This window comes from Anser cygnoides, chromosome W (assembly GCF_040182565.1).
Source record: "Anser cygnoides isolate HZ-2024a breed goose chromosome W, Taihu_goose_T2T_genome, whole genome shotgun sequence".
NCBI classification, from domain to species: Eukaryota; Metazoa; Chordata; class Aves; order Anseriformes; family Anatidae; genus Anser; species Anser cygnoides.
The window spans coordinates 7,332,202-7,393,149 of record NC_089911.1 but is presented as its reverse complement, the minus strand read 5'-3'; the positions used below and the strand labels follow the sequence as shown (position 1 = coordinate 7,393,149).

At 46.1% G+C, this 60,948-nt stretch overlaps 1 protein-coding gene across 1 annotated transcript; it reads right to left on the bottom strand.

Moving 5' to 3' along the window:
* Positions 1-886: 886 nt before the first annotated feature.
* Positions 887-48,517, bottom strand: LOC136788574 (centrosome-associated protein CEP250-like). The gene is made up of 29 exons (XM_066987135.1): positions 48,348-48,517; positions 46,859-47,200; positions 45,603-45,866; positions 45,074-45,334; positions 42,574-42,633; positions 41,283-41,336; positions 40,399-40,443; positions 39,909-39,947; positions 36,952-37,290; positions 33,889-34,227; positions 31,755-31,799; positions 31,555-31,575; positions 30,329-30,355; positions 29,024-29,582; positions 21,741-21,799; positions 21,298-21,354; positions 20,204-20,266; positions 19,027-19,350; positions 17,153-17,491; positions 15,279-15,617; positions 13,405-13,743; positions 11,531-11,869; positions 9,657-9,995; positions 7,783-8,121; positions 5,907-6,245; positions 3,884-3,928; positions 3,686-3,706; positions 2,331-2,357; positions 887-1,563 (listed from the first exon to the last, which is right to left on the bottom strand). The coding sequence occupies exons 1-29, from the start codon at positions 48,412-48,414 to the stop codon at positions 1,001-1,003; spliced, it is 5,994 nt and encodes a 1,997-aa protein (XP_066843236.1). The 5' UTR covers positions 48,415-48,517; the 3' UTR covers positions 887-1,000.
* Positions 48,518-60,948: the final 12,431 nt, after the last annotated feature.

Here is a 60,948-nt window from a genome sequence, read left to right as displayed (position 1 = left end):
TGTGCTATGATCAGAGCTGTCTGGCACTCCTGTGATATCCTTCCTGTGTGTCTTCAGTACCTCCCGTGGGACGCAGCAGGCTGGGAAGGGTAGGAGACTGCTTCACAGTGCCTTTCCTGTCAGCATTTGCACTTGGGTCTGCATTGAGCTCGTCAGGGCTGGGAGTCAAGGCTCATGATCTGGGGGTGTGCACTTGCTGCAGACAGTAAGAAATTATCTTTTGTGCTGAACATAAGCAGGCACCTCAAAGGAAGAACAGCTGCCCTCAGGGGAAGAACCTCTAGACAAAAAGGAAGCACCACATTTATTGAGGTCTGGGATCTGTAGTAAGAGTGCTTCCCACATCAAAAAGCATCAGCTAAATAGTTGTGAGGGATTTCCAGAAGATTGTTGCTATATGGGAACCTAACAATCTGGGCAGGATGGCTTTGGATCCCCCTTGATCAGCAGATTATCAGTAAGAAGAAGAAAGACAGAACAACATCAGAGCACTCAGCATCCCAGGAAAAATCATTCTTTCTTACTTAATTTCATATTTTTTTCCCAGCACAGTACTACATCCCCAAACCAGGAAGGTAGGACTGTGTTTCACACAGCTTCTCAAGAAACACTGGTAACAAGTCATGCAAGAGGCCTTCAGGAAGCAAGGCATACTTGCAAATGACATAGAAGGATCTGCCATGACAGGTGACCATCTAGAAACAGAATTCAGAAGTATTTTTAGGAAGGTTTGGTTCAGTTCAGCAGAATGCTCTCCCACTCTAGAAAAGTAGACCACTTTTGCACAAAGATATCACAAGTATTTCAGTGGGCTGAAATCCAGGTCTTCCTACAGAAATGGATCAGAGAAGGCTTAGCAAACAGTGGTGAAACCATCTTTTATGAGTTAGCTTTTAGGTTTTTATTTGGTGGCACAAAGCATGGGGTTAAATACAGCGTAGTCAGACTCAAGGATCTGGATTTCAGCCATGCATTAGCTGTGCATTCTCAATTCATCCCTTCACTTATCATCATCATCAAATCCCTGTGCTATTTGTAGAGGCTCAGTGTCAGCCTTTGTTGCAGTGGGACCTGTCGAGAAGAAAGGAAAGATCTTCATTTCCTGGCTGTGGCTACTAATAAAGGAAAAAGTGTACAAAGCATTTTTCTGGTGAACATTGTAAAATGACAGCTTCTTGGCTAAAATATCCAAGAAGATCCCAATCTTTCGTGGTCTACCAGTCACAGTCAAATGGGTCCAAGGATCCGTGTAAGCCCAATAGTCTCGCCCATCTGCCAGCCCTATGACCCAGAAGCCATTCTGAGGAGACAGAACCACTGTCCCTTTGCGTTTCACAGTCTCCTGGGCAACACCCAAGATCCAGTTTCTCCTCTTTCCAACATCCACTTCCCAGTAGAGTCTCCCAGATGCATAAGCTTCTTTTGCCAACACAAAAGTGTGGGAATCAAATCTCTCGTTCTTGCTGGGCACCCTTCTGATTTCACCAGTATCAGTCACACTCTTCCCATCTTCTGACACTCGCAGCCTCGGATGAGCCGTGTCAGCATCAAGGGTGACATCAACTGCAATAAGCAAGTCATTTGTTAAGTAGTAAAGGGCAACAAGGTTACTGCTTTGAAACTTTCTAATTGTTGATCTTTTGCATTTATTATTTCCCTTCCGTGCCTTGATCTCCACTCTGATGGGCCTTAGGAAGTTCTTTGACCAGGCTCCCTCCAGCTTCTGCCATCCCAGATCTCCTATCTCCCTCTATGTCCCATCTATGGCACACTGAGAGAGAGGTTAATATTCAGCAAATTTAACACTCATAGAAACACTTCCCTGAAAATGGCCTGTAGCTTCAAAGAGGAATGTAAGGAGATGATAAGCCTTTGCCTTAATCACGGAAACTGTATAAAGGTGACGAGAGGATATGAGGCATGTTTATGCACAGAACTTGTCTTTGAGTAAAACTAGGATCACAAAATCCTCTTGTATGAGAATGGGGAGAAATTCCATTGGTCAAGACTGGCACATACACTATGTTAGTACACACTTGGCAGTAGAAAAGCTTGAGCTAAACACCCTGAAATGAGCTTCTCCTTCTTTCAAAGTTCAACCCAGTTTCTTCCAGAGAAGAAATAATGTTGTCTTACATTCCAAAAGCAGTAAACAAAGGCCTTGCAGAGATTCCAGGACAGCAAATGAAAAACAGAGATTCAGAAACAAATTTTGCTGATTTTTTTTTCTGTTAGTTTCAGAAATGTTACCTGAGAATGGCAAAAAAATTAAAGAACTGCATCAAAGATCCAAATAGTGGAATTCAACAGGTTTTGTTTTCTTTTCTTACCTTTGTACCGTTGTGCATGCAGCAATTCTGTGGAAAACAAGAAAAGAATGCAAAGGGTGTCTTTCAGGAGACCAAGTGTCCAATGACCTAAATAACAGCCTATGCTGTTGGTAGAAGAACATGTTCTTCTACAGTAGTGTCTTTTCTACAGGTCAGAAAGATAATCAGAATGCCATATAACTTTCCATGGTAAAGAAAAAAAATCAAGCGAGGAAACAACAACTGTTTACGTATAAGTCAGCCATAGATAATCAGGAAGTCCACAGTTTCTGTATAGTGGAGTCCTGCAGCACCAAAAAAAAAAGGTGAAAGACAGTCTACAAGTGGCTAAGGGGCACTTTGGCAAAGCTGAAGCTAAAGAACACCAGCTGGAACAGAGAGACCGGGGTACTGGCAGGCACCTGGAATAGCCCTCCTCATGATCTCCAAAGACTGTATCACCACACAGAAAGCTTGTGGAGAAGCTGAAAGACACTTCTTATTCCTTGGGCTCTGGGCAGTACAACATCAAGAGCCAACATTGGAAGAAACCCACTATCCTCCAGGCTGCTCACCATATCTCAGGGCAATGGCCCTGACTGGCACACACGGCCTGCAACATTGCTGCCTCTAAGACTATGACAGCCACATGCCTCTGCTAGCAGTTGAGATGCTGAAGGACACAGCAGCTCTCCTTGGCCAAACTGTTGCACATCAGAAGCTGCAGTAGCCCTAACACAGCACCACTAGACCTTCTTGCTGCCTCCCACTGGCAATTCAACCTGGCAGTTCCCTACAGCCCACAGTTTGGCATTCACTTTCCTTGGTGCTACTTCCTCTCCTGAGGTGCTGCTTTAAGCCTTGACTCAGCATCAAGATCATCGAGCTTTCACAAGGGAGCCCACTAAGCAACAGGGTCCCAAATGGTATAAGACCATCACAGCATCTGCTCTGATTGCATGCTGGGACAAAAAAGAGACCAGGAGTGCCCCGTCCCTGATACATTCCTCCCTCCACTTTAGTGACAGTTTTAATCTTTCCAAACACATGCAGTCAGGGTCAATGAAAAATAAAAAGAAAAGAAAAAAAACTAAGGATTCAAAAATTAAACATTAAGATTATGGGAGCAAAGAGCTTTCTCCAAGCGAGTATCTCCAGTTTCTGCCAGGAATTGCACTCCACCCAAAGGAAACGGGGCTGCTTGGTGGGCCAGGCTCTCTACCTCCAGATAACACTTCTCAGACTTCCCTCCACATTCCTTTCCCTCACTCTTGCTCTTCCATCAAAGACTCCTCCACACAGGATCACTATACCGTGACCCAAAAACCTCCACATCAGCTGGCATGCTCGGCCTCCAGGCAGATGGCCACACTCACCATTCTCCTTCTTCAGGGACTCTGCAAAAAGAGAGTGGGAAGGGAAGACACATTGCTTAGTATCCCGTCCCACAGAAGGACTGGTGGGCGAGCATGGGAAGCCTTCAGCAAGCCACACTCGTCCTCCACCAGCAACTGCACCCAGCCATGGCTTCCCCATGCACAGAGGCATGGGGGCAGTGCTCTGCACACACTCACCCTTCTCAGCATCCCCCTGTGCTCTGCCTTGCGCCTGCAGCTCCTCTGCAAAAGACAGGTGGGGAGAAGGAAGAGACATGAGGTCTGTGCCAGGCAGGAGCTGCTGCCAGCAGGGGGAACAAGGGCTCCCTGCGCTCTGGGCAGTATAGCATCCGACCCTAATATTGGGAGAGCCCCAACCCACTCTCCTCTCTGCTGCTTCCCATACTCACCCTCTACCAGTCCCTGTACAGAGGCGGGACTACCCTGGGCACTGAGGCATGGGACCGGTATCCCCACTAAAACCTCTCTACACTTTCTTTATGTCTCACACCTGGAGTGCATCCTGGCTGCTCCCTTCTTCCCAGGGGACAGTGATCCCCTTCCCAGGTTTTGCTTTCCCTCACAGTCCCATGATTATAGCCTTGTCTCAGCTGCAATGCCATTGAGCTTTCACAAGGGAACCCACTCTGAATCAGTATCCCTGATGTTACAAGAACATCCCACCAGCCATGCCAAATGCACACTGGGGCACAGGAGATCCCAGGTGCCCAGGAGAGTCCCAGCCCTAGCACAGTCCTCATTCCACTATGGAGCTTGCTCCATGGGCATCCATGGACATTACACCCTGAACACACACACTTACCAATGTTCCTCTGAGTGTTCACTGAAATGAAAAAACAAACAAACAAAAAAGTACCTCCAAGCTCCCTACTTCCCAGGGAATGCTGTTCTCTTCCCTTGAGGTTCTTTTTTCACCAGTTGACCTGCTTCACCAGTTATTTAGGCAATAATTACAATCTATATTCTGAAGTCAACCCCTCTCTGATCTGCTATCTCCTGTCAGAAATTCCTACCATCCTTGCTGAATTCATGCTGTAGCAGGAGAACAGCCTTGCCTTGTAGGTGAGGACAACCCTTCTGTAGTCACCTCTCCCAGTCAGAGCGCTCTCTTTGGTCCATCAATTATGCACATGTCCTATATACTCAGACTTATCAATCCACTTGTTCTATTCCATTCTCCCTGCTTTGGTCTATGGTGTCACACCCATCAGGACCATTTTTAACAAAGGACTAGATATTTTGTTGAAGGGAAGAAGGTCTGTGGGCAACTGTAAACTTGTCTTGCTTATAGTACCACCCCTGTTACACTGCCGTTGCCTCCTCTGAGGAACAGACTTGACTTTTACCTCTTAGAAAGGACCAGGAAGAGACAGGAGACAGTTCTTATTTCAATGCCAAAGCGACGCAGCCTTACAGCATATTGTAGCATAAAACATGCAGATCGTGACCTTTCCCCCCGCTCCTCCCCCAGAAAAGGACACTTTGTTGGGTGCGATGGTGCAGGGAGGACAGGGACCACAAATCCACACAAGGACTGATGGGTCACTCCTTATCCAATGGAAAAGAAGCAGAGCTGAGCCCAGGCTCTCTCACTTCGGCTCTTTCTCTGAGGCTTTCAGCCTCCTGTGGTAATTCCCTCTGTGAATTGTCCACCTTCCCATGGTCCAAGAGGACAGAAGTCAGAACAACATTAAACTTCCCTTGCATTGGCTTGAATGAATTGCACGCCAATGGAATGCAGAAAACACAGACACTATGATCCTGCCTGATGGGTCTTTTAGTTAAAATGGAGAGTAGGAGTTGCCCTACTCCATATCTCCAGGCAGGTTTTATGGGCTGCAGGAGAGAAGACCCTGTGTTGATGAGGAAGATGAGTAAGTGAAAGGGAGAAACAGTAGTGGGATGTTAAGGTCAATGTTCCTAGAGCCCCAGCAATGACATGGATCACTGAGAGCTCATCAAACACACTGCCTTCAAAGAAGAGGGAGAGAAGAAGGACCTTTACAACCTGCAGACACCACATCGGCATTGGAACTGTCTCAATGGCGAGGGTACTTGGGAACACTCTCTCCCAAAAAAGGACTGTATTTCTCTAGCACATTCTGAGAGACCCTAAGGGCATGCTTAATGGATGTTGTCTCTAAAGCATAATGTTGGCTTTTAGGGAGACAAAGGCCAGCTGGAAAATTACTATACTCACCTTGTTTTTTGTTGATCTCCATCTGGTTTTCCTTGGACCAGGACCTCTTTGCTGCCTCCAAATATTTGCTTATTCCGCTCTGCATCTCTGCTCTGAGGATCTCAAGGTCTTGCTTTCTAGATGCCTCAGTGTTCTGCAAAGATGTCATCAGAGATTGCATTTTTTCAGAGATTGCCTGGAGGGAAGTCTGGGTGTTGGCCTGTTCCTCCGGAGGTGGGGCTGCATGCTGTGAGGCTTCCAGTTGGCTCTGCAACTCAGCCAGCTTCTCACTCAGAATCCTCTCCACCTCCTCCCGCATGGAATCGAGCGCCCTCATGGTGTTCCTGTCCACGGTCCTTCCTGCAAAGGAAGAGAGGAGCCAGTGGGAAACTGATGCTGCTTCCTGGGAAGTGCGTCCTTATCTTTCTAAAAGGGGAGAGCACTTCCTCTTAGAAAAGTCAGAGAAAATGCGCTTCTGAATTCAGTGCCCAGGTGCACTTCTCAGTGTAGCACGAAAGGTTCCATTGCTGAGATGTTTTTTTCCAGGCAAGGGATACTGATTGTGTTGGGAGGAGGGAATCCACACAAGGTCTGAGAGGGCACTACTTAGCCACTGTAAGAGAAGTGGGGCTTACCAAAGGACTGAACACTAGTTCCCTCCCCTACCATCTCTTTCTAGGCCTTTCAGACCCTCACAGCAATTCCCCCCCCATAAGTGACGCCTTCCCCATAGTCCATGGGAAGTGGGCTCTGGATGGAGGAGGACAGACTGGAGAAGATCCTTCCACCTTCCAAGCCCTGGTTTGCATAGTTTGGATTCCAGAGGGATGGACAAGGAGGAGAGGCTCCGTGATCCTGCCTGAAGGCTTGTCAAAGTGCTGCTGCGTGGGATGGAGGGTAGGAATTGCTCCACTGCATCTCTCCAGGCAGGATTTGTGGTGCGTGGGAGAGATGACTCTTTGTTGATGAGCAATGGGAGCGAGAAAGAGAGGGACGGTATCGGAGCCTGGAGGTGGATGTTCCTAGAGGCCCATCTGGAATCCTGACCACTTGCATGCATCATAGATAGACTGTCAAGCCAAATCCCTTTAAAGGGGAGGGAGAGGAGGAACACCCTTACCACCAGCAGGCACTACCCTGTCATGGGGCTGTGTCAGTGGAGTGGGACACAAAACCTCTCCCTAAGAAAGGGCTGTCCTTCTCACTACCATGGAGGAAACTCCAGAGACTAGCTCGTACAATGGTGTCACTGAAAGACACTATTAGCCTTCAGGAGGCCATCGTGCTTTTGTCTGGGATAGGTTAACTGTCTTCATTGGAGCTGGTACGATGCTGTGTTTTGGATTTGTGATGAAAGTAATGTTGATAACGGGCGGATGTTTTAGTTGTTCTGGGCAGTGCTTCCACGCAGTGAAGAGCGTCTCTGCCTGTCATCATGCTCTGCCCGGAAGGGTGCTGGCAGTGCCCAAGATGCCAGGAAAGAACACAGCCAGGACAGCAGACCCCAGCTGCCCAAAGGGATCCCATACGACACCGTGTTCAGCAATAAAAGCAGGGGTGAAGAAGGAGGAAGGGGAGACATTCATAGTTCTGGCACTGGTCTTCCCAGAAAATGCTACCTCTGATGGAGCCCTGCTTTCCTTGTGATGTCTAACTATCTGCCCACCAATCAGAAGCAGTGAATGACTTCTGTATTTTGCTTTGCTTGTGCTTGCAGAATGTCTTGGCTTGCCTGTTAAACTGTCTATATCTCAACCCATGTGCTTTCTCACTCTCACCTTTCCACTTCTCTCCCCCATCCTCTTAGAGGAACATGAGGGAGCAGCCATGTAGTGTTTCACTGCCCACCAGGATAAAACCACAGGTCAAAGGCTTGTTTGGGGATTGCTCTGCTCACCTAGTTTATTGTCGATCTCCAGCAGGTTCTCCTCAGACCAGGACTTTTTTGCTGCCTCCAAATCGTTGCTTATTCTGCCCTGTATCTCTGCCCTGAGGATCTCAAGGTCTTGCTTTCTAGATGCCTCTGCGTTCTGCAAAGATGTCATCAGAGAGTGCATTTTTTCAGAGATTGCCTGGAGGGAAGTCTGGGTGTTGGCCTGTTCCTCCGGAGGTGGGGCTGCATGCTGTGAGGCTTCCAGTTGGCTCTGCAACTCAGCCAGCTTCTCACTCAGAATCCTCTCCACCTCCTCCCGCATGGAATCGAGCGCCCTCATGGTGTTTCTGTCCACGGTCCTTCCTGCAAAGGAAGAGAGGAGCCAGTGGGAAACTGATGCTGCTTCCTGGGAAGTGCGTCCTTATCTTTCTAATGGGGGAGAGCACTTCCTCTTAGAAAAGTCAGAGAAAATGCACTTCTCATTTCAGTGCAAAGGTGGATTTCTCAGTGTAGCACGAAAGGTTCCATTGCTGAGATGTTTTTTCCAGGCAAGGGATACTGATTGTGTTGGGAGGAGGGAATCCACACAAGGTCTGAGAGGGCACTACTTAGCCACTGCAAATGACGTAGGGCTTACCAAAGGACTGAACACTAGTTCCCTCCCCTACAATCGCTTTCTAGGCCTTTCAGACCCTCACAGCAATTACCCCCTGTCAGTGACTCCTTCTTCATAGTCCATGGGAAGTGGGCTCTGGATGGAGGAGGACAGAATGGAGAAGATCCTTCCACCTTCCAAGCCTTGGTTTGCACAGATTGAGTTCCAGAGGGATGGACAAGGAGGAGAGGCTCCGTGATCCTGCCTGAAGGCTTGTCAAAGTGCTGCTGGGTGGATTGCAGGGTAAGAATTTCTCTACTGCATCTCTCCAGGCAGGATTTGTGGTGCGTGGGAGAGATGACTCTTTGTTGATGAGCAATATGAGTGACAAAGAGAGAGATGGTATTTGAACCTGAAGGTGGTTTTTCCTAGAGCCCCACCTGGAACTTTCACCACTTGCAAGCATCATAGATAGACTGTCAAGCCAAATCCCTTTAAAGGGGAGGGAGAGGAGGAACGCCCTTACCACCAGCAGGCACTACCCTGTCACGGGGCTGTGTCAGTGGAGTGGGACACAAAACCTCTCCCTAAGAAAGGGCTGTCCTTCTCACTACCATGGAGGAAACTCCGGAGACTAGCTCGTACAATGGAGTCACTGAATGACACCATTTGCCTTCAGGAGGCCAGCCTGCTTTTGTCTGGGATAGGTTAATTGTCTTCATTGGAGCTGGTATGCTGCTGTGTTTTGGATTTGTGATGAAAGTAATGTTGATAACCGGTGGAGGTTTTAGTTGTTCTGGGCAGTACTTCCACACAGTCAAGAGCGTCTCTGCTTTTCATCATGCTCTGCCAGGGAGGGTGCTGGCGGTGCCCAAGATGCCAGAAAAGAACACAGCCAGGACAGCAGACACCAGCTGCCCAAAGGGATCCCATACGACACCGTGTTCAGCAATAAAAGCAGGGGTAAAGAAGGAGGAAGGGGAGACATTCATAGTTCTGGCACTGGTCTTCCCAGAAAATGCTACCTCTGATGGAGCCCTGCTTTCCTTGTGATGTCTAACTATCTGCCCACCAATCAGAAGCAGTGAATGACTTCTGTATTTTGCTTTGCTTGTGCTTGCAGAATGTCTTGGCTTGCCTGTTAAACTGTCTATATCTCAACCCATGTGCTTTCTCACTCTCACCTTTCCACTTCTCTCCCCCATGCTCTTGGAGCAACATGAGGGAGCAGCCATGTAGTGTTTCACTGCCCACCAGGGTTAAACCACAGGTCAAAGGCTTGTTTGGGGATTGCTCTGCTCACCTAGTTTATTGTCGATCTCCAGCAGGTTCTCCTCAGACCAGGACTTTTTTGCTGCCTCCAAATCGTTGCTTATTCTGCCCTGTATCTCTGCCCTGAGGATCTCAAGGTCTTGCTTTCTAGATGCCTCTGCGTTCTGCAAAGATGTCATCAGAGAGTGCATTTTTTCAGAGATTGCCTGGAGGGAAGTCTGGGTGTTGGCCTGTTCCTCCGGAGGTGGGGCTGCATGCTGTGAGGCTTCCAGTTGGCTCTGCAACTCAGCCAGCTTCTCACTCAGAATCCTCTCCACCTCCTCCCGCATGGATTCGAGCGCCCTCGCGGTGTTTCTGTCCACGGTCCTTCCTGCAAAGGAAGAGAGGAGCCAGTGGGAAACTGATGCTGCTTCCTGGGAAGTGCGTCCTTATCTTTCTAAAAGGGGAGAGCACTTCCTCTTAGAAAAGTCAGAGAAAATGCGCTTCTCATTTCAGTGCAAAGGTGGATTTCTCAGTGTAGCACGAAAGGTTCCATTGCTGAGATGTTTTTTCCAGGCAAGGGATACTGATTGTGTTGGGAGGAGGGAATCCACACAAGGTCTGAGAGGGCACTACTTAGCCACTGCAAATGACGTAGGGCTTACCAAAGGACTGAACACTAGTTCCCTCCCCTACAATCGCTTTCTAGGCCTTTCAGACCCTCACAGCAATTACCCCCTGTCAGTGACTCCTTCCCCATAGTCCATGGGAAGTGGGCTCTGGATGGAGGAGGACAGACTGGAGAAGATCCTTCCACCTTCCAAGCCCTGGTTTGCATAGTTTGGATTCCAGAGGGATGGACAAGGAGGAGAGGCTCCGTGATCCTGCCTGAAGGCTTGTCAAAGTGCTGCTGCGTGGGATGGAGGGTAGGAATTGCTCCACTGCATCTCTCCAGGCAGGATTTGTGGTGCGTGGGAGAGATGACTCTTTGTTGATGAGCAATGGGAGCGAGAAAGAGAGGGACGGTATCGGAGCCTGGAGGTGGATGTTCCTAGAGGCCCATCTGGAATCCTGACCACTTGCAAGCATCATAGATAGACTGTCAAGCCAAATCCCTTTAAAGGGGAGGGAGAGGAGGAACACCCTTACCACCAGCAGGCACTACCCTGTCATGGGGCTGTGTCAGTGGAGTGGGACACAAAACCTCTCCCTAAGAAAGGGCTGTCCTTCTCACTACCATGGAGGAAACTCCAGAGACTAGCTCGTACAATGGTGTCACTGAAAGACACTATTAGCCTTCAGGAGGCCATCGTGCTTTTGTCTGGGATAGGTTAACTGTCTTCATTGGAGCTGGTACGATGCTGTGTTTTGGATTTGTGATGAAAGTAATGTTGATAACGGGCGGATGTTTTAGTTGTTCTGGGCAGTGCTTCCACGCAGTGAAGAGCGTCTCTGCCTGTCATCATGCTCTGCCAGGAAGGGTGCTGGCGGTGCCCAAGATGCCGGGAAAGAACACAGCCAGGACAGCAGACCCCAGCTGCCCAAAGGGATCCCATACGACACCGTGTTCAGCAATAAAAGCAGGGGTGAAGAAGGAGGAAGGGGAGACATTCATAGTTCTGGCACTGGTCTTCCCAGAAAATGCTACCTCTGATGGAGCCCTGCTTTCCTTGTGATGTCTAACTATCTGCCCACCAATCAGAAGCAGTGAATGACTTCTGTATTTTGCTTTGCTTGTGCTTGCAGAATGTCTTGGCTTGCCTGTTAAACTGTCTATATCTCAACCCATGTGCTTTCTCACTCTCACCTTTCCACTTCTCTCCCCCATGCTCTTGGAGCAACATGAGGGAGCAGCCATGTAGTGTTTCACTGCCCACCAGGGTTAAACCACAGGTCAAAGGCTTGTTTGGGGATTGCTCTGCTCACCTAGTTTATTGTCGATCTCCAGCAGGTTCTCCTCAGACCAGGACTTTTTTGCTGCCTCCAAATCGTTGCTTATTCTGCCCTGTATCTCTGCCCTGAGGATCTCAAGGTCTTGCTTTCTAGATGCCTCTGCGTTCTGCAAAGATGTCATCAGAGAGTGCATTTTTTCAGAGATTGCCTGGAGGGAAGTCTGGGTGTTGGCCTGTTCCTCCGGAGGTGGGGCTGCATGCTGTGAGGCTTCCAGTTGGCTCTGCAACTCAGCCAGCTTCTCACTCAGAATCCTCTCCACCTCCTCCCGCATGGATTCGAGCGCCCTCGCGGTGTTTCTGTCCACGGTCCTTCCTGCAAAGGAAGAGAGGAGCCAGTGGGAAACTGATGCTGCTTCCTGGGAAGTGCGTCCTTATCTTTCTAAAAGGGGAGAGCACTTCCTCTTAGAAAAGTCAGAGAAAATGCGCTTCTCATTTCAGTGCAAAGGTGGATTTCTCAGTGTAGCACGAAAGGTTCCATTGCTGAGATGTTTTTTCCAGGCAAGGGATACTGATTGTGTTGGGAGGAGGGAATCCACACAAGGTCTGAGAGGGCACTACTTAGCCACTGCAAATGACGTAGGGCTTACCAAAGGACTGAACACTAGTTCCCTCCCCTACAATCGCTTTCTAGGCCTTTCAGACCCTCACAGCAATTACCCCCTGTCAGTGACTCCTTCCCCATAGTCCATGGGAAGTGGGCTCTGGATGGAGGAGGACAGACTGGAGAAGATCCTTCCACCTTCCAAGCCCTGGTTTGCATAGTTTGGATTCCAGAGGGATGGACAAGGAGGAGAGGCTCCGTGATCCTGCCTGAAGGCTTGTCAAAGTGCTGCTGCGTGGGATGGAGGGTAGGAATTGCTCCACTGCATCTCTCCAGGCAGGATTTGTGGTGCGTGGGAGAGATGACTCTTTGTTGATGAGCAATGGGAGCGAGAAAGAGAGGGACGGTATCGGAGCCTGGAGGTGGATGTTCCTAGAGGCCCATCTGGAATCCTGACCACTTGCAAGCATCATAGATAGACTGTCAAGCCAAATCCCTTTAAAGGGGAGGGAGAGGAGGAACACCCTTACCACCAGCAGGCACTACCCTGTCATGGGGCTGTGTCAGTGGAGTGGGACACAAAACCTCTCCCTAAGAAAGGGCTGTCCTTCTCACTACCATGGAGGAAACTCCAGAGACTAGCTCGTACAATGGTGTCACTGAAAGACACTATTAGCCTTCAGGAGGCCATCGTGCTTTTGTCTGGGATAGGTTAACTGTCTTCATTGGAGCTGGTACGATGCTGTGTTTTGGATTTGTGATGAAAGTAATGTTGATAACGGGCGGATGTTTTAGTTGTTCTGGGCAGTGCTTCCACGCAGTGAAGAGCGTCTCTGCCTGTCATCATGCTCTGCCAGGAAGGGTGCTGGCGGTGCCCAAGATGCCGGGAAAGAACACAGCCAGGACAGCAGACCCCAGCTGCCCAAAGGGATCCCATACGACACCGTGTTCAGCAATAAAAGCAGGGGTGAAGAAGGAGGAAGGGGAGACATTCATAGTTCTGGCACTGGTCTTCCCAGAAAATGCTACCTCTGATGGAGCCCTGCTTTCCTTGTGATGTCTAACTATCTGCCCACCAATCAGAAGCAGTGAATGACTTCTGTATTTTGCTTTGCTTGTGCTTGCAGAATGTCTTGGCTTGCCTGTTAAACTGTCTATATCTCAACCCATGTGCTTTCTCACTCTCACCTTTCCACTTCTCTCCCCCATGCTCTTGGAGCAACATGAGGGAGCAGCCATGTAGTGTTTCACTGCCCACCAGGGTTAAACCACAGGTCAAAGGCTTGTTTGGGGATTGCTCTGCTCACCTAGTTTATTGTCGATCTCCAGCAGGTTCTCCTCAGACCAGGACTTTTTTGCTGCCTCCAAATCGTTGCTTATTCTGCCCTGTATCTCTGCCCTGAGGATCTCAAGGTCTTGCTTTCTAGATGCCTCTGCGTTCTGCAAAGATGTCATCAGAGAGTGCATTTTTTCAGAGATTGCCTGGAGGGAAGTCTGGGTGTTGGCCTGTTCCTCCGGAGGTGGGGCTGCATGCTGTGAGGCTTCCAGTTGGCTCTGCAACTCAGCCAGCTTCTCACTCAGAATCCTCTCCACCTCCTCCCGCATGGATTCGAGCGCCCTCGCGGTGTTTCTGTCCACGGTCCTTCCTGCAAAGGAAGAGAGGAGCCAGTGGGAAACTGATGCTGCTTCCTGGGAAGTGCGTCCTTATCTTTCTAAAAGGGGAGAGCACTTCCTCTTAGAAAAGTCAGAGAAAATGCGCTTCTCATTTCAGTGCAAAGGTGGATTTCTCAGTGTAGCACGAAAGGTTCCATTGCTGAGATGTTTTTTCCAGGCAAGGGATACTGATTGTGTTGGGAGGAGGGAATCCACACAAGGTCTGAGAGGGCACTACTTAGCCACTGCAAATGACGTAGGGCTTACCAAAGGACTGAACACTAGTTCCCTCCCCTACAATCGCTTTCTAGGCCTTTCAGACCCTCACAGCAATTACCCCCTGTCAGTGACTCCTTCCCCATAGTCCATGGGAAGTGGGCTCTGGATGGAGGAGGACAGACTGGAGAAGATCCTTCCACCTTCCAAGCCCTGGTTTGCATAGTTTGGATTCCAGAGGGATGGACAAGGAGGAGAGGCTCCGTGATCCTGCCTGAAGGCTTGTCAAAGTGCTGCTGCGTGGGATGGAGGGTAGGAATTGCTCCACTGCATCTCTCCAGGCAGGATTTGTGGTGCGTGGGAGAGATGACTCTTTGTTGATGAGCAATGGGAGCGAGAAAGAGAGGGACGGTATCGGAGCCTGGAGGTGGATGTTCCTAGAGGCCCATCTGGAATCCTGACCACTTGCAAGCATCATAGATAGACTGTCAAGCCAAATCCCTTTAAAGGGGAGGGAGAGGAGGAACACCCTTACCACCAGCAGGCACTACCCTGTCATGGGGCTGTGTCAGTGGAGTGGGACACAAAACCTCTCCCTAAGAAAGGGCTGTCCTTCTCACTACCATGGAGGAAACTCCAGAGACTAGCTCGTACAATGGTGTCACTGAAAGACACTATTAGCCTTCAGGAGGCCATCGTGCTTTTGTCTGGGATAGGTTAACTGTCTTCATTGGAGCTGGTACGATGCTGTGTTTTGGATTTGTGATGAAAGTAATGTTGATAACGGGCGGATGTTTTAGTTGTTCTGGGCAGTGCTTCCACGCAGTGAAGAGCGTCTCTGCCTGTCATCATGCTCTGCCAGGAAGGGTGCTGGCGGTGCCCAAGATGCCGGGAAAGAACACAGCCAGGACAGCAGACCCCAGCTGCCCAAAGGGATCCCATACGACACCGTGTTCAGCAATAAAAGCAGGGGTGAAGAAGGAGGAAGGGGAGACATTCATAGTTCTGGCACTGGTCTTCCCAGAAAATGCTACCTCTGATGGAGCCCTGCTTTCCTTGTGATGTCTAACTATCTGCCCACCAATCAGAAGCAGTGAATGACTTCTGTATTTTGCTTTGCTTGTGCTTGCAGAATGTCTTGGCTTGCCTGTTAAACTGTCTATATCTCAACCCATGTGCTTTCTCACTCTCACCTTTCCACTTCTCTCCCCCATGCTCTTGGAGCAACATGAGGGAGCAGCCATGTAGTGTTTCACTGCCCACCAGGGTTAAACCACAGGTCAAAGGCTTGTTTGGGGATTGCTCTGCTCACCTAGTTTATTGTCGATCTCCAGCAGGTTCTCCTCAGACCAGGACTTTTTTGCTGCCTCCAAATCGTTGCTTATTCTGCCCTGTATCTCTGCCCTGAGGATCTCAAGGTCTTGCTTTCTAGATGCCTCTGCGTTCTGCAAAGATGTCATCAGAGAGTGCATTTTTTCAGAGATTGCCTGGAGGGAAGTCTGGGTGTTGGCCTGTTCCTCCGGAGGTGGGGCTGCATGCTGTGAGGCTTCCAGTTGGCTCTGCAACTCAGCCAGCTTCTCACTCAGAATCCTCTCCACCTCCTCCCGCATGGATTCGAGCGCCCTCGCGGTGTTTCTGTCCACGGTCCTTCCTGCAAAGGAAGAGAGGAGCCAGTGGGAAACTGATGCTGCTTCCTGGGAAGTGCGTCCTTATCTTTCTAAAAGGGGAGAGCACTTCCTCTTAGAAAAGTCAGAGAAAATGCGCTTCTCATTTCAGTGCAAAGGTGGATTTCTCAGTGTAGCACGAAAGGTTCCATTGCTGAGATGTTTTTTCCAGGCAAGGGATACTGATTGTGTTGGGAGGAGGGAATCCACACAAGGTCTGAGAGGGCACTACTTAGCCACTGCAAATGACGTAGGGCTTACCAAAGGACTGAACACTAGTTCCCTCCCCTACAATCGCTTTCTAGGCCTTTCAGACCCTCACAGCAATTACCCCCTGTCAGTGACTCCTTCCCCATAGTCCATGGGAAGTGGGCTCTGGATGGAGGAGGACAGACTGGAGAAGATCCTTCCACCTTCCAAGCCCTGGTTTGCATAGTTTGGATTCCAGAGGGATGGACAAGGAGGAGAGGCTCCGTGATCCTGCCTGAAGGCTTGTCAAAGTGCTGCTGCGTGGGATGGAGGGTAGGAATTGCTCCACTGCATCTCTCCAGGCAGGATTTGTGGTGCGTGGGAGAGATGACTCTTTGTTGATGAGCAATGGGAGCGAGAAAGAGAGGGACGGTATCGGAGCCTGGAGGTGGATGTTCCTAGAGGCCCATCTGGAATCCTGACCACTTGCAAGCATCATAGATAGACTGTCAAGCCAAATCCCTTTAAAGGGGAGGGAGAGGAGGAACACCCTTACCACCAGCAGGCACTACCCTGTCATGGGGCTGTGTCAGTGGAGTGGGACACAAAACCTCTCCCTAAGAAAGGGCTGTCCTTCTCACTACCATGGAGGAAACTCCAGAGACTAGCTCGTACAATGGTGTCACTGAAAGACACTATTAGCCTTCAGGAGGCCATCGTGCTTTTGTCTGGGATAGGTTAACTGTCTTCATTGGAGCTGGTACGATGCTGTGTTTTGGATTTGTGATGAAAGTAATGTTGATAACGGGCGGATGTTTTAGTTGTTCTGGGCAGTGCTTCCACGCAGTGAAGAGCGTCTCTGCCTGTCATCATGCTCTGCCAGGAAGGGTGCTGGCGGTGCCCAAGATGCCGGGAAAGAACACAGCCAGGACAGCAGACCCCAGCTGCCCAAAGGGATCCCATACGACACCGTGTTCAGCAATAAAAGCAGGGGTGAAGAAGGAGGAAGGGGAGACATTCATAGTTCTGGCACTGGTCTTCCCAGAAAATGCTACCTCTGATGGAGCCCTGCTTTCCTTGTGATGTCTAACTATCTGCCCACCAATCAGAAGCAGTGAATGACTTCTGTATTTTGCTTTGCTTGTGCTTGCAGAATGTCTTGGCTTGCCTGTTAAACTGTCTATATCTCAACCCATGTGCTTTCTCACTCTCACCTTTCCACTTCTCTCCCCCATGCTCTTGGAGCAACATGAGGGAGCAGCCATGTAGTGTTTCACTGCCCACCAGGGTTAAACCACAGGTCAAAGGCTTGTTTGGGGATTGCTCTGCTCACCTAGTTTATTGTCGATCTCCAGCAGGTTCTCCTCAGACCAGGACTTTTTTGCTGCCTCCAAATCGTTGCTTATTCTGCCCTGTATCTCTGCCCTGAGGATCTCAAGGTCTTGCTTTCTAGATGCCTCTGCGTTCTGCAAAGATGTCATCAGAGAGTGCATTTTTTTAGAGATTGCCTGGAGGGAAGTCTGGGTGTTGGCCTGTTCCTCCGGAGGTGGGGCTGCATGCTGTGAGGCTTCCAGTTGGCTCTGCAACTCAGCCAGCTTCTCACTCAGAATCCTCTCCACCTCCTCCCGCATGGATTCGAGCGCCCTCGCGGTGTTTCTGTCCACGGTCCTTCCTGCAAAGGAAGAGAGGAGCCAGTGGGAAACTGATGCTGCTTCCTGGGAAGTGCGTCCTTATCTTTCTAAAAGGGGAGAGCACTTCCTCTTAGAAAAGTCAGAGAAAATGCGCTTCTCATTTCAGTGCAAAGGTGGATTTCTCAGTGTAGCACGAAAGGTTCCATTGCTGAGATGTTTTTTCCAGGCAAGGGATACTGATTGTGTTGGGAGGAGGGAATCCACACAAGGTCTGAGAGGGCACTACTTAGCCACTGCAAATGACGTAGGGCTTACCAAAGGACTGAACACTAGTTCCCTCCCCTACAATCGCTTTCTAGGCCTTTCAGACCCTCACAGCAATTACCCCCTGTCAGTGACTCCTTCCCCATAGTCCATGGGAAGTGGGCTCTGGATGGAGGAGGACAGACTGGAGAAGATCCTTCCACCTTCCAAGCCCTGGTTTGCATAGTTTGGATTCCAGAGGGATGGACAAGGAGGAGAGGCTCCGTGATCCTGCCTGAAGGCTTGTCAAAGTGCTGCTGCGTGGGATGGAGGGTAGGAATTGCTCCACTGCATCTCTCCAGGCAGGATTTGTGGTGCGTGGGAGAGATGACTCTTTGTTGATGAGCAATGGGAGCGAGAAAGAGAGGGACGGTATCGGAGCCTGGAGGTGGATGTTCCTAGAGGCCCATCTGGAATCCTGACCACTTGCAAGCATCATAGATAGACTGTCAAGCCAAATCCCTTTAAAGGGGAGGGAGAGGAGGAACGCCTTTACCACCAGCAGGCACTACCCTATCATGGGGCTGTGTCAGTGGAGTGGGACACAAAACCTCTCCCTAAGAAAGGGCTGTCCTTCTCACTACCATGGAGGAAACTCCAGAGACTAGCTCGTACAATGGAGTCACTGAAAGACACTATTAGCCTTCAGGAGGCCATCGTGCTTTTGTCTGGGATAGGTTAACTGTCTTCATTGGAGCTGGTACGATGCTGTGTTTTGGATTTGTGATGAAAGTAATGTTGATAACGGGCGGATGTTTTAGTTGTTCTGGGCAGTGCTTCCACGCAGTGAAGAGCGTCTCTGCCTGTCATCATGCTATGCCAGGAAGGGTGCTGGCGGTGCCCAAGATGCCAGAAAAGAACACAGCCAGGACAGCAGACCCCAGCTGCCCAAAGGGATCCCATACGACACCGTGTTCAGCAATAAAAGCAGGGGTGAAGAAGGAGGAAGGGGAGACATTCATAGTTATGGCACTGGTCTTCCCAGAAAATACTACCTCTGATGGAGCCCTGCTTTCCTTGTGATGTCTAACTATCTGCCCACCAATCAGAAGCAGTGAATGACTTCTGTATTTTGCTTTGCTTGTGCTTGCAGAATGTCTTGGCTTGCCTGTTAAACTGTCTATATCTCAACCCATGTGCTTTCTCACTCTCACCTTTCCACATCTCTTCCCCATCCTCTTAGAGGAACATGAGGGAGCAGCCATGTAGTGTTTCACTGCCCACCAGGGTTAAACCACAGGTCAAAGGCTTGTTTGGGGATTGCTCTGCTCACCTAGTTTATTGTCGATCTCCAGCATGCTCTCCTCAGACCAGGACCTTTTTGCTGCCTCCAAATATTTGTTTATTCCACTCTGCATCTCTGCTCTGAGGATCTCAAGGTCTTGCTTTCTAGATGCCTCAGTGTTCTGCAAAAATGTCATCAGAGATTGCATTTTTTCAGAGATTGCCTGGAGGGAAGTCTGGATGTTGGCCAGTTCCTCTGGAGGTGGGGCTGCATGCTGTGAGGCTTCCAGTTTGTTCTGCAACACATCTGGCTTCTCATTCATATTTCTCTTCCACTCTGCCTGTGCCCTCGTGTTTCTGTCCACGGTTCTTCCTGCAAAGGAAGAGAAGAGCCACTGGTAAATTGAGATTGCTTCCTGTGAAGTGGGTCATTGTCTTTATAAAGGGGGAGAGCACGTCGTCTTAGAAAATCAGAGAAATATCGAGAGATGTTTTTTTTCAGGCAAGGGATACTGATTGTGTTGGGAGGAGGGAATCCACACAAGGTCTGAGAGGGCACTACTTAGCCACTGCGCACCAATTAGAAGCAGTGAATAACTTCTGTATTTTGCTTTGCTTGTTCTTGTAGCATAGGTTTGCTTATTAAACTGTTTTTGTCTCAAGTTATGTACTTTCTCACTATTACCTTTCCAGTTTTCTCCCCCATCCTTTTAAAGGAACATGTTTAGTTCCTCTACAGTCTATCATATGTGTAGTGTTTAGCTGCGCACCAGGTTTAAACCACAGTATGAAGGCTAGATATTATATCTTAAACGTCCACACATTCCTCCTCTCTGACAATGCCTCACACCAGCTGCTAGCCCAGAAGGAGCAGCAAGTGCACAAAGAGAGCCGGGAGGGGGCTGAGGATGCTCGAGCCCTGTGTGCCCACTGAGCTAGAGCTGTCTGCATTGGACAGGGGAGACGTAACCTCTCCCAAAGTGTGGCCAGAGAGGTGGAAATGTCTGGAGAAGCCCTTATGAAGATGCCACTTCATAGAAAGCTGCCCTTGCTGGAGACCATCCCAGCCCTGAAGTAGAATCGGTGGAGCAGCACTGGGGGCTCTGAGGTAGGATGGGACCCCAGGAGACAGAGGAAGGGACCCAGCAGTGCCCTTCTAATTCATCCCAAGACAAGTGCACTGCTCCCAGCCTCTCTGCCTCCAGGCAGCATAACCAGGCACTCACCTGCATGGGGAGTCATGTTCTTTCCACCAGGGACTTTAAGATGAGGAGCTGCAGAGTCAGCAACTGCAAGAGAGTATAGGGTGAAAATGTTCACTGCTTCCCTGGGCAGAGGAAGACCCAGCCTTGTCTCATGCCCTACTCATCACAGGGAAGTCTCACAAAATAATGAGACACTCATCTTTACCGTACAGCAATGGAATGAAATCCATTGGAGTGAAATGGAGGGGGCTGAGGATACCCGAGCCCTCTGTGCTCAAAGAGCTAGAACAATTTAGATTGAACATGGCAGACTTCACCTGCACCAAAGCATGGCCAGAGAGTTTAAAATCTCTGGAGAAGCCCTTATGAGGATGCCATTTCTGAGAGAGCTGCCCTTGTTCGACACCTTCCTGGCTCTGTAGTACAAACTTTGAGAAACAGTGGAGGCTCCAAAGGAGGATGGGACCACAGAATGCAGAGAAAGAGACCCAGCAGTGCCCTTCTAATTCATCCCAAGACAAGTGCACTGCTCCCAGTCTCTTTGCCTCCATTTGCCTCCAGACAGCATGCATGAAGCCAGGCTCTCACCTGCATGGGGTGTCATCATATTTCCACCTGTCACTGCCAGCTGAGGAGTTGCAGAGATGGTAAATGCAAGGGAGTATAGGGTGAAGAATGTTCATTGCTTCACTGGGCAGAGGAAGACCTGGCCCGGTGTCTTGCCATACCTGTCACAGGGAAGTCTCACAAAGGGGTGAGACGCTCCTCTTTACCATACAACAATGAGGGAATTCTCACAATGACCTGTTACCCCTCCCGGCATCCTCCTCTGAGCCCATTCTTTGAAAGCTTTCCACTCCCCACCACAGCAATACACTCTGCTGGAGTAGGACGTGCCTGACATCAATGAGGTGTGCCCTAAGGATAAAACCCATCCCTTCCCAAAGTCTCAGTGGACTCAGTCTCAGTCTGCTGCGGACTGGAAGGGCTTCTGTGGGGAGCTAACTCAGAGGAGTAGACTCAGAGGAGCTCACTTCTCTCCACAGTGATACATCCCACCTGAGATATTCCCAAAGATGACTGCAGTCAAGAGGAGTGGGATCCTGCATACTTACTGAAATGATGATGAATCTCTATTAGCTCTTGGACACTGCGGATCTCGGTCCCAAGTTCTTAGCATAATGTTCAAATGAAAAGAGATAAAAGAGGCAATTTAGCAAAGACCTTTCCCAAAGGAAGAACAAGAAATGATTAGCACAGCTTTTGGGGAAGAACATATGGCGTTGGCAGGAAACGGGGGCCTGATAGCAATGCCATGGGTTTGGACCAATGTTTCCTACCGTGGAGACCCACTCATGCTCTCAAGGCCATGAGGCTCTCTCAGCTGCCCCAAAGACCAAGTGCAGCATCCCATGGTCTTTGCTGGGAAGGTTTCAGAGGGCTCATGCTGCTCCTTTGTTTGAGGACACGCTTACGAGAAGTTCACAGGATGGTTTCCCTGTGGACCAGCTTTTGCTTTCAGGGAGTTGAAGGCCTGCTTGGGGATTCCTCTGCTTACCTAGTTCCTTCTCCATCTTTTTCACTGTCTTCACAGAAAAGGGTCTCTCTACACAACCTCTTACATCGATTCAAGTGTGCTCCTATTGTTTGCCGTCACTTTCGTTTTCTGTGAAGAAACAACAATAACCTGTGCTCAAAGATATGTCATTTTTGTTCTGATGGAAGCTGATTTCTGCTGATTTTATAATTAGCTGATTATAAAATAAGCTCTTCTCCCAGAACTGCTCATCATGTTTCCCCTCCATGGCCTTCAGTTTCCATCACCTGTAGCTGGCTGGAACAGGCTCTGTCAGAGAAAAGGCCGACACTGGTCTCATCCCTCGGAGGCCACCCCTGCATTCCCTGCAGGGGTGGAATTCCTAACAATGAATCAAACTCCAAGGATGTGTTTGTGAAATTGAATGTATGTGTCTGTATGTAGGCAACTGGTATGGAGCCATCTCAGAAGAACCTTCTCTGTGTCATGTCTGAACTCTGATTCCCTGATATGTGCTTTGTGCAACCTGCAGTGGAGGCAGGAACTCTGGCTTCCGTGTGATATTTCCTAAAATACACCACTTACATGTCATAACATCAACTTTCCAGACAGAAAAGGCAGCACAGAATCCAACCTAGTTACGGCATGAGATGGGAAGGCAAATTTGAAAGAAAGCCAGTCCCAGAGGACAGCACAGTCCCAGAGGATGCTATTTCAGAAACTTCCTCGATCTGAAGAAAAAGTGATGAAAGTGTACAATGTATGCATATGAGCAAACACAGAAGAAACAGGGCTGCAGCTCACAAGTGTAATTTTATTGAAGGGAGGAAGAGGAACCCTGAAGAGGAGCCTCCAGAGTCCGGGTCTCGTGGATTATTGAGTCAGACCTGCCAGGCTCCTGAGGAGGTCTCCAGTAACCAAGGGCCTCCCAAAAGATGCCAGACCCCCATGGTAGAGATATGAACTGCACCCCTGCAGGTGAGTTAGTGGCTCTGCTTGCTCGAGCATGTAACCCTCTGCACACAGTCCCAGGAAGGACACCCTGAGAAACATGTTCTCCCCATGGAGATACTTTAAGTCCCAGGCCCAGAGACAGAAGTCGTCCTCAGGGCAATTAATGCTCAAAGTAACCATGACAGGAAAGAGCATGACAGAGGTAAGATACTTCCCATCTCAGTATTTCTGAAAGCAACAGAAACTCCCACAAACAGCTGACAAAAAGACCTGAAAATAACTTTGTGGAAACACAGTTTCAAGCACAGTATCTTCTTCTGCAACCAGAGTTCCCACCCTGAGCAAGTGAAACTTGTCTGCAAGGTGAACTGACACTTGGAGGGAGAAATCCCCTATGAGAAATAGAGGAAAGAGTTGTTCCCCTCATTGATTTTGCATTCATGCCTTGCCATGCCTTGGCTTACTTTTTGTCATGGACAAACAACCTATGATAGCAAGTGTGTGTGTACTTCTGATCGTCTTTCTTTTCACTCTTTCATTTCATTTTCAAACCCGAAATTGAAAACGTCTTGAAATCCAATATATATAAGCACTAGATATGCTTGAACACAGCTAGTGAAAGCTGTATTCCTTTAAACTTCTTAATAATTAATCAAGTTATTTATTTATTTTCCCAATATTTATTTTTATATATTTATTAAATATTTTATATATTTATTAAATATTTTATTTTTTTCATCTTTCATTTCACTCTTTCGTTTTCATTTTCAAACTTGAAATTGAAAATGTCTTGAAATCCAATATGTATAAACACTAGACATGCATTAACACAGCTAGTTAAAGCTGTATTCCTTTAAACTTCTTAATAATTAATCACAGAATCACAGAATCGTCTAGGTTGGAAGAGACCTCCAAGATCACCGAGTTCAACCTCTGACCTAACACTAACAAGTCCTCCACTAAATCATATCACTAAGCTCTAAATCTAAACGTCTTTTGAAGACCTCCAGGGATGGTTCCTGAACCACTTCCCTGGGCAGCCTATTCCAATGCCTAACAACCCTTTCAGTAAAGAAGTTTTTCCTAATATCAAGTTATTTATTTATTTTCCCATAGCCAGAAAGGAAGAGCAAAGGTAACCTAGCACACTCTACATTTTCAGGGATTTTTTTTTTTTTTCCTGGAAACAGTTCAACAGAGAGATACATTCTTAAAGAATAACTGTGGATATATACAAAAATGCAATAACGTACCTTCAGAAAATCCTCATCTCATCTGTGTCTCTCCTGAGCTGACTGGCTTTCACTTGCAGTATGACGGCGCAGTCACCGGCAGCCTTCAGTGCCCTTGGACTTTACACAGTTACAGGGAAGAAGGCTCTAAATAAAATGTTGACACCTTGGCACCTGACCGGCAGAAGAGTTTTTATCACCCTTGGAAATCTCACCCTTGGATAAGATTTAGTGTTGTGACCCTCTTTAAGGAATGCCTACAGGTAATCTGAGGAAGAAAGGTTGTAGGACATACATGATGTGTGTGCTTGGAGTTATCTTGAATATGCCTCTGGTACAGATAACATGTGAACGGCTCCTACCCAAAGAAGACCGGTCCCTAAGAGCAAGATAGCTGTACTTTTGGGAATGGCTTACCCCTCTGATATCACCGTAGGAGACAAATTCCTTTTTGAAAAGAAACCTCTTTATTGTGCCTTGTTAGGGATGTCTCTGTTGGCCAGATAGGGCCATATCTGCCTTTTTCTATTGTTCCCTTTACAGAACATTGTAGAACATTCAGTGGTGAAAGGGACTTTTTAGATTCAGAATAATTTGTGAATCAGGTCTAAGAAGCTTTGTCTTGCCTATGCAAGCAGTGATTTCCAGTAGTAGCATGTCAGCAGCTCTGTTCTAGATGTCCTCCGTAAATAAGAGAAGATTGTGCTCTTTTGAAACTGACATGAGTTGCCACTTGTAATGTTTTATAGCGCTATCTGAAATCTACTGGTATTTATTGCCATATCATACCTCCTCTTGAGGAACTATTTAAAGTACAAAAGTCATTTGTAAGTCTTATCAGGATTTCTTAGATTTTTTTACCTGGACTTTTGATGGTAATTTTATGAAATATTAACTTGTGTTGTGGAATAGTCTGTCAGGCAGCTAAGCAACAGAGAGTCATTTGCTCAGTCCCTCCCTGAAGTGGGATGGGGGAGAATCTGGAAAAAGAAATGCAAAACTCATGAGCTGAAATGATGTTTAATAGGAAATAAAAGAATGACGGAAAACAAGTGATGCACAAAGTAATTGCTTACCACCAGCCAGTCCCCGAGCAACTGCAGCCCCCTTGGACAACTCCCTCCAGATTACATTGTTCAACATGATGCTGCCGAATATCCCTTTCATTAGAGCTTAGTGATATTGTTTAGTGGAGGACTTGTTAGTGTTAGGTCAGAGGTTGGACTCGGTGATCTTGGAGGTCTCTTCCAACCTAGATGATTCTGTGATTCTGTGACTGGGCCTGATCGCCTGATTGCCCTGCAAGTGCCGTGTGATGGCACTCAAGATAATCTGCTCCATGAGCTTTCCCAGCACCGCGGTCAGACTGACAGACCTGTAGTTTCAGGGATCATTTCTCCAGCCCTTCTTGTAGATGGGTGTCACATTTGCTAGCTGCCAGTTAATTGGGACGTACCCTGAGAAGCAGGACTGCTGATAAATGATGAAAAGAGGCTTGTTGAGCACTTCAGCCACCTGGCTGTGCACCCTCAGGTGGATCCCATCTGACCCGATAGACTTGCGTACATCTCAGTGGAGTAGCAGGTCACTAACAGTATAGTTGGAGATTCTTCTCCTACTTCTTCTTCTATCTCTTCTTCTACTGTCACCAACAGTAATGATTGGAGATTCTTAAACAGCCCAATGTAGGAGATCACGTTCTAGAGTATCTAAGGAACCTGAAGGTGCGCAAGTCCATGGCACCTAAGGAGACGCATCCACGAGTCCTGAAGGAACTGGCAGATGGAATTGCTAAGCCACTGTCCATCATATCTGAGAAGTCGTGGCCATCCAGTGAAGTGCACACTGACTGGAAGAGGGAAAACAAAGCCAAGACCTGGGGATCTGCAGGCCTTTCAGTCTCACCTCTGTGCCTGGCAAGATCATGTAGTAGATACTCCTGGAAATTATGCTAAGGCATACAGAAAACAAGGAGGTGATTGGTGACATCCAACGTGGCTTCACTACAAGCATATCGTACCTGACAAATCTGGTGGCCTTCTGCTGTGGTATTACAACACTGGAGGATAGAGGAAAAGCAACTGAGCAACATGAAGTTCAACAAGGCCGAGTGCAAGGTCCTGTATCTGGTCTGGGGCAATCCTAAGTACAACTATACAGGCTGGGTGGAGAATGGATTGAAAGCAGCCCTGATGAGAAGGACCTGGTGGTGTTGGATTATGAGAAGCTTGGTGTGAGCTGGCAATGTGCACTTGCAGCCCAGAAAACCAACCGTATCTTGGGCTGCATCAAAACAAGCATAGCCAGCAGGTCATGGAGGGGATTCTCTCCCTCTGCTCTGCTCTTGTGAGACCCCACCTGGAGCAGTGTGTTCAGCTCTGGGGCCCCCAGCACAAGAAAGACACAGAAGTATTAGAACAAGTCCAGAAGAGGGGATGTTGGGGAAGATACCATTGTCAGGGGAGATACCATTATGAGGGAATATACCATCATGATTCGACCTCCTGACTCCTGGGATCAGTCGACGGGTTGAGCCTTTCTTTCCTCCCCCCCCACATTGGGATGCCTTTGGGTGCGATTTGAACACTTGGTTGTATTGTGGGTCTCTGTGGAAACTTAGAAATCTCTATAGAGTCTTTGTGTCTTTTAACGCGTTAATTTCCAGGCTGTGCACCTGTGTATTTCATGCATGCTAGCTTGCTTTTGCAGACAGTAAATTATCGCTGGCAATCCAAAGAACCTGTGTATCTGTTGCTGTAATAAATTTCACTTCACTGCATTATTCCTAGCCGTGATAGTTCTCGTTGAATGCGACTAGAGTAAGGGTGGTTATACGTTATTGGTGAATCCGCGACCGTTGTAGTTCAGTGCTCTGAATCTGACCAGACCCATATCAGTTAATGCGTCATTGGTAAATCTGTGATTGTGATAGTTCAGTACCCTGAATCCAACAGGACCTCTAATGGTTAATCAGCTACATCACTTAACGCGACAGGCCCCCCACACAAGAAAGTTTTGGATCTAGTAGAGTAGGTGAACGGGAGGGCCATGAAGATGATAATAGGGCTGGAGCAACTCTTCAGCCTGTAGAAATGAAGGCTCTTGTTGTGGCTTCTCAGGACTTAAATGAGCAGATGGTTATAGCACAAGGGGGAATAGTTTTAAACTAAAAAAAGGGGAGATTTAGTTTAGATGTTTGGAGGGAATTAGATGGGAAGACTTTGGAAGAGGTTGCCCAGTGAAGCTATGGATACATCATCCCTGGAAAAGTTCAAGTCATGCTTGGATGGGGCTTTGTGGGAAGTGTCCCTACTTATGTCAGGGGGGTTGGATGTAGGTGAACTGTTTTTCACTTAATCCTGTTACCTGTAATGGAAGCTGTACCCAGTTTTTGGCTTTGAAGTTTCTACAAGTTTTTGCCACAGAAATGACAGATTACAGAAAGGTTGATGTTAGCAGGGGTGTCTGGAGGTCATCTGGTCAAAAGCTGGTGCTCAAGCATGTCCACGTAAAGCAGAATGAGGACCATATCTTCATAAAAGGTTTGTTTGAGGTCAGGTTGGATGAGGCGCTGGGCAAACTGATCTAGTGGGTGTCATCTCTGCCCTTGGCACAGGAGCTGTGACTTGATGATCTTTAAGATCCATTCCAACCTAAGCCATTCTCTGATTCAATGCTTCTATGATTGCCTGAGCTGTAACATTGCATCTGCTTTGCCACCCATAGCAAGCCAGAAAATACCACAGGTTGCAACTGCCATTAATCTGAAATAAAACTTTTTTCCTACTTGCAAAAGACTTCCCATTCTAACCAGTTTTTCTTGGCACTAGTTTATGTTTATGAGATTTTAATTAGCACTCTTAATCTAGTGCTTCCCAGCATCATCCTTTCAGATATCTTCAGTTCCTTGCTTACCACTGCTTCTTTGCTTCCAATGTGTGTCTTCACTGCTTTGACTCTGACTGTAAATTTAACTTTCATAAAAATGACCAGTAACCAGGCTTGGTTTTTAATGTCAAAACCATTGTGGGGTTTCAAATGTTTTGAGAGGTAGGTGATTTCTGGCCACTTTGCCATCATGGTCTGCCAGGAGTTAGGTCTGATCAAAAGGATTCTCAGCTTCCTGACATCTGACTGTGTGTGCAGTGCATCCTGGGCTCATGATGAACTTGCCAGTAGAGGGAGTTCTAGCAGGAGAAAGCCTGAACAGAGAGGAAGGGAAAGATATTCTCCTTGTGCAAGAAGCTCTTCTGAAAACTGTGCACGGGATAATTTGTACAGGCATTGTAAATTGTCAGTGTTCTTGCGGATGTATTCATTGTCTCTTGATGAGAGAAAAGGATTAAACGCATGAATCTAGAAATGGCAGGAAGGACAGGAGAGCTTGAGAGCAAACTCATTGACGTGGAAAATGGACTCGAAAATGGAGGATATTCATACTTTTCAAATTCCCCTGAACGTTATTTGGACTGCATCCCCAAACCAGGGGTGTACGACTGTTTCACACCCTTTCCAAATGAAAGGGGTTTCTGCAGCTTCTTGAGAAACACTGATGACAAGTCAGGTAAGTTGCCTTCAGGAAGCAGAGCATACTTGCAAATGACATAGAAGGACCTGCCATGACTGGTGACCATCTAGAAACAGAAGTCAGAGGTATTTTTAGGAAGGGTGGTTTCAGCTCATCAGAAAGCTCTCCATCTCTAGAATATTAGCCCAATTTTGCACAAAGGTATCACAAGTATTTCCTGTGATGTTCAGTCTGCAGAAACAAATGTCAAAAATATGTCATGTTCACACTGACATAAGGATGTGTAAACAAAGATATATAAAGAGAATAATACTTTTAATTTCCTGGGCTGATAATTCATTTGTTTCTGCAGGTTCTTAGAATACCTGGAGGTTGTCTCTACCAAGTGACTTTGTGGCCTGAAGTCTAGGTCTTCCTACAGAACTGGCTCACAGGAGGCCTAGCAAGTAGTGGTGAAAGCATCTTTTATGAATAAGCTGTTTGGTTTTAATTTGGTGGCAAAAAGCATGGGGTTAAATACAGTCTGGTCAGACCTAAGCCTCTGGATTTCAGACATACATTAGCTGTACATTCTCAGTTTGTCCCTTCACTTCTCATCATCATCAAACCCCTGTGCTATTTGTAGAGGCTCAGTGTCAACCTTTGTTGCAGTGGAACCTGTCGAGAAGAAAGGAAAGAGCTTCACTTCCTGGCTGCAGTCATTTTCAAAGGAAAAAATATACAAAGCATTTTTCTGGTGGACATTGTAAAATGACAGCTTCTTGGCTGAGATATCCAGGAAGATCCCAATCTTTCGTGGCCTACCACTCACAGTCAAACGGGTCCAAGGATCCGTGTAAGCCCAATAGTCTCTCCCATCTGCCACCCCTATGGCCCAGAAGCCATTCTGAGGAGACAGAACCACTTTTCCTTTGCGTGTCACAGTCTCCTGGGCAACACCCAAGATCCAGTTTCTCCTCTTTCCAACATCCACTTCCCAGTAGAGTCTCCCAGATGCATAACCTTCCTTTGCCAACACAAAAGTGTGGGAATCAAATCTCTCGTTCTTGCTGGGCACCCTTCTGATTTCACCAGTATCAGTCACACTCTTCCCATCTTCTGACACTTGCAGCCTCGGATGAGCTGTGTCAGCATCAAGGGCGATATCAACTGCAATAATCAAGTAATTAGTTAAGTAGTAAAGGGCAAGGAGGTTAGTACTTTGAAACTTTCTATTTGTTGACCTTGTGCATTTATTATTCCCCTGCCATGCCTTGATCTCCACACTGATGAGCCCTAGGAAGTTTCTTTGACCAGGCTCCCTCCGCCTTCTGCCATCCCAGATATCCTATGTCCCATCTATGTCCCATCTATGGCACACTGAGAGAGAGGCCAGCATTCAGCAAATGTAACACAACTCATAGAGACACTTCCCTGAAAATGGCATGTAGCTTCAAAGAGGAATGTAAGGAGATGATAAGCCTTTGCCTTAATCACGGAAACTGTACTGAAGTGACGAGAGGATAAGAGGCACGCTTATGCACAGATCTTGTCTTTGAGTAAAACTAGGATCACAAAATCCTCTTGTATGAGAATGGGGAGAAATTCCATTGGCCAAGACTGGCACATACACCACGTTAGTATACACTTGGCAGTAGAAAAGCTTGAGCTAAACACCCTGAAATGAGTTTCTCCTTCTTCCAGTTTCATCTGGAGAAGAAATAATGTTGTTTTACATACCAGAAGCAGTAAACAAAGGCCTTGCAGAGTTTCCAGGACATCAAATGAAAAAGAGAGATTCAGAAACAATTTTTTTTCCCTGTTATTTTCAGAACTGTTACCTGAGAAGGGCAAAAATTTTACACAACTGTGTTGAAGATCCAAGTAGTTCAGCAAGTTTTGTTTTTATTTCTTACCTTTGTACCGTTGTGCATGCAGCAGTTCTGTGGAAAACAAGAAAAGAATGCAAAGGGTGTTTTTCAGGATACAAATCATCCAGTGACTTAAATAACAGCCCATGCTGTTAGTAGAAGAGCATGCTCTTTTACAGTAGAATGACTTGTCTACATGTCAGAAAGTTAATCAGAAGACCATATATCCTTCCACGGTAAAGAAGAAAAAATCAAGCGAGGAAAACAATTGTTTATGTATAAGTCAGCCATAGATAAACAGGAAGTCCACAGTTTCTGTATAGTGGAGCCCTGCAGCACCAAAAGTAAAAGGTGAACGAAAACACACAGAAAACTTGTGGAGAAGCTGAAAGACACTTCTTATTCCTTGGGCTCTGGGCAATACAACATCAAGAGCCAACATTGGAAGAAACCCACTATCCTCCAGGCTGCTCACCATATCTCAGGGCAATGGCCCTGACTGGCACACACGGCCTGCAACATTGCTGCCTCTAAGACTACGACAGCCACATGCCTCTGCTAGCAGTTGAGGTGCTGAAGGACACAGCAGCTCTCCTTGGCCAAACTGTTGCACATCAGAAGCTGCAGTAGCCCTAACACAGCACCACTAGACCTTCTAGCTACCTCCCGCTGCAAATTCAAGCTGGCAGTTCCCTACAGCCCAGAGTTCGGCATTCACTTTCCTTGGTGCTACTTCCTCTCCTGAGGTGCTGCTTTAAGCCTTGACTCAGCATCAAGATCATCGAGCTTTCACAAGGGAGCCCACTAAACGATGGGGTCCCAAATGGTATAAGACCATCACAGCATCTGCTCTGATTGCATGCTGGGACAAAAAAGAGACCAGGAGTGCCCCGTCCCTGATACATTCCTCCCTCCACTTTAGTGACAGTTTTAGTCTTTCCAAACACATGCAGTCAGGGTCAATGAAAAATAAAAAGAAAAGATAAAAAACTAAGGATTCAAAAATTAAACATTAAGATTATGGGAGCAAAGAGCTTTCTCCAAGCGAGTATCTCCAGTTTCTGCCAGGAATTGCACTCCACCCAAAGGAAACGGGGCTGTTCAGTGGACCAGCCTCTCCAGCTCCAGCCACCCCTTCTCAGGCTTCCCTCCACATTCCCCCACTCTTGCTCCTGTTCCAAGGACTCCTCCATACAGGAGCACTATACCATGACCCAAAAACCTCCGCATCAGCTGGCATGCTTGGCCTCCAGACAGACAGCCACACTCACCATTCTCCTTCTTCAGGGACTCTGCAAAAAAAGAGAGTGGGAAGGGAAGACACATTGCTTAGTATCCCCTCCCACAGAAGGACTGATGGGAGAGCATGGGAAGCCTTCAGCAAGCCACACTCGTCCGCCACCAGCAACTGCACCCAGCCATGGCTTCCCCATGCACAGAGGCATGGGGGCAGTGCTCTGCACACACTCACCCTTCTCAGCATCCCCCTGTGCTCTGCCTTGCGCCTGCAGCTCCTCTGCAAAAGACAGGTGGGGAGAAGGAAGAGACATGAGGGCTGTGCCAGGCAGGAGCTGCTGCCAGCAGGGGGAACAAGGGCTCCCTGTGCTCTGGGCAGTATAGCATCCGACCCTAATATTGGGAGAGCCCCAACCCACTCTCCTCTCTGCTGCTTCCCATACTCACCCTCTACCAAGGCCTGTGCAGAGGCAGGACTACCCTGGGCACTGAGGCATGGGACCAGCATCCCCACTAAAACCTCTCTACACTTTCCTTATGTCTCACACCTGGAGTGCATTTGGGCTGCTCCTTTCTTCCCAGGGGACAGTGATCCCCTTCCCCGGTTTTGATTTGTCTCAGAGTCCCATGATTATAGTCTTGTCTCAGCTGCAATACCATTGAGCTTTCACAAGGGAACCCCCTCTGAATCAGAATCCTTAATTTCACAAGAACATCCCATCAGCCATGCCAAATGCACATTGGGGCACAAGAGAGCCCAGGCGTCTAGGAGAGTCCCAGCCCTTGCACTGTCCCTATTCCACTATGGAGCTTGCTCCATGGGCATCCATGGACTTTATACTCTGAACACTCACACTTACCAATCTTCCTCTGAGCGTTAACTGAAATGAAAAAAATAAATAACCACCACCAACAAAAAATAGTACCTCCAAGTTCCCTACTTCCCAGGGAATGGTATTCTCTTTCCCTCAGGTTCTCTTCTCATCAGTTGTCCTGCTTCACCAGTTAATTTGGCATTAATTACAATCTATATTCAGAAGTCAACCTTTCTCTGATCTGCTGTCTCTTGTCAGAAATTCCTACCATCCCTGCTGAATGTATACTGTGGTAGGAGAACAGCCTTTCATCACAGGTGAGGACAACACTTGCATAGTCCCCTCTCCCAGTCAGAGCTCTCCCTTTGGTCCATCAATTATACGTGTGTGCTATATACTCAGACTTACCAATCCACTTGCTCTATCCCATTCTCCCTGCTTTGGTCTATGGTATCACACCCATCAGGACCATTTCTAGCAAAGGACTGAACATCTTCTGGAATGAAGGGGAGGAAGGTCTGTGGGCAACTGTAAACTTGTCTTGCTTATAGTACCACCCCTGTTACACTACCATTGCCTCCTATGAGGAATGGAGTTGTCTGTCTAATGGAGGAGGGCGTTACCTGTTAGAAAGCATCAGGAAGAGTAAGTTCTGTTTCAGTGACAACGCAACACAGCTTCACAGCATATTGTGGCATAAACCATGCAGATCATGGTTGTTGTGGTTTTTTTTGTTTGTTTGTTGTTTTTGTTTGTTTGTTTTGTTTTGTTTTGTTTTGTTTTGTTTTTCCTGAGAAGGACAATGTTCTGGGTGAGATGGTGCAAGGAGGACATAATTCACACAAGGACTGATGTAGCACTCCCTATCCAATGGAAAAGAATCAGAGCTTGCCAAAGGCCTGAGCCCAGGCTCTGTCCCTTTAGATCTTTCTCTGATGCTTTCAGCCTCCTGTGGTAATCACTCTGAGAACAGCCCACCACCCCATGGTGGACAAGAGGACATGTCCAAGAGGATAGAAGTCAGAACAAAATTCAACTTCCCTTGCATTGGCTTGTATAAATTGCATGCCAACGGAATGAGGAAAAAGCAGACACTATGATCCTGCCTGATAGGTCTTTTAGTTAAAATGGAGAGTAGGAGTTGCCCTACTCTGTATCTCTAAGCAGGTTTTGTGGGCTGTGGGAGAGAAAACTCTTTGTTGATGAGGAAGATGAGTAAGTGAAAGGGAGAAACAGTAGTGGGATGCTGAGGTCAATGTTCCTAGAGCCTCAGCAGGGACCTTCACCAATGATACAGATCACTGAGAGCTCATCAAACACACTCCCTTCAAAGAAGAGAGAGAGAAGAAGGACCTTTACAACCTGTAGACACCACATCATCATTGGAACTGTCTCAATAGTGAGGGATCTTGGGAACACTCTCTCCCAAAAAAGGACTGTATTTCTCTAGCACATTCTAAGAGACCCTAAGAGCATGCTCAACGGATGTTGTCTCTAAAGCATAATGTTGGCTTTCAGGGAGACAAAGACCTGCTGGCAAATTACTGTGCTCACCTTGTTTCTTGTTGATCTCCATCAGGTTCTCCTCGGACCAGGACCTCTTTGCTGCCTCCAAATCATTGCTTCTTCTGCCCTGTATCTCTGCTCTGAGGATCTCAAGGTCTTGCTTTCTAGATGTCTCCACGTTCTGTAAAAATGTCATCAGAGATTGCATTTTTTCAGAGACTGTCTGGATGGAAGTCCGGGTGTTGGCCAGTTCCTCCAGAGGTAAAGCTGCATGCTGTGAGACTCCCAGTTGGCTCTGCAACTCAGCCAGCTTCTCACTCAGAATCCTCTCCACCTCTTGCTGCATGGATTCTATGGCCCTCGCGGTGTTTCTGTCCACAGTCCTTCCTGCAAATAAAGAGAGGAGCCACAGAGAAACTGACATTGCTTCCTGGGAACTGGGTCACAGAATCACAGAATCACAGAATCACCTAGGTTGGAAGAGACCTCCAAATCACCTAGTCCAATCTCTGACCTAACACTAACAAGTCCTCCACTAAACAATATCACTAAGCTCTGCATCTAAACATCTTTTAAAGACCTCCAGGGATGGTGACTCAACCAGTTCCCTGGGCAGCCTATTCCAATGCCTAAAACCCTTTCGGTAAAGAAGTTCTTCCTAATACCCAACCTAAACCTCCCCTGGTGCAACTTTAGCCCATTCCCCCTCGTCCTCTCACCAGGCACTTGGGAGAATAGACCAATCCCCACCTTGCTACAGCCTCCTTTAAGGTAGCTGTAGAGTCCTATAAGGTCACCCCTGAGCCTCCTCTTCTCCAGACTGAACAACCCCAGCTCCCTCAGCCGCTCCTCGTAAGACTTGTTCTCCAGACCCCTCACCAGCTTCGTTGCCCTTCTCTGGACTCACTCAAGCACCTCGATGTCCTTCTTGTAGCTAGGGGCCCAAAACTGAAGACAGTACTCGAGGTGCGGCCTCACCAGAGCCGAGTACAGGGGGACAATCACTTCCCTAGACCTGCTGGCCACGCTGCTTCTTATACAAGCCAGCATGCTGTTGGCCTTCTTGGCCACCTGAGCACACCGCTGGCTCATATTCAACCAACTATCAACCAATACTCCCAGGTCCTTCTCTGCCAGGCAGCTTTCTAACCACTCATCTCCCAGCCCCTGTTGTTGCTTGGGGTTGTTGTGTCCCAGGTGCAGGACCCAGCACTTGGCCTTGTTGAACTTCATACAGTTGGCCTCAGCCCATCGGTCTAGGCTATCCAGATCCTCCTGCAGAGCCTTCCTACCCTTGAGCAGATCAACACATGCACCTAACTTGATGTTGTCTGCAAACCTACTGAGGGTGCACTCGATCCCCTCATCCAGATCATCGATAAAGATATTAAAGAGAACTGGCCGTAGTACTGAGCCCTGGGGGACTCTGCTAGTGACCGGCCTCCAACTGGATTAAACTCCATTCACCACAACTCTTTGGGCCGGGCTATCCAGCCAGTTTTTAACCCAACGAAGCGTACGCCAGTCCAAGCCATGAGCAGCCAGTTTCCTTAGGAGAATGTTGTGAGAAACAGTGTCAAAAGCCTTACTGAAATCAAGGTAAACCACATCCACAGCCGTTATTCTTGTCTTTCTAAAGGGGGAGAGCACTTCCTCTTAGAAAAGTCAGAGAAAATGCGCTTCTCATTTCAGTGCGGAGGTGGATTTCTCACTGTAGCATGAAAGGTTCCATGCCTGAGATGTTTTTTCCAGGCAAGGGATATCGATTATGGTGGGAGGAGGAAATCCACACAAGGTCTGAGAGGGCACTACTTAGCTACTGCAAGTGAAGTGGGGCTTACCAAAGGAATGAACACTAGTTCCCTCCCCTACAATCGCTTTCTAGAGCTTTCAGTCCCTCACAGCAATTCCCCCCCATAAGTGACTCCTTCCCCATAGTCCATGGGAAGTGGGCTCTGGATGGAGGAGGACAGAATGGAGAAGATCCTTCCACCTTCCAAGCCTTGGTTTGCATAGATTGAATTCCAGAGGGATGGACAAGGAGAAGAGGCTCTGTGATCCTGCCTGAAGGCTTGTCAAAGTGCTGCTGGGTAGACTGGAGGGTAGGAATTTCTCTACTGCATCTCTCCAGGCAGGATTTGTGGTCTGTGGGAGAGATGACTCTTTGTTGATGAGCAATATGTGTGACAAAGAGAGAGACGGTATCGGAGCCTGGAGGTGGATGTTCCTAGAGGCCCATCTGGAATCTTGACCACTTGCAAGCATCATAGATAGACTACCAAACCAAATCCCTTTAAAGGGGAGGGAGAGGAGGAACACCCTTACCACCAGCAGGCACTACCCTGTCACGGGGCTGTGTCAGTGGAGTGGGACACAAGACCTCTCTCTAAGAAAGGGCTGTCCTTCTCACTACCATGGAGGGAGCTCTGGAGACTAGCTCATACAATGGTGTCACTGAATGACACCATTTGCCTTCAGGAGGCCAGCCTGCTTTTGTCTGGGATAGGTTAACTGTCTTCATTGGAGCTGGTACGATGCTGTGTTTTGGATTTGGACGAAAATAATGTTGATAACCGGTGGAGGTTTTAGTTGTTCTGGGCAGTGCTTCCACACAGTCAAGGGCCCCTCTGCTTGTCATGAGGCTCTGCCAGCGAGGGTGCTGGGGGTGCCCAAGATGCTAGGAGGGAGCACAGCCAGGACAGCAGACACCAGCTGCCCAAAGGAATCCCATACAACACCTTGTTCAGCAATAAAAGCTGGGGTAAGAAAGGAGGAAGGGGAGACATTCATAGTTATGGCATTGGTCTCCCCAGGAATTATCACCTCTGATGGAGCCCTGCTTTCCTTGTGATGGCTGAACATCTGTCCACTGACTAGAAGCAGTGAATGACTTCTGTATTTTGCTTTGCATGTTCTTGCAGAATATGTCTTGCCTTGCCTATTAAACTGCCTATATCTCAACCCATCTGCTTTCTCTCTATTTCCTTTCCGCTTCTCTCCCCCATTCCCCCACCCTCTTAGAGGAACATGCCAAAACAGCTATGTAGTGTTTAGCTGCCCACCAGGGTTAAACCACCGGAACAAGACTTGTTTGGGGATTGCTGTACTCACCTAGTTTATTGTCAATCTCCAGCAGGTTCTCCTCAGTCCAAGACCTCTTTGCTGCCTCCAAATATTTGCTTATTTGTCCCGCCATCTCTGCCCTGAGGATCTCAAGGTCTTGCTTTCTAGATGCCTCTATGGTTTGCAAAGATGTCATCAGAGATTGTATTTTTTCAGAGACTGCCTGGAGGGAAGTCTGCTTGTTGGCCACTTCCTCCAGACATTGGGTTGCACGCTGTAAAACTTCCAGTTGGCTCTGCAACACAGCCAGCTTCTCACTTAGGACCCTTTCCACCTCTGCCCGCATGGATTCTAGGGCACTCGTGGTGTTGACCTCCACAGTATTTCCTGCAAAGAAAGAGAAGAACTATTGGGAAACTGACATCGCTTCTCGGGAAGTGGTTCCTTGTCTTTCTAATGGAGAAAGGGGGTTGCTCTTGGAAAAGACAAAGAAAAATCTCTACTTATGTTCCAAGGCAGACCCATCCCTGCATAATTCCATAATTTACAAGACCAATGATGTTTATCCTGGTTTTTTTTTTTTGTTTTTTTTTTTGTTTTTTTTTTTTTCCAGTAGAGGGGCACTTTTGGGGGTAAGATTGTGATGGGAGGAGGAAATCCACACAAGGACTGTGTACTCCTTATCCAATGGAAGGGTAGTAGAGGTTTCCAGAACTGTGAGCCCAAGCTCCCTCCATGCAGTAATGTCTACATAGGCTCTGGATAGAAGCGTACAGAAGAGAAGATCCTTCCACCTCCCTTGCATTGGTTTTAATGGAGTGACACCTGAGTGATGGGGAAAGAACTCAGGCCCCATGATCCTGTCTGAAGGCTTGTCAAAGTCTTCTGGGCTGAACAGAGCATATGAATTACCCTAGTACAATAAAATCAAAGGATATCTTGAATTGGAAAGGACGCACAAGGATCCTCAAGTCCAACTCCTGGGTCCCCAAAGGACCACCAAAACAATCAGACTATGTATCTGAGAACATTGTCCAAACGCTTATTGAACTCCAGCAGGCTCAGTTCCATGACCACTTTCCTGGGGAGCCTATTTCACTGTCCAACCATCCTCTTGGCGAAGAACCTTTTCCTGATACCCAGTCTGAACCTCCCTGGTTGAAGCCTCAAGACGGGTCCTGTCATGGTCACCAGAGAGAAGAAATCAGCACCTGCCTCTCTGCTCTCCCTTGTGAGGAAGTTATAGACCGCGATAACTCTTATCAAGCTTTGGCAGCCAAGATTCTCTCTCTACAAATGTGAGCAGCATCCCTCTAGTCCTCCCATGTCTCCTGACCTTGCTTCCAGAAGCCACACGCTTTCTTTTTCTGCCTAAGCTCTTGAAGAAGATCCCTGCTCAGACAACTCGGCCTTCTGCCCCTCTTGCTTGACTTCTGACACTTTGGAATTTTCTGTTCCTGTTCTCTTAGGAAGTGGTGCTTAAAAACTAACCAGCACTGATGGACCCCAATGTCTTTAAAAGCAGTTTCCCGGGGACCTTACTAACTAGTCCCTGGGCAGTTTGAAGTCAGCTCTCCCCAAACCCAGTGCTGAAGTTATGGTGGCAGTTTTCCTCCTATCACAAAAGGTTTTGAATTTGACTAGCTGTGGTTGCTATGGCCAAGGTGACCACCTATCGCCACGTCACCCACCAGACCCTCCCTGTTTACAAGCAACAGGTCCAGGAAGGCACCTTTCCTAGTAGGCTCCCTTAGTACCTGTACCAAGTTTTCATCAAGATGCTTCAGGAATCTCCTGGACTTTTTTGTCTCAGTGGTGTGATATTCCTAGCTGACATCTGACAGGTTGAAGTCCCCCATAAGGATAAGGGCAGCTGATCTAGAAGTATCTCTCAGTTCTTTAAAGAATAGTTCATCGGTGTCATTGTCATGGCTGGGTGGTCTACAGAAGACTACCTCAACGACATCCCCTTTATTTGCTTGTCCTTTGATCCTTACCCAGAGGTGCATTGTCACTGACTGCAAGCTCCATACAGTCCAGTGCCTCTGTTATATAGGGTGCCACCCCCCCACTTTGGCTGCCCTCTCTGTACCTTCTGAAGAGCCTGTAAACCATCCACCACAACACACCAGTCACAAGCCTCTTCCCACCAGGTTTCACATGCCAATGATGCTGTAGTTCTGGGACTGGGCCAACACTTTTAGCTCCTCAAGCTTCTAGCTCCTTGTTTCTCACACTGCGTGCATTTGTATAGAAACATTTCAGGTGTCTTCAACTGAACCAAGCCACTTGTGGGGCAGACTGAAGGCTCTCAGTAGCATGCAGTCCCTCAAATATTGGCACGCACTCCTATAGCTTATCACTGCTGGGAATACTCATTGAGAACAACCCTTTGGAGAGAACTTGGGGGTTACAAAGGGCTACAAAGATGATTAGAGATCTGGAGCACATCTCCCATGAAGAAAGGCTGAGAGAGCTGGGGATGTTCAGCCTGAACGAGTGAAGGCTCTGGGGAGACCTCGTGGTGGCATTTCAATACACAAAAAGGTCTTATATAAAAGATGCAGAGGGACTCTTTACTTGGGTAGATAATGATAGGACAAGGGAGAATGGTCTTAAGCAAAAACAGGATTGAATTAGATTAGATATTAGGAAGAAATTCATTACTGTAAGGGTAGTAAGGAACTGGAACAGGTTTCCCAGAGAAGTTGTGGATGCCCCATTGCTGGAGGTGTTCAAGGCCAGGCTGGATGGGGCCTTGGCCAACCTGACAAAGTGGGAGGCATCCCAGCCTACGGCATGGGGGTTGGAGTTAGATGATCTTTAAGGTCCCTTCCAACCCAAGACATTCTATGATTCTAGCTTTTTGACTCTCTCCTGCATCCCAATTGAGCAGAGTGAGTGAGTGGCTATGTGGTGTTTAGCTGCCAAGCAGGGTTAAAACACAACCAAGATGAGTCATTCCCAGACTTTATTGGATAGCAGCACATTTGGGAAGCTCTTACCTTTGAGACAGGTCTGCTGAGGAGCTGAAAAGCTAGCACCTGCAAGAGAGTTTGGGGTAAAGAATGCCCATTGTTTCCCTAGGCAGAGGAAGACACGTCCTGGTGTCTTGCCGTACTTGTCACAGGGAAGTTCCACAAAGGGGTGAGACACTCCTCCTTACCGTACAGCAAAGGAAGGAAATCTCACAATGACCTGTTACCCCTCCCAGCATCTTCCTCTGAGCCCATTCTTTGAAAACTTTCCACACCCCACCACAGCAATACACTCTTCTTGAGTAGGATGTGATTGGCTTCAGTGAGGTGTGCCCCTAGCATGAAATCCATCCCTTCCCAAAGGCTAAGATTTCTGCTTTGGTCTGGAAGAGCTTCTGTGTGTAACTTGCTCAGAGGAGTAGCCTTCAGCAAGGCACACATCCTCCACCAGCACCCACACCCAGCCATGGCTTCCCCATGCACAGAGGCATGGGGGCAGGTCTCTGCACATACTCACCCTTCTCCACATCCCCCTGCGCTCTGCCTTGCGCCTGCAGCTCCTCTGCAAAAGACAGGTGGGGAGAAGGAAGAGACATGAGGGCTGTGCCAGGCAGGAGCTGCTGCCAGCACGGAGGACAAGGGCTCCCTGGGCTCTAGGTCATTTGCCATCAAGCTAACACTGGGAGACCTCTACCGCCCACCCATGTCTCCACACACCTTGGGGAAATAGCTCTGCCAGACACACACGGCCTTCTATGTGTATGTCTCCATGCTCATGACAGCCACATGCCTGGGTTGGCAGTTGAGGTGCTGAGGGACACAGCACCTCTCCTTGGCCACACCCTTGCACACCAGAATCAGCAGTACACCTACCACAGCACCCCTAAACCTTCCTGCTGCCTCCCACCAGGATTTCAACCTGGCACTACCCTATATCTCAGTGCATGGCATTCCCGTTCCCTGTGGCAACTTCCTCTAGGACCACTCCTAGCAAAGGACAGGACATATTCTGTAAGGGGAGAAGGTCTGTTGGCAACTGCAAACCTGTCTTGCATATAGTACCATGGAGCTCCCTCCCTCAAGGCAGTCTTTTTGGACAGTGTTTGGAAGAAAGACGAGGGAAAGCTGAGAGAGATTTTCTTAAATTCAGACCTCTCTCAGCATCCTGTTTGCATTACAAACCCACATCTCCTTTCCACAGAAAGGATCATCTCACAAGAAAGCATATTTCTTACAATTTTGGAATTTATCAATCCTACAATTTGCTAATTGCTTTCCATTGAAACAATAAAGACAGTAGAAAAGTAACAGAAACCTTGCTCCCAGCCAAAAGACATAACACCTAAATGTGAAATATATATTTGTACTTAGAAGCCATAAATAAAAATCAAGAAAACTCACTTGTATCAATGGATGGCTGCCAGATGATATACTTGAAAATCTGTAGTACAAATGCTAAAAACAAGACAATATTATTATCATCATGACAGAACATAAAGCATGAACAGTTAAATTTGGAATGCCATCACCCCAGAGAGGACAGATTGGTATTCATTTTATCATAATCTGAAGTCTTCCATTCGTTTTCTACAAATGCTGAGGATTTTGTTTCATACAGAAATGCCCCAGAGGCTTTGAGACATTGGCATGTTTAATATGCAGAAACCGTGTTCTCACTTCTGATGCTCACAAGAGCTAATTTTTCTTTTTTCCCCAAGTAATATTAAATTTTCCAAAATATATCATCTCAATTGCATCAAAGTACTAGCAAATGCAGGTCGATTTGGTGAATTCTACGCATTGTGAAGGAAAAAAAAATGTGGACACCAGATTCCTAACATCTTTACTGATTGATGTCCAGTTAATAAAGAATATTTATTGTAGAATCATAGAATCATAGAATATCCTGAGTTGAAAGGGACCCACAAGGATCATCAAGTCCAACTCCTGGCACCACACAGGTCTACCCAAAAATTCAGCCCGTATGACTAAGAGCACAGTCCAAATGCTTCTTGAACTCTGACGGGCTTGGTGCAGTGACTTCATCCATGGGGAGCCTGTTCCAGTGCATGAAAACCCTCTCAGTAATGAACCTCTTCCTGATGTCTAGCTTGAACCTCCCCTGCCGCAGCTTGACACCATTCCCATAGGTCCTATCACTGGTCACTAAAGAGAATAGATCTGCGCCTGCCCCTCCACTCCCCCTCGTGAGGAAGTAGTTCATATACTAAGATACACACACACACACACACAAACTAACTAACTAACTAACTGGATAAATAAAAAGTTAATATGAACAGGTATGATGAGGTGATGAAAAAAACAAGTGTTTGTATCGAAGAAAACCAACTTCAGTAAGTCTGGGTGCTAGAAACACAGAGGATCTGGGAAGGGAAAGAAGGATATTTTTGTGGGGTTACGATGGAAAATGTTGATTTGTGGAGTTGAAGAGCTTTGGGGTACATTTGGAAGGCTTGGTAAATTCTTAAGTGAATTTACCTACAAAAGGATTCTTCTGAAGGAATCCAGAGCTGCTAGCTTCTTGAGAAGAATGAGTTATCTATGGCATGGGATGTCTATGCCACTTTGGAGGGACAATAAATGATTGGAAAATGTGGGTTACAATGTTTTTGGAAGTTCACTGCAAAGAAGAATTGGAAAATGAGGAGTCTAGCATGGGGGAATAGCTTACCTATTAAAATAAGGAGGAGGAGGCAAAAGAGGTAAAGAACCCAGAACCAGTCACAGTTTTCTGAAAAATGGAGAAAAAGCAATTTTAAAAAATGACATCAAATTCCTTGCAATATAACACAGACATAGAGTGGCAGTGGGGTCACACAGTCTGTCCCTTTTGGACATGATTAGCGGAAGAACATTTTACAAAATAATTATTCATATGGAAGAGTGGTGAGGAACACTAAAAGTTTTAAAGAAAGTCTAGACACAACCTTGATGTTTGCATTTTATATCACTGCTCAAACAAACTGGAGATAAACTAGGAAGTATTTTTTTCCCCTGGGGAATTTTTAAATTATACTTTATCTTGATATTATGTCTCTATTTTTATTCAAGAGCATACCTATTTCCTACACGACCTCTGAATGGAGTGATATTGCTCTAAGTGATATCATAAAAATACTTTAGCTTAAGTTAAGTTGATTTTCAAAGCTTTAAACAAGTAAAAATTACAGAGGAAAGCTCAGCCTTAGTCTTGCTGCTTGAAAACACCTTTCAGCCATAATAATTCTTTAAGAGCCTAACACTAAAGTATTTCATTGCTGGTGCAAATCTCAGCATCTGACAGTCTAAAGATCTGTGAGAGAAACTTCTCTGCCGAAATCAAAACAGAGGTCCATGCCAGTAAAAAGGCTAGAAGCACTGACCTCAGGAGCCCACTGTCTTCCTGGCTTTCCTGGCATCATCAGATGTTCTTCCCTTTTCATAAAACCATAAAATCATTAAGGTTGTAAAAGACCTTCAAGATCATCTGGTCCAACCATCACCCTGCTACCAATGTGACCCATTCAACCATGTACCTAAACACCATGTCCAACCTTTCCTTAAACATCCCCTGGATGGTGACTCCACCATCTCTCTGGGCAAACCCTGACAAATTCTGAGAAGAAATGCCTCCTAATTTCTAACCTGAACCTCCCCTGGAACATCTTAAGGCCATTCCCTCTAGTCATATCAACAATTACCTGTGAGAAGAGTCTGATCCCCAGCTCCCCACAACTTCCTTTCAGGTAGTGGTAGAGAGCAATAAGGCCTCCCCTGAGCCTCCTCTTCTCCAGACTAAACAACCCCAGTTCCCTCAGCTGCTCCTAATAGGACTTGTGTTCCAGACCTTTCATCAGCTTTGTAGACTTTCTCTGGACACGCTCCAGGGCCTCGATGAACTTGTTGTAGTGAGGGACCCGAAAATGAACACAGTATTCGAGGTGCGGACTCACCAGTGCAGAGTACAAGGGGATGATCACCTCCCTGGTCCTGCTGGCTACGCTAGTCCTAATACAAGCCAGGATGCTGTTGGCCTTCCTGGCCACCTGGGCACACTGCTGGCTAATGTTCAGTGAGCACTGACCAGCACCCCCAGATCCTTTTCCTCTGCATGGCTTTCCAGCCACTCTGTCCCAAGCCTGTAGAGCTGCATGGAGTTGTTTTAACCAAAGTGCAGGACCCCTGGGAAACACTACTGGTGACCAGTCGCCAGCTGGATTTCACTCCATTCACCACTACTCTCTTTGCCCGGCCATCCAGCCAGCCTTTAACCAAGCAAAAAGTGTACCTGTCCAAGCCATGGGCTTCCAGCTTCTCCAGGAGAATACTGTGTCAAAGGCCTTGCTGAAGTCTAGGTAGATTACATCAACAGCCATTCCCTCATCCACCAGGAGGGTCACCCGATAGAAGGAGATGAGGTTGGTCAGGCAGGATTTGCCTTTCATGAACCATTGCTGACTGGGCCCGATCCCCTGGTGGTCCTGCATATGCTGTGTGATTGCATTCAGATGACCTGTTCCACCACCTTTCCTGGCACCGAGGTCAGGCTGACAGGCCTGTAGTTCCCCAGGTCCTCCTTACAACCCTTCTTACAGATGGGTGTCACATTAGCAAGTCTAAAGTCAACTGGGACCTCTCCAGATTACCATGACTGCTGAGAGATGATGGAGAGCAGCCCAGCAATCACAACCACCAACTACCTCAGCACCCTCAAGTGGATCCCATTTGGCCACATTGACCTGTGACAGTTCAGGTGGAGCAGCAGGTCTCTAACTGTTTCCAGATGAACTGTGGGGGTTTTCTTCCGCTCCCTGTCCCAGACTTCCAGGTTGGGAGGCTGAGTACCCCAAGGATAAGTGGTGGCTAGTAAAGAAGTCTAGTCTGAAGTAAAGAAGGCATTAAGAACCTCAGTCTTTTCCTTATCTTCAGTAGCCATGTTCCCCCATGCATCCAGTTTTCAGCCACAGCCTGGAGGATGGGATTCCATGACTGCAGAGACATTGACTTCATCAAAGTTTTGAGCAACATGTTCCTGAACAAAGTTAACTATGGAGCGTTGTTGGAAACCAAGTAAAATAATTCACAGCATTAGGCCCATCCTGTTTATTAGTGCAGGTTGATGTTAAAAGCATGTACATTCACTTCCTCAGAGAATGTAAAAATGCAATAAATTGGTCTTAATTGCTGCATACCTGACTGTTGAGCAAAGGTTAGACTGGATTCCACATTAGTGGTCAAGAAAGAAGGAGATGGTTCTCCACAGGGTATCTCAGTGGAACTTTCTGTTGCAAAAACACTGTCCTTCTCCTGTAGAATGCTTGTCTGGGCCAGTGAAGATAGATCTTCTCCTTGGGGATTAACCCACGTGGCTTTGGGCTTTACAAAGGAACCTCTTATTCGGCTCTCGTACATACAAGTGTTCGGCTTTTGCAGAATCATTCCATTCAGGGAACCTGCAACAGAGGCAACTTACCACCACTGTATTGGGCACAACAAAGAAATGCCAACTATGCCATGGGAGAGATCTCAGAAAACACCTGCACTTTCGTTGCTATTTCATTGACAGTTAAAACCATCTGGCTTTCGAGCATTTCATTTTAAAAATTTCAGAAACAGCAGGAACACTTCTCTTTGTTTTCCACTCACAAATGTGTAACTTCCTGCCCAGAAGGGGTCTGATTCCCTCAGCAATGCAGATGCAAGTGTTAAAATGTTACCTACCAGTTCGGCTTATCTTTTCTTTGACGAGTGTGACTACACATTTCACATCTACATCATCACAAGGCGCTGTCATGATGCTTTGCAATGCAAAAAGGTCTCTCTTATTCCAGGTTACATAGGTCTTGGCCTCCACATTTTTATTGCCTCCTCCATAGCTTGTCCAAAGGACTTCAGGTTTTGGGTTCCATCCTTTTGACTTACATGTGTAGCGACACATGCCCTCCTCCTGCTGATCTCTTTCCAAAGTTGGCTTATTTCCGAGTGCTGTAATGGAGTTATTGCAATAAGGATGAAACATGAGAGTTATATAAAAATAAAGACAAACATATAGGTAAATAAAAAAATAACTACAGAAAGATGATGCTTTCAGATTTTTTCTATTCTGGCTTGTTTCAATTTGTTTGTTAATACACAGCTCTAAATATTCATAGCACATAGAAATTGGTCATACTCGGTCAGATCAAAAGGGCCATTTAATTTGACTCCCACAAGGAAACATACTAGAGCATCTTATCATACAGAGACAGCGAACCCCAGTAAGCCTGGATGATGATTAAGTCAAGAAAGACTATCTGGGAGCTTGCAAAACAAGAGTGAGAAGTCTCCACATGACTGAGGGGGAATATGATACAGGGCCATAAAAAGGAATGCTCTGGAGACAAAGAGCAAGGAATTCTTCCATCTTATCCAATACCAAAATACGAGACATCAAATCAGACTTGTCCAACAGAAGGTCGGACTTGATAAAGTGATTTCTGGCAGCATTTCCAGGTTTACATTTAGGACAGGTCTTCCATGATGGGAAATTTCAAATGAGGAGAGAAAAGGGGTCCTTAACATATCATCGTGCTCACTACACATAGGTAAATCCCTAGTAGATCTGAGTCCTTTTTTTTTTTTTCATTTTACAAAGGCAAATAAAGTTTAAGTTTACAAAGCTAACTGGAGAAGCTGAATATCGATAATTCCATAGTAGAAAAACACTAAAGGTACTCATACAAGGATAATCAGCCGTTCCCCATTGCACTATTTTCTCACATGACAAGCCACAGGCCCCATGCCCTTCAGTACCCTGTCTTCAGATACTCAGAACTGAAGCAAGACTTCCCAGCTATTTCCTGGGTCTCTGCATATTTACCCAGGAGAAGATCTCAACTGTTGAGCAAGGAATAGGCAGAGCCTGAGAGCCCTGATGGGAATTGAACTCAGCATGGTAATAGCAGGTCACATTTCACTGTGACAATCTCCCTGCTTACCTGTAACATCAAGGTGAGTAACAGCCTCCTGTGAGCCAGCACTGCCACTCACCACACAAACATATTCCCCCTCATCAGCTACTTGCACTTGCTGGATAATCAGGAGAAGTGATCTTCTTTCCCAGCGCCCCTTAATCCTGCACCATTCTTCGTCATGGCACTGCTCCACCACACCACCCAGGCTGGAGGAAAAGCACAGTGGAGTATCCCTCTCCTCTTCCTTTTTGTACCAAAGCAAGCCTGTGTTGGTGGGGACACTGTGTGTCAGCTGGCAAGACAGAGTCACTTGCTCACCAACACAGACAACTGAAGGATCAATGCTGATGGTGATAGGAACTTCACCTGCAAGGAAGAGGTGGGACCAAATGCATTATTATTTTTTTTTCTGCAAATATACTCTTTCTACTGAGAAAGCAATAAGGCAGAAAGTTATGCATTACTTTAATGCAAAACAGAAATCTGAGGTTTAGGCTAGCGTTGTCTAGTCCCCTGCAAAAATGAGGACAGGGTCTTCAGTCAATGCTACCACCTCCTTCAGGCACATACATGCATGGATTTCCACATTTCCAGGTTTCATATACATGTTATATGTTCATGGAGAAGACGGGTATTGGGGCAGCAATTTATTCAAGAAGACCATAGGTACACTGGTGGGAGGATTGCAAAAAAAAGCTCACTGAGCTAGGAGCAAGTTACCATAAATGAGCTGCAAGGAGCTGACAATCTGATCAGCCTGAAAGCAATCTGTGTAGGTTCTTGCTCTCCACTGACCCTGGCTGTACTACCTGTGAAAGACCGACCAGGCCTCTTTCATCTGTGTGGTAAGATAATACACCTATGTTTAGTCCCTGAGATAGCCAACGCTCCAGATCAGGACTGCCGTGTCTCACCTCATCTGAGATGGCCGATGTTATCCCACCCTCGGGAGTTGTCAGACGTTACACAGGATCTACAGTACCTTTATTCCTTCAGGGAATGGGAATATGAACAGAAGTGCAAGTGTGATATCTTAGGAAATTGGCTAGCTGAACTGAATACTAAGTCATGCTTAAGACATGAGCAGAACTACTTGGAGCCAGCTCCTGATCATGAAGTGCCAGGCACGGGATTAAAACAAGTATCCTAAAGGTGACTCAGGCAGGGACTGGCATCTCAGTCCAGAGTAATCTCATTCAGGAGTGTCCATCTACACCGAAGTTAGATTTCAATAATTGTTTCTCTCTGAGGGGCTTTTCACCCTGAACAACAACCCCTTGGTAATCAGCAACTAAAATAGTCCACAAAGGATATGCTTAACTTGGTGGTACTTTCTTTTTTCTACCAATACAGGAAAAAGGGGAAAGGAAAGGTTTTCTTGTCTGTTCCAACTTCCTCCATGGATCCTGCTTTCTTCATTTCATTACATGCACTGATCTTTCATAGAATTCATCATATTTATTTCTATTCTATAGCTAAAGTGAATTGCTGCATATAGTAAGGAGTTTCTTACCTGTAAACCACTTTGAAATTAAAAAACATTTTGGAAGAGCTAAGAACAGGATTGCTCTGAGATTCATTTCTGAGCACACGTTCTGAAAAACTTCCAAAAATATGTTGATCAAGTTAAATTGCTAATAATCCTCCTGGAAATGACTGATGTACCATGAGAAAGAGGAAGAATTCCTGAAGGGAATAAAACATAATGAAACATAATCTCAGTAAAACAGAAACACTTTCTCAAGCAAGGCATAGAAATCCTCACTTTTCTTCAGCATGTAAAGGCTCCGCTTGACTGGGTAACTTTTGGGGAGGTGAGTCCTGGGAAGAAGAGATGGACCAGGTAGCACAGATGTTTGGCATCTTGGGTGGAAGTTATTTAGCAGGTCACCATTAGAGGGGGTAGGGTGATAAGTGGAGGTGGCAACCCAGAGGATGCTGTGAATATCGTAAGTGGGAAATATCCAGCACACTTCCTGATGATATTTATCCTAAGTGAAAAATGTGTGGCTTGAACAGAGGCCACATAAAGAATATTCCTTAAGGCTCTAATATGGGCCTTTTCCCCCTCATCTATTCAAGCATTTTCCAACAGACAATAAAAAAACAGCAGTTAAAGAATCACATGCAGGTTGGAAAAATCTTTCCCTCCTAGCTAAGCTCATATTTCTAGCCATGTTGATTATTACTGCCTGACATAGTTCTGACTTGGTCTTAAACCACAACATGGGACTCATGAAATATTTTAGTAGATTTAAATTGTGATAAAACGCTGTCATATTTTCCCTCCTGGGCTGGGAAGAGCATTTAGGCCACCACATGGAAGCATTTTTTGCTTTGTCAAGGATGGACTTGACAACCATAGAACTGCTCTATAGAACAACTACATTTCCTGAAGGTTTAGTAATTTCTAAGGAAATGTTTAGGAAATATTTCTTTACTTCTAAACAGAGCAAACAAAATATACAGCTCTTAGAACTGATCTAGTTTTGCCCTCATTGTAGTTGAGTATTATTTTGTTATGAGATGCAGATATATCTTGTCTCTGTTGTATTGATTCTTGCAGACCTGTACTAGCCTAGGGTAAAATCCATGAGCAACAGGGGGAGCACAGACAGACCCTCGTTTCTCTCCAGCCAGCATCATACTGTGTAACCACTGGGGTCCTTCTTGCCTGCTCTCTTGGCATGAAGAATTGATCTGATCACATGGCATTCTCAGTTTTGTCATTGTCAGTGCCTTAAGTGCACTAAGGAGCCTTAACAACCCTGATCAACCTCACTTCCAACCAAACTCTTTGCTTATTGCTCTTGGAAATTCATTTAAGTTTGTGTCATGGACCGCAGGCCTGTGCCTACATCTCCCTCCTTGACAGACTTTGGACCTTGTGTCCTGAAGAGATTTTGGTCTCATGTTGGAGCTTGTCTCTAGCCCTGTCTCCATTTTGCTCCTGACTGGACCCCTTAGATGGATCCTACAACTGATTCATCGCTTTTCCTTGTGTAGGGCTGCTGATGGACTCCATCAGCAGCACCTGGCTCTGCCTGCTGTCTTCAGACCCTGTGGCATTGCTGGGTCATTTGGCCAAAGCGGGAATTATGCTTCCACAGCTCATAGCTCACTGTATCTGAGGGAACTGCTGTCCATCACTGTTTCCTAACCATCCCTTTTATGGGGCATAGTAACTTTCAACTTAAAACTGATTTTGATGTCAGGCCAGGAGTAGAGGATGCCCTCTGTCAGCCCTCTACTTACATTGCTGGGCTCTCATGCAATGTATGCAAGAGCACCTGCTCTTGTTGCGTTCTTTTTAGGAAACTGGGCTGTACTTCAATACTTCCCCACCTACTTTGTTTGTACAATGGTGTGTCACATCCTGGTGCAAGAGGCACAATGTAAGAACACATCCTGGAAGCGGACGTGACATAGAAAATCCTGCTTTCACTTTGTAACAGACTAGCGTGCGTAGTCTATGCATAACTGAGAGAGGGAATGATGGCCTGGTCTGGTTCTCCCATAACCTCCTTAGAAACTTCTCTGGGGTCCCATCTCAGAAGACTTCAGACTAGCAATGCATTCCACAGGGTTGCAACACAGGACCTCATCTGTGCATACAGTCCTAGTCTGTTGTGACTGAACTACCACCAGGCACTCCCTTTTTATTTTCTTCACTTCCTCTCACAGCCTTTTTAAATCAATCTGCCTGTGTCTCCCAGCATGCCCCATTCCTTATCTCTGTGGGTGTTACCTTGCACCTGCAAGCCATCTTAATTCCAACAGGCTTGTACTCTTGACCTTGATCACTGTGAACCACTGAAGTGTAGTAAAAGAGTTGTTCTGCAGGGCAATGAAACTGGGTGTTGTAAGGAAGCACCTGGGGAATATATCATGGCTTCAAGAGTCCGGCATTTACTCTAAATATGCAGAGTATAAGAGGGAGGCAATTCAACCACAGTGCAGGAAAACACGAGATATTGTTCTAATCACTCAAAAGTGAGGTTAGAGAATAATGAGTCTACACGTAAGTCACCTCCCTTTGCTTTTCCAAGCAACAAAGTTGTGACAAGCTGCATGTTACAAAAGATGAACTGCGTATGAAAATGCACATTAATCCACATTCTGATTGCAAGTTTGCACTTACAAGCTCTTTCCATAATACCCCATTTGAAGGACAGGCTATTAACATTTATGTCTAAACCATTCAAGAATAAAAAAGTATGAAAACAGCAAAATATGTATTTGTCATTCCATATCTTTGCACATTTCTCCTGCAGTCCTTAATTCCTTGCTAAGATAAGTGTTTACACTTATATTATGATCATTTTAACAGATTTTTACCATTCCAAAGCAGAGTGTTACATTTTCAATAATTCACATCAGAACACTACATATGTTTACAAATTAGTTCAATGAAATAAAATAATTTAAACTACAATATAAATCTCAAAACAATACCTGATTAACTTATATAAATACTCAGAGGTTTAGTTATCAAAACACTCTTTCCTTCATAAAACTAAGATATCTTCTACTATATTTCTTATCATTATAGCAATCCCAAGATATATCTTGTGAAGTAGTAAAGAGAATATACTTGGAAAAAACAGCATCTAGAATATATTATTTTGCTGTTTTCACTGTGCTTCCTTTTTAGCCTTTAAAAATCTTGTGATCTTACCTATCAGCAGAAACCTCTTGACCGCCCGTTACTAAAAATGCGGGAAGAAAAAAGATGACTCATGTTCCAGGTTGAAGTAGGAGGAGCAATTCTGCACTAATAGGAAAAGGACGAGAAATGCCTCTCACTTGCTGCTAGAAAGTAAAGTCGAGAAGACTAGTATAACATGACAGGTAATTATAGGAAAAAAAAGAAAGAAAAAAAACCTCTTCCTTTCTGGGTGTATTGGGCGTCTGTGGAAAGGATTTGGTATCTGGGGGGCTGCAGTGGTGACCTTTTTAGGAAAAGGTGAAGGGCTGCCCCCATGTTGAACACAGCTGGATACAGCAGTCTTCAAAATGAATCCACTGCTGGACAAAGATGAATCAATCAGTCAAGGTGGTGGCACCTCTGGGAAAACATATTTAAGAAAGGACAAAATGCTGTATGACAGGTAGGAATGAAGAAAATAAATGAGAGAAACAGTTCTGTAGACAGCAAGGTCATCAAAGAAGGAGGGGGAGGACGAGGAGCCCGTGGGGAGGACTACAGAGGAGCAGGTATCCACACTGCAGCTTGTGGAGAGGACCATGGTGGAGCAGGTGTCCCTGCAGCCTGTGGATGACCACTTTGGAACGGATATCCACACTGAAAGGGGCAGATATCTAGATCATTTAAGAAATTGTTTAAGACAGCTGGCCCTAAAATGGAGCCCTGCAGAACCCCACTAGTAGCTGTCCACCAGTTAGATGTTACCCTATTTACTATAGTGCTTTGAGCTCAACCCATCAGCCAATTGTTCATCCACCTGGACATTTTGTCCAGAAGGATACTTTGAGAGATAATATCTACAGCTTTGCTGAAGTCCAAAAAAGTTACATGAACTGGCATCACTTGGTCAACTAGATGGGTAACCTTATCATAAAAGGAAATTAAATTTATTAAACAATTCTCTCCCCTCATGAATCTGTGTTGGCTGTGACCAGTGACTGTTTTGTCGTTCAAGTTTTTTTCAGTAACTCCCAGAATAATCTTCTCTATAATTTTAATAGGCACCGAAGTGAGACTGACAGGCCTATAATTACCAGGGTCTTCTATCTTGTCCTTCTTGAAAATTTGAACAATGTTTGCCTGCTGCTAGTCAGCTGGGACCTCTCCAGATTCTCAAGACCATTGAAAAATAATTGAGAGAGGTTTTGTAACGACATCAGCAAGCTGTTTGAATACCCTAGGATGAATCCTATCAGGACCCATAGACTTATGCACATTCATCTGGAGCAGAAAATCCCACAGAAGTTTAGTGTTGGCTGGAAGTTTATTATTTTCACAGTCAGGGTCCTCCAATTCAAGGCGCCTCATCGTCAATGTTGAAGACAGACATGAAGAAGGCATTAAATGTCTTTGTTTTCTCTATGTCCCTGTTTGTGAGGTGGACATCCTTATAGGTAACAGACAAATGTTTTCTCTGGTCCTCCTTTTGCTGTTAATATATATATATTTTAAAAGCCTTTCCTTATCACCCACAGTACTGGCCAACTTCAACTCTAACTGAGCCTTGGCTGCATTAATTTTCTCCTTAGAACAGCAAAGAGCATCTCTGTAGTCCTTCCATGTCACCTGTCCACGCTTCCAGTGGCCATGCATTTTCTTTTTCTGCCTAAGCTCTAGAAGAAGATACTTGCCCTGCCAAAATGACTTTCTGCCCTTCCTGATTGACTTTTGAGATTTTGGAATTGCCTGTTTCTGTGCTCTTAAGAAGTGGTTCTTCAGAAGTGACCAGCACTGTTGGACCCTGATGTCTTCAAAACCAGTTTCACAGGGAACATTGTTAACCAGTTCCCTGAGTAGCCTGAAGTCTGCTCTCCCCAAGTCCATTGACATTTTGGTGGCAGTTTTCCTCCTATCACCAAAGTTTTTAAACTCAATTACTTCATGGTCACTATGGCCAAGATGCCCACCAATTTCCACTTCACCCATGAGACAAGGAGCAACAGATCTGGGTGGGCAGCTATGCTAGTCAGTACTAGTCTTCTGACCAATCAAGGTAAAAAGAATACTTAATTTTTATTTTTTTATTTTTTTTTCAGGGGCTTTTGTACAGTTATGGGAAAGGGAAGCACTGAGTTTTTGGGTTCATGTGAAGACTGCTTATTCTGGAGAATAATGGGAAAGGAAAACCATAGTGAAGTACTTCCTCTGTTTCTTCTCAAGTGAACAGAGCAGGTAGATCACTCCCTGTTATAAAGATCTATATAAAGGAGAAAAGCAACTCTGAATTTACCAAAAGAAATCCAGACCTGGTTTTGGACAGATATTCAGCTATGGGGAGCACTAAAACTGATGAAAGAGAGACCCTGATCAGGATGGCTGATGAGTGCAACTAAGGGAGGAAACTCACCATTTGAACGTCATGTCACCTCAGCTGTTGTATCTTGTCTTGTATCCAGAGATGATTCAATTATAATTATAATTATTCAATTCAATTATAATTATAATTCAACTCAATTCCAGAGTTTATTGAAGAATAAACCTGAATTTGTGAACTTGCTATCTTAGCTAGATTCAGGGAATCTTCACATAACTATTATTTTTGGATAAATCTAGTCATATATTCAACTCCCCCATGATGAAAATGGAGAGCTTGTTATATTCTCTGTGACTAGCTGAAATGTTAAGCATTTTACTAATTCCTGTCATTCTGAGCTCTAGTAATTGCATTTTCTGTGTTCATTGGACTGGGAAAAACAGGGAATTCAGCCCCTCCTACCACATCTGTAGTCTTTTCAGAATGATATGCATGAAATCCTAGACCTAGGTATTAGTTATCTTTTTACCTCTTATTTTCAACACAGGTTTCTAATAATTTTCAATAACCAAAAGGTTACCAATTGTTAACTGTGGTTTGTTACTTACTCTTAGGAAAGAATATCAAAGAACACATGATGGCTGAGATCAGATCCAGTCAAGAGGAAATGAAGAATTTACTGGATCCTAAGTTTGTAAGTATCCACCAACATCTCAAAACACAATCTCATGGTCCTCTTTCAGTGTTGAAAACTCAAATCAGGGCAATTGCCAGCAGTTTGACATCCCTTAGGGAAAACCTTGGCCATGGGTTTTAAATACAACGACTTCTAGTAGGCAAGCAGCAAATGAAGAGACTAGCTGACTCACAAAATATCACCTAGAAACACAAACTAGAAGAAAATAACAAATAAGCAATCCAATCTCACCTAAAACAAGACAATTCTTCAGGAGCATTTAGATAAATTTCCTTTTGCTACTAGCACTAACCCTCATAAAACTGCACACACTCAGAAGTGTGTTTCCGTCACCATGCATCTATGTTCCTCTCTCCCATCAGCCTGTGAAAGGCCTGAAAGAATAGCTGCCTGTAAATCCTGTTCTATGAAGCAGCATGTAATCAGAATCCCTTTACTATTATTCTGCTATTTGCCTCATGCAGAGTGGTCTAGTGAAGGAAGTACTCCCATAGGGTACAAATGACAGCTAGGAATGCAGAAGTAATGAGACACTAAGTAGAACTCTTGAAACTAAATCTGCCTAGGTAGAGCTAATTTTTTTCCTAGTAGCTGGTATGGTGCTGTTTTAGATTTAGTATGAGAATAATGGTGATAAAACACCAATGTTTTAGTTGTTGTTGAGCAGTGCTTAGACCAAATCAAGGAATTCTTGGATTTTCATACTGCCCTGCCCATGAGGAGGCAGGGGGTGCACAAGAAGATGGAAGGGGGCAGAATCAAGACAACTGATACAAACTGACCAAAAAGAATTTCCATGACATCATGGCGAACAATAAAATCTTAGGGGAGCTTTCAAAGGGGGTTGCTGATGCTTAGGGACCAGTTGAGCTTTTGTTTTCTGTATTATTTTCTTTCGTTTTTTCTTCCTCCTTATTGTTTCCTACTACACTTTATCTCAGATCATGAGTTTTACATTTCTTTTTCCAGATTCTCTCCCCTGTTTCACCACAGCGGGGAAGTGAGCAAACAGCTGTGTAGTACTTAGCTCTCTGCTGGGTTAAACCACAATACAAGTTAATATTTCATAAAGCTCACATCAAAAGTCCATAAAAAATAATCTAAAAAATCGTGATAAGACTCACAAAAGACTTTTGTACTTTAAATAGCTTATCAAGAGGAGGTATGATATGGCAATAAAATAGGTTTCAGATAGGGCTATAAAATCTTACAAGTGGGAACTCTTGTCCGTTTCAGAGGAGGAGAATCTTCTTGGAGTCCTAGTGATAGGACAAGAGGGAATGGCCTCAAGTAGTACCAGAGGAGTTTCAGGTTGGAAATTAGGAGACACTTCTCAGAAAGAATAGCTAGGCATTGGAACAGGTTGCCCAGAGATGTGGTGGAGTCACTGTCCTTGGGGGTATTTAAGGAAAGATTGGACATGATGCTTAGGGACGTGGTTTAGTGGGTGACATTGGTGATAGGGGGGTGGTTGGACCAGAAGATCTTGGAAGCCACTTTCAGCCTTAATGATTCTGTGATTCTTTGATTCTGTTATTTAGAGTAGACATCTAGAAGATGTCTGCTGACATGCTACTACTGGAAATCACTACTTTCATAGGTAAGACAAAGCTTCTTAAACCTGATTCCCAACTTATTCTGAATCTAAAAGGTCCCTTTCACCACTGAATGTCCTACAATGTTCTGTAAAGGGAACAATAGAAAAAGGCAGATATGGCTCGATCTGGCCAACAGAAGCATCCCTAACAATGCACAATAAAAGGCTTCCTTTTCAAGAAAGTAAATTGTCTCCTACTGTGAAATCAGTGGGGTAACCCATTCCTGAAAGTACAGCTGTCTTTCTCTTAGTGACCAACCTTCACTGTGTAGGAGCCATTCATACGTTATCTGTACCAGAGGCATATTAAAGATAACTCCAAGTGCACACATCATGTATGTCCTGCAACCTTTCTTCCTCAGATTACCTGCAGGCATTCCTTAAAGAGAGTCACAACACTAAATCTTATCCAAGGGTGAGATTTCCAAGGGTGATAAAAACTCTTCTGCTGGTCAGTGAAAGGCCTAGTGTGAAGGTCTCAATATTTTTTTAGAGCCCTCTTCCCTGTAACAGTGTAAAGTCCAATGATACTGAAGGCTGCACGTATCTGCACCATCATACAGCAAGTGAAAGACAGTCAGCTCAGGAGAGACACAGACGAGGTGAGGTTTCTCTGAAGGTAAGTTACTGCATTTTTGTATATATCCACAGTTATTCTTTAAAAATGTATCACTCTATTGTACTGTTGGCAGGAAAAAATCCCTGAAAATGTAGAGTGTTCTAGGTTACCTTCATTGTTGCTATGGGAAAATAAACAAATAAGTTAGTAGCTTAAAGGGATAGAGTTTTTGTTAATCATAGAAAAGCATGATATATTTAATATATAATATATAGTATATACATTTTTATATATGTAATTATACACATACATATTTCAACTAATAGGATTTCAAGACATTTTGAAATTCAGGTTTGAGAAATGTATTGTTCTGGGGTGAAAAGAAAGACAACCAGAAGTACAAAGAGTTGCTATCATGAGTTGTTTAGCCATGAGAAAAAGTAAGATATGGCAAGTCTTGTCTGCAAAATCAATGAGGGGAACAATTCTTTGCTCCATTTCTCTCAAGAGATTTCTCTCTCCAAGTGCCAGTTCAACTAGTAGAAAAGTTTCACTGGCTCAGGTTGGGTGCTCTGGTTGCTGAAGAAGGAATACTGAGCTTGAAACTGTGTTTCCATAAAGTTTCTTTCAGGTCTTTTTCTCAGCTGTTTGTGGCAATTTCTGTTGCTCTCAGAAGTACTGAGATGGGAAGTATCTTATCTCTGTGATGCTTTTTTCTAGCATGGTAACTTTGGGCATTTATTGCCCTGAGACAGGAGGACTTATGTCTCCAAGCCTGGGACTTAAAGATCCACTGCTAGGGCTGAGGGTCCTTCCACAGGGCTTGAGTCACTCAGAGTTCATAGTTGCACAGGCATGAAGAGAACACGTTGCACAGGGTTATCCTTCCTGGGACAATGTGCAGAGGTTTACACGCTTGAGCAAGCAGACCCACTACCTCACCTGCAGGGGTGCAGTTCATATTTCTACCATGGGGGTCTGGCATCTTTTGGGAGGCCCTTGGTTACTGGAGACTTCCTTACGGGCTTGGCAGTTCTGAGTCAGTACCCAGTGAGACCCGGGCCCTCGTGTGGCAGCTGCTGGAGAAGAGCAGGGAGAGATGATGAAGGGCATCACCAACACCTCCCAGACACCAGAAATCCAGACAGTTAAGCTAGTGGCATTACACAACCCAGAACAGGATTCCCTTCCAAGGAAGGCATTGCTGTGGAGTTCCCACTTCAAACGCCAATGCTGGCATAAACTGTAGACAAACATTTCAGTACCCAAGGCTGGGGTGATCTACATGTGTGCTATTCAGTTTAGCTTGCATTCTAGAGGAGCTAGTCAGCTCAGCCAAAGGTGTGCGGTGAGGGCTGTAGATCACCTTGAAGTAGTCACAGTAGGACTCTGGAGGCTCTTCTTCAGGGTTCATTTTCCACCCTTCAATAAAACCACACTTGTGGGCTGCTGCCCTGTGTCTTATGTGTTTGCTCATATGCACACATTGTACATTTCAATCACTTGTTTTTTAGATCAAGGAAGTTTCTGAATTTGCATCCTCTGGGACTGGATTTCTTTAAAATTTTCCTTCCCATTTGATGCTGTAACTGGGTGAAGTACCATGCTACCTTTACTGTGTAGCAAATGGATGTTACGACAAATAAGTGGTGTATTTTAGGAAATATCTCATGGAAATATCTCATGGAATCTAAGGTTCCTGCCTCCCCTGAAGGTTGCATGGATACCACAAAGTATAATTAACATAATAAACATAATTAACATAATAAACATAATCCTAGGACCCGTTTGACTGTGAGCAGTAGACCACAAAAGATTGGGATCTTCCTGGACATCTCTGCCAAGAAGTTGTCATTTTACAATGTCCACCAGAAAAAAGCTTTGTACACTTTTACCTTTGATAGTGACCACAGCCAGGATGTGAAGCTTTTTCCATTCTTCTCAACAGGTTCCACTGCAATAAAGGCTGACACTGAGCCTCTACAAATAGCACAGGGGTTTCACGATGATGAGAAGTGAAGGGATGAAGTGAGAATGCATGGTTAATGTACGACTGAAATCCAGAGCCTGAGGTCCAACTACACTGTGTATGTCACCAAATGAAAACTGAACATTAAGGATGCTTTCACCATTGGTTGCTGATCCTTTTGTGAGCCATTTCTGTGGGAAGACCTGGACCAAGTGGACTTTAGGCCACTAAGCCACTGGGGTAGAGACAACCTTTGAGTATTCTAAGATCCTACGGTAACAAATGAATTCTCAGCCCAGAAATACTAGTAAATACTAATATTCATTAATAAATATTCTTAGTAAGATTGTTGTTGAAATCCTGAATGTTATTATTTCTAGCTGGATTGATAAAATTAACCATGGCACTGGTAATGATTCAGAATGTCGGAACTGGCTCTTTGCTATTTAGATAATTACCTGTGGTGTAAAGACCACATGGAAGCCAGGGTTCTTTAAGGATCCATAACTTCTATTACTTTATTAAGGGCCTAACTTCAACTCCAGCTTTTCTGAGGATGGGCTCCCTTCTTATACCATTAGCTCTACAGCAGTATTTTTCCACTAACTCTTCATTGGTCAACAGCTTTGCCCAGCAACAGCAAACACCCAGCAACTTCCATGTCTTAACAGCTGGAGAACAACCAGTCCGAAACAGCAAGGTGTCTCCTGAATCACCCTCCTTTGTTCCTTCTAAACTCTTTATATTCTTCATGGCCTCATCATTAAGAGTCCGATGCTATCACCAACAATGGGACTTGTTGGTGATAGCCCCATGTGGCCCCATGGCCACACTCCCACAACTCCACAGAGCTCCTCTCCAGTAGGCCATCCTCCAGCCTGTACTGATACACGCAGTTGTTCCTTCCCAGGTGCATGACTCTATACTTGCTCTTGTTAAACCTCATTTGTTAACTCTCAGAACACTTGGATGCATCCCATTGGGACCCATGGATTTGTGTGCGTTGAGCCCACTCAGACACTTCTGAACCACACCCTCATCAATGAGGGGGGAGCTCACCACTTCCCAGGCTCTTTCTCCTCCCTCCAGGGTCCAGGAGTCCTTGGGGGGAGGCTTTCAAGCAAAGACTGAAGCAAAGAAGGCATTCAGTGTCTCCGCCTTCCCAGCATCCCCCGTTACCAGGACACCCTCCTTGTTCAGCGGGGGACGCACATTATCCCTAGTCTTCCTTTTACTGTTTACATGCTTAAAAAAAAAAACTTATTATTATCCTTTATCTTGTTTGCAAGCTTCACCTCCAGGTGGGCTTTAGCCTTCCTTGTAACGTCCCTGCAGGCCCTGACAACACTCCTATACTCCTCCCAAGAGGACAGGCCATTTTTCCACATTTCATAGACCTTCCCCTTCCTTTTGACATTGTTGATGAGCTCCTTGCTCATCCACGCAGGTCTCCTGCCCCCCTTCCCCGATTTCCTGCTCTTAGGGATGCACAGATCCTGAGCCTGGAAGAAGTGCTGTTTAAATGTTGCCCAGCTCTCACAAGCACCCTTGCCTTCTAGCAATCTAGCCCATGAGATACCCACAAGTAGGTCCTGGAAGAGGTCGAAGTTGGCTCTTCGAAAACCCAGGGTAGCAATCCTACTTTTTGCCTTACTTCTTCCACCAAGTTCCATCTTGAACTCCACCGTCTCATGGTCGCTGCATCCCAAGCTGCCCCCAACCTTCACATCCCTAACAAGCCCATCCCTTTTGGTAAGAACAAGGTCCAGAAGCACAACCTGCCTCATGGGCTCTTCCACCACTTGTGTCAAAAAATTATCTTCAACACATCGAAGGAACCGTTTGTACTGCACATGCCTGGCCGACATGCTTTCCCAAGAGATGTCTGGATAATTGAAGTCCCCCATGAGAACCAGCACCCGGGATCACGAGGCTACTTCCAGCTGCTTGTAGAAGGCCTTGTCGACTTCCTCCTCCTGATCTGGTGAGCTGTAGTACACCCCCACAACAGTGTCCCCCATACCAGTCCGCCCCTTAATTCTCACCCACAAGCTCTCTACTCGTTTTTAACCCTCCCCCAGGTGGAGCTGGGCACACTCTAATTGCTCCCTCACATAAAGGGCAACTCCTCCCCCATGTTTCCCCAGACTGTCTTTCCTAAAAAAAATATAGTCCTCCATGACAGCGTTCCAGTCATGCGAGCTGTCCCACCACATCACTGTAATTGCAATGAGAGGATAACAACCCATTCACAGGTTGGTCCTTTTCCTCTGCTTTAATGTATATTTCTCATTTCTCAGTTGGTCATTTTTCTAGGCACTGGTGACTTC

What these genes read in the sequence shown, in the direction of transcription:
- LOC136788574 (XM_066987135.1), bottom strand. Translation starts at nt 48,414, where the DNA reads ATGAATCTCAGAGCAATCCTGTTCTTAGCTCTTCCAAAATGTTTTTTA. An exon ending in TACTCACCTTGATGTTACAG is followed by an intron (nt 45,867 to 46,858) that starts GTAAGCAGGGAG and finishes ACTCCATTACAG; the next exon opens with CACTCGGAAATAAGCCAACT. An exon ending in CCTCCTCCTTATTTTAATAG is followed by an intron (nt 41,337 to 42,573) that starts GTAAGCTATTCC and finishes TCTTGTTTTTAG; the next exon opens with CATTTGTACTACAGATTTTC.